The 52,932-nt window shown below is 45.8% G+C and overlaps 1 protein-coding gene across 2 annotated transcripts; it reads right to left on the bottom strand.

Moving 5' to 3' along the window:
- Positions 1 to 14,314: 14,314 nt before the first annotated feature.
- On the bottom strand, positions 14,315 to 48,165 carry SNUPN (snurportin 1). Of its 2 annotated transcripts, XM_044283368.1 has the most exons (10): positions 48,033 to 48,097; positions 46,188 to 46,269; positions 43,309 to 43,487; positions 39,881 to 40,049; positions 37,842 to 37,946; positions 20,565 to 20,661; positions 19,725 to 19,822; positions 18,978 to 19,055; positions 17,425 to 17,505; positions 14,315 to 15,259 (listed from the first exon to the last, which is right to left on the bottom strand). In XM_044283368.1, exons 3-10 carry the CDS (start codon positions 43,464 to 43,466, stop codon positions 15,005 to 15,007), a joined length of 1,041 nt encoding a protein of 346 aa, XP_044139303.1. In that variant the 5' UTR covers positions 43,467 to 43,487; positions 46,188 to 46,269; positions 48,033 to 48,097; the 3' UTR covers positions 14,315 to 15,004. The 2 variants fall into 2 exon arrangements, with proteins under 2 accessions (XP_044139303.1, XP_044139304.1); XM_044283369.1 differs by lacking the exon at positions 46,188 to 46,269 and having other exon boundaries at positions 48,033 to 48,165.
- Positions 48,166 to 52,932: the final 4,767 nt, after the last annotated feature.

Raw genomic sequence — 52,932 nt, 5'->3', positions numbered from 1 at the left:
AAACACATCTGACGGCTGATACTGGGGAGAGGATGGGGAAGCCGTGGGTGCAATGGAAAGAAAATTCATATGGGAATTCGCATTCTAGAGGGGTATCCCTGCTGGTGCACTGAGCCATTTGGTGGGAAGTGCACCGAACAATGACAGACACTGAAGGGCAATATGTTTTTGTCTTTGCTCACATCAATAGCATACCATATGTTATAATGAATATATATAATTCCCCACCTGCCATCATCTCCGTCCTGCAGGCAGTGGCGGGTTTTGCTGCACAATACTCTAACGTTAGGTTGATATGTATGGGGGATTTCAACATGGTGATGGACGAGCGTCTGGACAGATTCCACTGCTCAGCCGTTCACCCTAGTGTTGGATGGCTATTTAGGGGAGATCAGGTGCCCACAATTAGAAATCCAAGACAGGGATCTATTAGATGAAAGGATTACATTAGAAGAGGTTAAGGAAGCCATTAAAGGGTTGAACTACCCGATGGCATCCCGTTGGAAGTATATTCCAGGTATATAGACATACTAGGACCACAACTACTCAAAATGTATGAAGCGTCACTAAGTCGAGGATATCTCCCCGAATCAATGTACGACACCACAATAGTAGTGCTACTAAAACCTGACAAGAATCCCCTGGAATGTGGATCCTATAGACCTATATCCCTATTAAACATTGATTACAAGATTCTAACCAAAATATTAGCAAACAGATTGAATAAAGTAATAACTTCCATAGTACAAGAAGACCAGACGGGATTTATTCCAGGCAGATCCACATCAAGTAATATACGGAGGGCACAAGTTATAGCACAAATAGGACGGAAAACAGGATAAACAATGGGCCCTGGCCTCATTAGACATGGCCAAGGCGTTTGACTCTGTTGAATGGCCTTACTTAATAGAAGTGTTAAGTTTTGGATTTGGCTCTATTTATTAAATGAATACATATACTCTACCAAAGTCCCAAAGCTAATGTATTGGTGAACAGATCTTTGACTCCTATGTTTCAGCTAAATAAGGGAACACGACAAGGATGCCCCCATCCCCCCTTTTATTTGCGGTAGCAATAGAGTATCTAGCTAATAAAATATACCAGGATCCCATAATTAAAGGAATAGCCATGGGAGGTAGGGAAGATAAAATAGGGTTATATGCGGATGACCTTATCCTATATATAGATGATGTAGAAAATTCCCTCCCCAGAGCAATAGACTTATTCAAAGGAATTTGGTAGATTTTCTGGCCTCAAAATAAACTGGACAAAATCTGCCCTTATGCCTCTGTGGTTGACAGAGTGGCCCTCAATATATCACAACCGCACGGTGGTAGAATATTTCAAATACTTGGGTATATTCATAACCAAGCATCCCCTTGTATCTTACGCTATGAACATTGCCCCCTTAGAGTCCCTATTCAGCACAAAATTTAAAGGTGTTCTTCAGAGAACATGGCAACAGGGGGGTGCAGCTTTGCCGGACTTCCATTTATATTTCCTGACTGGGCAATTGAGGTTCTTAAAAACATGGGTGTCTCAAGCTGAATACTTTTTACAATGCCACTTACATCTTACTAACATGTGGCCAATTCTGGAGGATATCAGGATATTTCAGAAACAGGCTTTGCAGATACATAGATTGGCACATCAGGTCTGGAATGTGGCAAAGCTTAGACAATATGGGGACTTAGCGGATGATATTCCGCTGTGGGATAATCCGATGTTTCCCCATTTAATGTCACTAGAGGGAACCTCATTCTGGAAGAAAAATGGGATACTTACTCTAAAAGATATATGATAATGGGACGTTACACTCTTTTACCCAGTTGCAGGATAAATTTGGTATTTCTCATCCTCATTTCTTCAGATATCTACAGCTGAGACATGCCCTTCAAGCGCAACTTCATGGCACTCTCTAAATATCCATTGATAGGTGTCTTGAATACTCAGGGGCCTAGGGGTATCATATCTGCCCTCTACACTTACATCTTGAACAATTGGGTGGCTCTGATCCCTCTGAACTCGGAGGCCAGATGGAGGGAGAATATCCCACAACTGACTTCGGAGGAGTGGGGAGAGGCCCTGGACACGACCTCAAAAGTATAGCCATCACTCAATAACAGATTGATACAGCTGTTCATATTGCATAGGAGCTATTTAACCCCCACTAGACTGCATAACATGGGTAGATTATCCCATAGTAGATGCCACAGATGTGCAAAAGATGGTGCTGGTTTTTGGCATATGATATGGGACTGTAGTTACATTAAACAGTTCTGGATGGAGGTAATTAATGTGCTTTCAACTATGGTCACAGGCCCGTTGATGGTATGTCCTAAAATGTGTCTTTTGGGAATAAGAGGATGAAATTTGGTCACATCATACGTGTATTTTCCTCAGGGAAACCCTGTTCCTTGCTAGAAAAGAGAGGTGGTTGCGCTGAGGTAGATGGCGGATAGGGCCCCCACAGTCAGTCAGTGGAAGGCACTGGTGAACCAAATTATTCCTTTAGAGAACATACTTTTTCAGAATAGGAACTGCCCTGAAAAATTTCAGAAGGCGTGGGGTAATTGGTGTTCCTCGCCTCTGACGGTTACTAATCAACATATGTATTCTAGGGACTAACTAACATGATAAATGCAGGATTGAGTAAAAAGAAACATAAGTCAATGGAAGTCATTCATTTTACTGGATGGAAATCATAAATTATATATGTGTATACGTGCATAATTGGTACAATGTAGCCGATTTGTATAGAGGACCTCATCTAATGTATGGATCATTTTACTATCATGATGATATTGGATATATACATGTAACATGTCTTGTTATTTTTCACTAAAACGAGTTTAAAAGGGGTAACAGGACAAAATGCACCCCACATTTTGTTCCCTATTTCCCCCCAAATACGCCAACACCCCATATGTGCTAAAAAAATTATGTATAGGCACACAGCAGGGCTCTAGAGTCAAACAGCTAAATATGGATTTTGCTGACCTGAATTGGCAGACATGTATTTTAGGTGCCAAGTCGCATTCAATAAATTCCTGAGGTCCCCAAAAATGAAAAGCCCCAACAAGTGACCAACTTTCAGAAAGAGCACCCCCCGTACAAACATTTTAAGTGGTAGAAAGGGTACTTTTCAGCAAACAGGTGACTCACAAAAGGCAGAAATACTAGATAAAGCAGTTCAAAGCAGACATTTGTAAAAATGGAAACTTACTAGCAAACCCCAAATTTTCACTTTCACAAGGGGTTAAAGTAGAAAATGCACCCCAGTATATGTCCCCATGTTCTCCCCTTTTTGCAAACACCCCATATGTGCTTGTAGCCTGTATTGGCACACAGCAGGTCTCTAGAAGCAAAGTGCAAAAAATGTTTTTTGCAGGCCTGAATAAACAGACATGTACAGTTGCAAGAAAAAGTATGTGAACCCTTTGGAATTATATGGATTTCTGCACAAATTGGTCATAAAATGTGATCTGATCTTCATCTAAGTCACAACAATAGACAATCACAGTCTGCTTAAACTAATAACACACAAAACATTTAATGTTAACATGTTTTTATTGAACACACCATGTAAACATTCACAGTGTAGGTGGAAAAAGTATGTGAACCCTTGGATTTAATAACTGGTTGAACCTCCTTTGACAGCAATAACTTCAACCAAACGTTTCCTGTAGTTGCAGATCAGACGTGCACAACAGTCAGGAGTAATTCTTGACCATTCCTCTTTACAGAACTGTTTCAGTTCAGCAATATTCTTGGGATGTCTGGTGTGAATCGCTTTCTTGAGGTCATGCCAAATTATCTCAATCAGGTTGAGGTCAGGACTCTGACTGGGCCACTCCAGAAGGTGTATTTTCTTCTGTTTAAGCCATTCTGTTGTTGATTTACTTCTATGCTTTGGGTCGTTGTCCTGTTGCAACACCCATCTTCTGTTGAGCTTCAGCTGGTGGACAGATGGCCTTAAGTTCTCCTGCAAAATGTCTTGATAAACTTGGGAATTCATTTTTCCTTCGATGATAGCAATCAGTCTAGGCCCTGATGCAGCAAAGCAGCCCCAAACCATGAGGTCCCCACCACCATACTTCACAGTTGGGATGAGGTTTTGATGTTGGTGTGCTGTGCCTCTTTTTCTCCACACATAGTGTTGTGTGTTTCTTCCAAACAACTCAACTTTGGTTTCATCTGTCCACAGAATATTTTGCCAGTACTGCTGTGAAACATCCAGGTGCTCTTGTGCAAACTGTAAACGTGCCAGCAGTGTTTTTTTTGGACAGCAGTGGCTTCCTCTGTGGTATCCTCCCATGAAATCCATTCTTGTTTAGTGTTTTACGTATCGTAGATTCACTAACAGGGATGATAGCATATGCTAGAGACTTTTATACATCTTTAGCTGACACTCTAGGATTCTTCTTCACCTCATTGAGCAGTCTGCGCTGTGCTCTTGCAGTCATCTTTACAGGACGACCACTCCTAGGTAGAGTAGCAGCAGTGCTGAACTTTCTCCATTTATAGACAATTTGTCTTACCATGGACTGATGAACAGCAAGGTTTTTGGAGATACTTTTATAACCCTTTCCAGCTTTATGCAAGTCAACAATTCTTAATCGTAGGTCTTCTGAGAGCTCTTTTGTGCGAGGTATCATTCACATCAGGCAATGCTTCTTGTGAAAAGCAAACCCAGAACTGGTGTGTGGTTTTTATAGGGCAGGGCAGCTGTAACCAACACCTCCAATCTCATCTCGATGATTGGAGTCCAGTTGGCTTACGCCTCACTCCAATTAGCTCTTGGAGATGTGATTAGTCTAGGGGTTCACATACTTTTTCCACCTGCACTGTAAATGTTTACATGGCGTGTTCAATAAAAACATGGTAACATTTAATTATTTGTGTGTTATTAGTTTATTGTTGAGACTTAGATGAAGATCAGATCACATTTTATGACCAATTTTTGCAGAAATCCATATCAAACCAAAGGGTTCACATACTTTTTCTTGCAACTGTATTTTAGGTGCCATGTCGCATTAAATACATTTCCTGAGGTCCCCAGAAATAGAAAACCCCAAGAAGTGACCCCATTTCGGAAAGAGCACCCCCGTGCGAATATGTTAAGGGGTTGAAAGAGCACTTTTGACCCAACAGGTGTGTTACAGAAATTAATATGTAGTGGTTGGTGAAAAGTGGATATGTAAGCTCTGTGGACAAAATCAGTTATAAAGGTGGTAAAATTACAGGGTACATCAAGGAAAATTATGAAATTATTCCATGGATGAGTGATAGATTCTGAAACAATCCTTCATGCACAGGCCAGGTTTTGCAATGGTGAAAGGAGTCTTTCCTTATCCCCCTTTTGGAACAAACCCTGCATCTTTTTTGGGTCCTTCCCTTTCTGGCTGTTTGGGGGACTTCCTCAGGAAAATGTTGCCCTGGTACTACTCAGGCACTGTAACTTGCAGAAGTACTGGGACCCTTGATTGCTTGGCTAGAATAAATTTAGGGCCTTTATCACCACCTCTTGAAATTGTAGCAATGTTCTTGGATGGCCTCTAGATTTAAAAAGCACAAACGCATTGTACGGCGCCATCTGTACGAGGTGCACGGCCAGCTTTTTGTACCACGCTTTTGTTTTTCCATGTGGCACTGTAGGGCTTCAAAACTTTAACTGAAAGATCAACTCCCCCCATGTGTTTATTGTAGTCCAGGATGGAGTCTGGCTTGGGAACAGTGGTTGTGGTACCTCGTACAGTGGCAGGGAAACTGGTGTTAGTGTGAATGGTGGTCAGCAAAAGGACATCCCTCTTGTCCTTGTACTTAACCACAAATATGTTCTCATTGAGGAGGGCACGGTTTCCTCCTTTTCTTTGTGGTTGCCCTACCAGGGTTCTAGGGAAGCCTCTCAGATTTTTGCGTACTGTGCCGCACGCCACAGTACCTCTGGAAGCTAGAGACTGGAACATTGGTAGACTTGAGTAGTAATTATCCACGTAGAGATGGTAACCCTTACCCTAAGTTCACACCTGAGCGTTTTACAGCGTGTTCAAACGCGCTGTAAAACGCTCAACACATGAAAAGCAATGCTTCCCTATGGGAATGGTTCTCACCTGGGCGTTTTACAGCGCGTACGATCGCGCTGTAAAACGCCCGACGCTCAAACAAGTACTTGAGCTTCTTTGGGGCGTTTTGACGCGCGTTTGTGGCCATAGGACACTGCAGTCAATGACTCAAACGCGCGTTTACTATTACAAAAAACGCGCGTTTGGGAAACGCTCAGGTGTGAAAGCAGGGTTAACCCGCAGTGGGTGCAGTAAGTCCCACACTATCTTTCTGCTTACTCCTAGGATGGGGGGGGGGGGTATTCTGGGGGTTCAATCCGGGTGTCCCTCCCTTCGTAAACCCGGAACTTGTGAGTGTACCCAGAGCTACTCACAGATTTTATACATTTGTATGCCATACCTTGCCCGCTTGCTGGGCAGGTACTAGCGGAATTTTATTCTCCCTTTGAAAAGTAATAGGGATTAGTCTACGCAGACTTTTTTTCTGGGCTGCACACTTCTGAAAACTTTGCATTGAAGTGGTCAAGGACAGGCCTAATTTTGTATAGACTGTCAAATGCGGGGTCATTTTGGGGTGGGCAAATTTCAGGATTGCTTGGAATCGATTACGGGCCATGGCACTACTGTAAATTGGAGTGTGGTACAAGATATCCACACTCCAATACTGTGTAATCTTTGTTATTTTAACAATGCGCATATGCAGCAAGAGCCACCAAAAGGTCATCATCTCTGCTGCATTTACTGGGGTCCAACCTAGGGGTCTAGCATAGGGCGATGTGGGGTTCTGGGAAATAAATTGCTGGGCGTATACATTTTTTTGGGTTACCATCAAATTTATTAAATCTTCAGAGAAAAAGATTTAAAAAAATTAAATTTCAGTGAAGCCCGCACAATCTGAATTCCTGAGCTGCCTACAAACGCAGGAATTTGGGGCTAATAATCGTCATGGGGTGGGGTCCATATGGGGTCACTCTGGGGGGCTGTCTCTGCTGCTAACCTGGGGCGCCTTTTAGAGGGTCCCTTATCACCTGATGATGAGGGGGTAGAGGAGTAGAGGAAAGTGGCATCCTCTTCTCCATCACTGGCTGACTCGGTATCAGAGGCAAGGATGGCGTATGCCTCTTCACCTGAGTAAACTCGTTGGGACGGACGGGCCATTTTTATTTTATTTGGGTGTAATGTGTGAAATGTGTAAAACTTTATTTAGTGTGAGGTACTTTCACGTGTGAAGGGGCTTGTAATAAATTGGAAAATAAATGTAGAAAAAAAAAAAAAATTAGCAAAAAAATAATTCTTCTGCACAAAATAAAAACTGAGCAGACGCGATCAGTAATTGACACTACTGATCAGTGCTCAGTGGTTTCAAAATGCACGCATGCTGATGGTGCGTTTGTGCAAAATCCTAAACTGACACTAACTGAAATTGAGATATAGATAGATTATATATATATTATAAATATACACACACACACCATTTTTTTTTTTTTTGAGAAAGGCTCCATGTTGGAGACAAAACATTGCGTCACTTATGGATAAATAAGGCTACATTCACATGACCGTATTTTTGGCTCCGCATCCGTTCCGCAATTTTGGCAGGGGACGCCAAACACTGGAGTCCCCTGCCTGACCCAGGGGGGACAGGTGCTGACAAGTTCAGCACCAGTCACCCCTGTACAAACCCTGTTCCACCCCCCTGCAGCTTCCTGGATTAATGAAAAATCATCCGGACCTGCGAGTGGCTGATTTCTGCAGACTGGCCAATCGCAGCGATCCATGTTGCAGGGGGGGGGGGGGGGGGGCGGAAAAACCTCCCTGTACCCCTAGGGAAGATGGCTGCCTGCTGTCCTGAGCAGTCATCCTCACCAGGTCACCGAGCGATTTCGCTCAGGGACCGGGTGAACACTGTGCCGTAGCTGTACTGCGCTGGTATTGTGTACCGAGTTTGCAGCGCCGTACAGCTAAGGCGCTGGTAGCGAACAGGGTTAAAATATTGCATCCTTATTTCAATCACAAAAATTCCTGAGTGGTGCCAAGTGGTTTTAAGTGCATCAAAGGGCCTCTTTCACTGTGAAAAGATGACATTGGTGAAGTGCGTAATCTCAGACCACTTCTGATTTGTACCTATGACACTGGCTGACCTGTTACATGTGCACTTGGCAGCTGAAGACATCTGTGTTGGTCCCATGTTCATATGTGCCTGCGTTGCTGGAAAAAAATCTTTTAATATATGCAAATGAGCCTCGAGGAGCAACGGGGGCGTTGCCATTACATCTAGAGGCTAAGCTTTCTCTGCAACTGCTGTGCCCTCTCCACTTTGACAGGTGTGATCACATTTACATTGTCTGGCCCTGTCAAAGTGCAGAGGATGCAGCAGTCGCAGAGAGAGCAGAGCCTCTAGGTGTAACGGCAACACCCCTGTTGCTTCTAGAAGCTCATTAGCATATATTAAAACATCATTTTTCTCAGCAACGTGGGCACATATAAACATGGGACCAACACAGACGCCTTCAGCTGCCAAGTGCACGTGTAACAGGTCAGCCAGTTTCAGAGGTACAAACCGCTGACAGATGCCCTTTAATATTTGACTGGATTCTCTGTATAACCAAATAGCTGCTGGACTCCATGTTGAAGCAATATATTTCTGGGTAAGTTTTCAAAACCCAATCCACATACAGAGTTAAAACCTGCATGGGGGCGTGAGTCATATGTGAGAGCTCTCCTGCTGAAATCCTGATTTTCCACCCCGAATACCTGAGGTATGCACTCTGGACCGGTACAAGGAACACATCACTCAGCGGGGATTGCGATACCATCCTCCAGGAGAAGGAAATATGCCCAGGAAGGGTAAACAAGCGCCTAGACCAGAACAGAAGCTTCCCTTCCAACATGGCGCTGGTGAGGAGGAGGGGGGAGGTCCCGCAAGACAGTAGGAGCCGCGGCATAGCAAGTATGCCCGCACACCAGAGGGGTAGAGGGAAAGCATGGTGCGGGATTCAGCGTCAGAAGGGGGAGAAAAGTCCACTAGTAAGCAAAAGATGGTGGCTGGGAGCAACATAACTCCTCTGACAAGGAACCTACTTTGAAAGAGGTCATGACAGCGGTTACAAACTGCAATAACAGTCTTAAATCACTGTCTCTGCAAGTAGGGAGCTAAAGGGAAGATTTGTCCTTTATAAGAAATGACCTACATAAAATTGCTGAAAAAACCACTGAAGTGTCCGACCTAGAAGATGTAATAGAGCCTTTCAAAATGGCGGCCAAGTCGACAGCTCGAGATATAGATGCTTTGTTTGCCAAGACAGATGACTTGGAGAATAGGTCAAGGCGCAATAACATCAGAATTGATGGTGTTCCTGAGAAAGTGGAGGGTGCCAATGCCACTGATAACATAGATAAATAGATATCTCAAGACAAGGGACTAGAGATCGACAGATATTGATTTTATTTTTATTGAGCCGTTACCGATAATCTGTGAACTTTCAGGCCGATAGCCGATATATTATAATATATAAAATATCGGTATAAATTATATTAGTTGGTAGTCACTGAGGTGGTGGAAATTTGCATTTGGCACTAGTATATTATAAATGTACGGTAAATTATAAATCAATAAAGCCCTTAATTGGTAGTCAATTTATAATTTACATTTATAATAATATACTGGTGCCAAATGCCAATTTCCACACCATCCCCCCTTCTCACTGACTTTATTAACCCCTATCAGACCTCAGATGAATAAAATAAATAAATAAATCTTCACCTCTCCTGCGCCGCGGCTCCTCTTCATCTCCGGGTCCGGTGTCTCTCTCCCCTGTGTTCTCCGGCCCACACTGCACTGTCACCTGCCAGCATGCAGCATCAGGTCATAGAGCGCAAACTACATCCTGACGCTGTACGGGGTCAGGACAGTGCAGCGCAGGCCCCATCAAAGAAGACCAGGGAGAGGGAGTATTGGAAGCGCTTGCTGCGATTCTTCTCTGCTCCCGGCACCCGATGACACTTCTATAAGCGCTCACTAGTATTTGCTTTATACGCATTATCAGCAAGGTTAGAAGCAGATACCGAAAATGTGCAAAATCCTTAATATCAGTACTTCCGATAATCGGTCGATCCCTACAAGGGACTTTCGCCCCTATACACTGTGGAACGGGCACATAGAGTCCCCACTAGACCACTTCCACCTGGGAGACCGCCACGTCCAATTTTAGCTAAAATACTTAATTACAAGGACAGGGACACTATACTGAGACAAGCACGAGCCCATCCGGATTTATTCATTAATGGTGTCCAAATATCGCTTTATCCGGATTTCTCCACGGAAGTCCAGAAGAGCATGCTTTCTGGACATTAAACAGCCATTGCAGAACCATTAAATACTGTATTCCGTGCTATTCCTGGTGAAACAGAGTAGCGGCTATGGGGAACACGCAATTTTTCGAGGACCAGGAGGAAGCCCTAAAGTGGTTGGATCTATATAAAAAGCAATTGAAGATGAAAAATGTTAACAAATGAAGCATAGAAAATTGGGAGGACTTGCTGGTCTGACCCAATATGTTTTTCACCCCTGAAGGGGTGTTTGAGGTGCTTTACTTCTTGCCTCTCGCTTGTTTTTACTTGTTTTTTTTTCTTTTGAGTTCACCAAGTTCCAGTTCGGAGAAGGGGGGTCATTGCTGTTGCCTGGAGTACTGACCCCCAAAAGGGACGCAATATTCAGTTGAAATGGTACCTACCTACTGTTTTGGTGCAGGAGCGTGAGTAACATGTTGGACTTTAGAGACTCTAGTTTGTGCAATTTTAAGCACAGGGTTGGGCCATGTTGCAGAAGATGTTGGGCAAAGGAGGGTTATTCAGCCCAGGTTGGGTAGACTGTAAGGTCTATTACAGAGCATATTGTTTTTGGTTGTAGGGTTGGGGGGAGGGGGGGGGGGGGATTTGGTACACTCCAGCATTGGTAGGTTCTTAAGGGTCGATCAATGACCTATTAACAGAAGGTTTGCAGAGCTTATAGGACAGAACTACTGGACTCTATTTAATAATGACTCACATGACTAAGATAATTATCTGGAATGTGAGGGGGAAGGCCGATGCAACAAAAGATATATTTATATACTTGTTCAGATTTGGGAGGTTGTCTGGTCTAAAAATAAATTGGCCTAAATCAGCCTGGATGTTCTTGGATGGACAGACTTCCTCGGCGATTGCTATAGAGAATAATATACCTTGCGTGGACAGCATCAAATATTTAGGGATTAATATTTCACCTCTTCTGTCGGACTTTGAGGAGTTAAATTTAATGCCAATGCTCACTAAATTTCAGTAGGAGAATCTGTCCGTAGTGGGGAGAGTTAATCTATTAAAAATGATAATGATGCCCCAACTTTAATATAAGCCCCGGTATGGATATCATTAGACAAGTTCCAGAAGATAAACACAATTTTTAGGGAACTGGTATGGTGGAGGGGGCACCCCAGAATTAAGCTGGAAACTCTATAATATGCAAAATCTGCGGGGGGTCTGGCTCTGCCTAACCTGTGGATTTACTACCTGGCGGCACAATGCCAGCATTTCAGGGGTTGGATAGACCCAGATATCAGTGATATGACTGGTCGGATTCTAGTCGATGTACGGATTCTGCTCATACGGCTCATGAGGAAAGTATGGGAAAACGCTAAACAATTGAGGGGGCATTACAGGTATTACTGAATATACTCCCATATGACACAATCGTATGCTTCCTGAGTTTTTAACCTTGAGGGGTTCCAAATCTGGGAAAATAAAGGGAGTGATTAGAACAGGTAACTTATTAGACAAGGGGGTGCTTAGAACATTCAATAATATACAGGAGGTCTAAGACATACAAAGAGGGAAGTTCTATCAATACTTGCAAATAAGGCACGCATACAGCTCTATGTCTAAAACTGGTCATGTTGGGGCCCTGAGAGATGCCACTTTGCATTTAATGATCTCGGGAGGTGACAAGAGGGGAATAAGATCCACACTATACCAAATGCTTCTAGATACATTTCTGGAATCACACCCACTATCCAGAATGAAAGCCTGGAAAGAAGATATAGGAGAGTTAACGAAGGAACAATGGGAGGACATTTTAGTGGCAATACCGAAATCGTTCTTAAACAAAAGTGGGAAACTATCACAACTGTTTATCAGGGTTATATGGCGAATGTTGGTGCAGATGAGGCGGGTAGGACTGCAATAGGGATGTTATTATTTATAGCCAGGAGGCTTATTGCTCTTCATTGAATTAAATCGTGTCCCCCAAAGATAGAGGAATTTCGTAGTAAGGTTAATACTATGCTGATGTATGAGAAAGCAGTATTCTTGAAACGGGGGTGCCCTCATAAGTTTTATGGAGTCTATGGTTGGGGACTGTTGGTCTCTCTAGATAGGTCTACCAATTGTACTTTATTGTTCGTTATTTGAGCTGCTATTTAAAAATAAAAAAATTAAAAACCTGCATGGAATGGACTTTAAAGGCCTCTTTCACACGGGTGTCAGTTTTTTTGCCCGGATAAGAGGCAGGTGCGTTGCGGGAAAATGCGCGATTTTTACGCGCGAGTGAAAAACATTGTCATGCGTTGCACTCGCGTGAGAAAAATCGCGCATGTTTGGTACCCAAACCCGAACTTCTTCACAGAAGTTCGGGCTTGGGATTGATGTTCTGAAGATTGCTATTATTTTCCTTTATAACCATGTTATAAGGGAAAATAATACATTCTGAATACAGAATGCATAGTAAAACAGCGGTGGGGTTAAATTAAAAAAAAATAAAATAAAAAATGTAACTCCCCTTAGTCCACTTGATCGCGAAGCCCGGCATCTCCTTGTGTCTCCTCTGCTGAACAGGACCTGGGGTGAGCTGCTGCATTAAATAGAGGTTAAGGACCTTTGATGACGTCACTCTGGTCATCACATGGTACGTCACATGATCTTGTACCATGGTGATTCACCATGGTAAAAGACCATGTGATGACCGGAGTGACATCAAAGGTCCTTAACCTCTATTTAATGCAGCAGCTCACCCCAGGTCCTGTTCAGCAGAGGAGACACAAGGAGATGTCGGGCTTCGCGATCAAGTGGACTAAGGTGAGTTAAATTTTTTTTTATTTTTTTTTAACCCCTCTAGCGCTGTTTTACTATGCATTCTGTATTCAGAATGCTATTATTTTCCCTTATAACCATGTTATAAGGGAAAATAATAATGATCGGGTCTCCATCCCGATCGTCTCCTAGCAACCGTGCGTGAAAATCGCACCGCATCCGTACTTGCTTGCGGATGCTATGCGATTTTCACGCTTCCCATTCACTTCTATGGGGCCTGCGTCGCGTGAAAAATCGGACAATATAGAGCATGCTGCGATTTTCACTCAACGCACAAGTGATGCGTGAAAATCACCGCTCATGTGCACAGCCCCATAGAAATGAATGGGTCAGGATTCAGTGCGGGTGCAATACGTTCACCGCACGCATCGCACCCGCACGGAAAACTCGCCCGTGTGAAAGGGGCCAAAATCTTTTAAATTCTGTTGGATTTTAACCCTTTGCAATGCATACGATAAGTTGAAATCGGCATTAAATTTACATAAAAATCTTTATGTAACTTTGAGATGCAGGAAGGTCTGCTGTGGAAAATACCGTATCTGCCATCTCTGGTCCTACATTAACATGTTACATGGTTTAAAGAGGGCACACTTTAGGCCAGTGCACTGATTATGATGAAGACAAGGCTAGAAACATCCAGGTAAGGGTGGGTTCACACTAGCGTTATGGAGTCCGTTATGGCTTTCCGTTATAACCCTGTTCTACTGGAATCCATAGGATGGAATGCAAAACGGAAGCCTTTAAGAGGTATTCAGTTTTGCTCCGTCCTAATAGAAATCTATGGGAAAACATTACGGCTCCGTCTGGATCCCGTTACGCAAGACGGAAAACAAAGTCCTGTCGACAGGACTTTGTTTTCCGTCTTACATAACTGGAACCAGATGGATCCGTTATGTTTTCCCATAGACTTCTATTAGGACGGAGAGCAAACGGAATACTTGCAATACTATTCAGTCATAATGCAAGTCTATTGGCAGCAAAACCGATCCGTCCGATGGATTCAGTTATGTTCCGTTATAACCCTGTTATAACGGAAAGCCATAACAGACTCCATAATGCTAGTGTGGACCCACACTAAGCTGTGTTTACTGGACATCTCACATAAGTGACAAATAAAATCTACAAGTTAATTCTTGAAAATGCATTTTATTAAAAAGAAATATCTTACTAAATATATACTGCACATTCCTAAATGGTAATTTAAAGGGGTTGTATGCTGTAAAATGATTATACACTCACCTCTTTATCCTGGGCCGTTCTCTGCACCGCCGGTCCCCCGCCTGGTGTTTGTTTACAGGCAGCAGCGACGTGCAGGAATACAGCATGTGACCGCTGCATCCTGTAAACAGAGCGAGGAGAGTGGCGCAGGAGAAGGAGTGATGTAAGATTATTTTTATTTTAGGTGACTTAAGGTAAAAGTATAATTAACCTGAACAACCTCTTTAATGCCATGTAAAGTCTAGAGCAATCCACTATATGACGGATTGGGAAAAATATTCAGTGTTATTGTTTGAATGGCAACAATGAATGTGGCTTCCTGGAAAGTAGGTGCCGGCAGTCTATCACACACTTGGGCCCCATTCCCACAACGGTATTTCTGGTTCGCATCCGATCCACATGTCTGCAGTCCGCATCCATATGTTCGTTCCACAGCCCCACAAAAAAAGATAGTGCATGTCCTATTCTTGTCCATTTTGCAGACAAGGCATTGTTACAATGGGTCTGCAAAAAGAACGGAGGCAACACGGACATCAGCCATATTTTTTTGCAGATCTGCGTTTTGCGGACTGCAAAATACATATGGTTGTGTGAATACACCCTTATTGAGGTGGCGGAATTGTAGACAGATGTTCTAATTCATAACGTCCTCCCTCTGCTGCTCCTTTCCCAACTTTTTTGTGTTCAAGAATTTGGCGCATTTGCTCTTGTGCGTAGGCAGGCTTTTCTGAAAGGGGTCCGGGTGGGGCAGGGAATCCTAAAATTTCAGGTGCCATATATGGACGTAGCCACCCAACCAGTGGAGTGCTACCTGGAGTATAGTGTGTATGCTTGTGGTAAAATAACAGGCCATCCACCTAGAAACGAGGAAAGAAAACAGAGGTATACACCGATGATTCAGAAATCTCCCAGCATAAGGATCAGAAAGACACATCTCCCCCTGTTTCTTATAAGACTACATTCGATCCCCTTTTTTATGAAAATATGAGACTAATTAGTTCAGCCATGCTTGTTACTGACTGCTGACAACAGTTGTTTGCTTAAAAGGGTGAGGGGACTATCAAAGATAACTCAAGGGGGATCTCTTGGATTTTTATATTAAAAGGCCTATCCTTAGGGTCCTATTACACCGGCAGATGATGAAGCAGGCGATTGTAGCGAATAAAGTGTTCCTTCCCCACAATCGCCTGCTCGCTAGCGGAGGAGACCGCTGCTATTACATGCAGCGATCTCCTCCTCAGTATTGCTAATGCCATCGCTCGGCCCCATACTGAATCACTTTTGCCGACAGTAGGTCGTGATAACACTGCACGATCTGCTGTCGACAAACAAGGATTTTTAAACCTGCTAAAAGATTTCGATTAAGCTTTTGCTCATTCATTGGGTAATCTGTGGGAGCATTACAATGCCAGATCATTGCTAACAAACGTTTATATGAATGCCTATTAGCGATAATCTGAACGATTATGTTAAGGTGTAATAGGGCCTTTAGGATAGGTCACCAATATCAGATCGGCGGGGTATAGCTCTTGGACAGAGCTGTGTAGTTCCAGTGCCACACCTACTGCAAATCAGTTAATCGGTAGGGGAGCCGGCAGTCAAACCTCCATCAATCTGATATCAAAAGGGTGGTCCACTATTTTTATATTGATGACCTATCCCCAGGATAGGTCATCAATATCAGATCGGCGGGGGTCTTACTCCCAGCAGCCTACTGATCAGCTGTTTGAAGAGACCGCAATGCTCATACAAGTGCCGCCTTCTCTTCATTGTTTACCTGCTCATGTAATAAAAACAAAAACAGTAGAGGCAGTGCCCCATGTACAGCACTATTAATGTAATGTGGTCAGTAGTGGCAAGTATCATGCATAACTTTACGTGTTGCGTAATATATATATTGTAGGAAGGTACAAGGGGTCGTCATTGATGGTAGGTATGTGTCACCGAGGTTCCTGGCCTCGGTGAAGTAAGAGCCGGTATTTTCATGTGTCAGCGGCAGCTAATGCTGATTGACACTTTGCTATTTAGTATGGCTGTAAATAGCTGATTCGGGATGGCTCTTACTGGGAGTAGTCAAAGTGCTGGGTGGGTGACTACTTCCCACGTTCCAGGCCGGGTCTTGGCAGGCTTATCAAAAACAGCCAGCACTGTCAGGTGGTGTGGATTACCTCCCTCTGACAGTGGAGCTGTGGAGATCTATGCGCTGAGGTCTAAAGACCATGTGTCAGGCGAGCAGGCCCCCTTAAAGCCTGCAAGTGGACTTTCTGAGACTGAGCATTCAGCCGGGTGTGAACTGACACCCAGGATACCAGGTGAACTTTATTTTGTTTTTCTGTGTGTGAACAAGCACCAAGCCTGAAAAGTGACTGTTATGTTATAAGTGTGAATAAACACTAAAGAGCGATTTACAACCTGGTCCTGGTGCCTCTATACTGCGTCTGCTAACCTGCCTACCAGAGTGAATCCCCACAATATATTAAAAAATAAAATTATATATATTTTTTTTTTTTTATGTAACTGGGTGGCAGCCTTGGTCCTCTGTCGGTGTTTATTTTGCACTAAACTCATCTAGTCCAGAAGTCCTTCCTGGGGAGTACACCAACAAAGGGGCCCCGTTTTTTTCACCGTTCTTCCTGCTTGTTTACCTGCTCGCCATTGCAACTGCACCGGTGAGCAGGTGTAATTACAACGGCTCCATCCCTATTCACTTCTATGGGACAGCTCCTTCATGTTTAAGTTAATAGACTGGAGCCATCCCATTGAAGTGAATGGGGTGGTGTAGATGTAATTACACCTGCTCACCTGTGCAGTTCCAACGGCGAGCAGGTAAACAAAGAAGAAAAGGCAGTGCTTGTACGAGTGATGCAGTCTCAATAAACAGCTGATCGGTGGGGGTGTCAGGAGTCTCCTCCCCGCCGATCTGATATTGATGACCTATTCTGAGGATAGGCCATCAATGTAAAAATCCTGGAGAACCCTATTCAAATATATTAACATATAAAGAAATATATGCATACCATACCTGGTAGGGATAGGTTTGTGTGAGAACACATTGAATGGATTCCAGAGAGCAGGGGAAATTCTGTAGACCAACAAACTTGAACTGCATAAAAAAATAACAGGCATTTAAACATATATTGATTTTCCAACAGCACTGTAACTCTTCAAGTCCTATTACACTAAATTAAAGGGGTTATCGTTTTTTTATTTCATGTCCACTCCCTTGATTAGACTAACAACTTTTTCATCTGTACTTATTAAAAGTTAATTACCAGACCAGCGCTGCTCTCATGTTCCAATTATATGCTCCTGGCACTTCTGGGATCACATGCCATACATTCTGCGTGTGATCCTAGCATGGTTACAACCCACAGCGCATGCGTGAGAATGAATCTCTCACCACAGTACACCCACTCAAAAAAAGATGATAAACAGTCAAATGTCCAGCAATTTCACTTTGGACTTTGAGTACTAAACAAATAAGGATATTCATAGGACTCCGTACTCTTCATTCAGCTGGCATCATGCACAAGCAATAATTCAGCCAATTAAAGGGGTATATCCAAGGTCTATAATGCCCACTCATACCTCATAGAGGTAGTACTAACCTCGCTCCCTGCACCAACATTGTTTCTGATGCTGGCACAGCCGCCGCATACTCCCATCGCTGGGGGGAAGGCAGCAACAAGGTTGAGTGTCTCCCTAGCATCATGGGTGAAGCTAGGGAGGCTCATTTCCATTGCAGCCGGGCATTAGCTGCTCCCCCGACACCTGATGTTTTCATCCGCGCGACAGGGAGAGGCAGCCTGGGCATATGGGAGAGGGGGGGTGGTTTCGGGGCATTTTAAATCTTGGATAACCCCTTTAACCTCTTCCTGACCACCTCATGTAAATTTACATCAATAGTCAGGTACTTAAAAAAATTGCCACCTGCTCACGAGTGCAGAGGGCACCATAGCCGCTGGATGCCTGCTGTTTTAAACAGCAAATCACCCCCCCCTTCCGCCAAAAAATAAATAAAAAAATACATATACAAGTAACAAAAAAAACACAACATCAAGGGCATCGACGCATGCGAAAATACATGTATACACACAAGTCATACACACCACAAAATTGTATCAATGAAAAGTACAGATCGCCCCGCAAAAAATGAGCCCTCACACAGCCCCATAGACATAAAAATAAAAAAAGTTATGGGGGTCAGAATATGGTGATGCAAAGAAAAAGAAAATCTTTATTTTTTCAGCATTAAAAATGTTCCTATTTACATCATGGTCATAGGAAGAGTGAGGAGGTGATGTCATCTTAAATTGTGGTGTAAAACTACTTTATGTGATGAACATGCTATCTGCACTTTTGTACAATCATGGACACATTGCCATGAGGAGACATTTTTGTATGATGCATAATCCTCTCTTTCTGCAATTAATGTCAGAAGAGAGAATAACATACTGCCAGTCATAAAATCAGGGCTACTACGGCAAGGCACAAGCAGCTCCTAGCCATTGTTTGGGGATCTCTGCTCTAATGAGCATTTTCTCACTAATCCCATTATCAATGTGTGCTACTTACTGGATTGATCTTGGAAATATTACACAGCCCATCTTCCTCCTGCAATTTTGATTGAAGCCAGTAAAAGCGAAAGTCAGTCTGTGAAGAAGAACAATTTTTAACACAGAGCAAGTGGAAGAACACTCAGCAAACTAATAATTCCCTTACAAAACTGTATAATATTATAGATGCTGCAAATTTTCCTTACACATTTTAGATTTTAGTCACTGATTTAATATTTTTGTTCTTATGGGAGATAAGCCACAGCCAAGTGTCTGCCAGCAGTTTATGCCCATCTTCCCTGTGTATGGGGGAGGCAGGAAAAGTAGCTAAGGTGTTATATGCACCTTTAGCAGTTGAATGGAGGCCTATTTAAATCATTATTTACTTTCTTCATATCTCATAATATAATAAATGTCCATTTGAGTCCAAAATATTGAAAAAATGTTTTTGAAAATTAACATATTACACCCATTCAGTGATTTGTCTCCTTCATATAGAAAACTCTTCTGCACCAATTTCTGAATCATATTCATGGCTTAGACCCAAATCACACATCCGCAATTTCATTCCGCATTTTGCGGAACGGAATTGCGGACCTATTCATTTCCGTTCCCTAAAAAAAAAAAGAGAACATGTCTTGTTCTTTTCCGCAATTGCATATTCTATTAGTGCCGGCGATGTGCGGTTCGCACATTGCCGTGTCCTTTTTTTGCGGATCCGCGAAACACGTTACGGACGTGTGAATGGACCCTTATAGACACTTACCTGGCAGTCATACACCGGGTGTCCTCTCCAACACATGACATCCAACACATAATATGTTCGGGATTCCTCATTGTAAATACAGTCTAGAATAGTGTAGTCTGCAACAGATAAGACAAAAGGTAATTAACCCATCATCTGCCATTATATTAATAATGCTTTCCTGCATATTTTAGGGATTACCTTTATTAGAAGTTATGTCCTGAACAATTCCCTGATACAATGTTGTATTGTAAAAGAACAGAGAGAAGGAAATCATTGGTTTGCTGTTTCTTCATAGATGATAGCTGACAACTCTTACAACATACTACAGTCTGCCTCCCATAATTATACTGTACCAGCAGTCTGTACAGGGATCAAGCACGCTTCAGATAATGGGAAAGTGATTTGGATAATAGGAATCTCAGATGATTTACTCATTGACATTACTATTTCTAGAAAAACTGCCCCAAATGCAAGTTCAGTAGGGATACAAACAGTTCTTATGTCATTATCCCTTGAAATGAAAATATCAAACTGGTTACGCTAAAGTAACATTTTTAAAGGGGTTATCTGAGAATTTGATATTGATGGCCCGACTATCCTCAGAATAGACCATCAATATCTGTTCGGCAGGGGTCTGACTCCAGGCCGTGCTGTGGCTTTTTCCTAGGCCAGTGATGTCAGGTTCATCTGGTACGTGGCCTTGATGCAGCTCAGTCCCATTCAAGTGCCTAGAGGCATATACTGTATATTTTAAAATAATATTTTGCTGGATCAAACATATTTTAAGAGCAGAACTGTCGGAATGAAGCAAACTAATTAAAAACACTTATTACAAAACACCATAATAACTGTACTTACCTTTACCAGTGGCACTATTTTGTCGGTTTCCCCCAGGTAGTAGTGATGGAAACCTGTTCACGCAATACCCACTTTTAGTATAAGCTGCCGTTGAACCCTAATTTAAGAGTTTAAAAGGAAAATGTAAATATCGTACCATCTTACATAGAAAAATATCTGCTACTTCGAAGAAGAAAAAAACAAAAAACAAAAAAAAAAGTGTTATGTACAGATTTTATGGGCCTAAATATAGATAGCAGAACCCAAGTATATGCCATCAATGTGTGATCAGTGACAGTCCAACATTTTGGGCCTGTAGGAAGGAACAAGGGGCCGTCATTGATGGTCGGTATATGTCACCGAGGTTCCTGGCCTCGGTGAGGTAAGAGCCGGTTTTTCTTAAGTGTCAGTATTGCAGATTGCAGTCTGACACTTCAGCCGTTTATTATGGCTGTAAAGATGATGCGAGACGGCTATTACTGGGAGTAGCCAAAGTGCTGGGTGGGTGGCTACTCCCCACGTTCCAGGCCGGGTCTTTGCAGGCTTAAAAAGCAGTCAGCAATATCAGGTGGTGTGGATTTTATCTCCATCTGACAGTGAAGCTGTGGAGCCTCTGTGCTGAAGGCTGAAGACTGCAAACAAGCAAGCAGGCCGCCTGGAAGACTGCCAGTGAACTTTTGTGGCTGAGCATTCAGCCGGGTGTGAACTGACACCTAGGATTCCAGGTGAACACTTTTGTTTTGCTGTGTATGAACAAGCACCAAGACTGTTATGTTCTGCTGAGTGTGAATAAAACACTGAAGTCTGATTTACAACATGGTTCCTTGCCTCTATGCTGTGTCCGCTAACCTGTCTACCAGAGCAAATTCCCACAATTGGTGGCTTGGAGTGGGCACACGCAGTGAGGCTGGCATGAAGGCCTCTACTGGGTTCTCGCCCTTCGAAAGTTCTGTATGACCGACATGCGCGTGGTAGGGCTGTCGAATATAATCGATGCAGCGATGCATCGCGATTCGACCCCCGGCGATTCTGCATCGATGCGGTTGCTTTAAATAATCGATGCATGTTAATGACGTTAGCGACGCGTCCGCCGTGCAGCCGAGTCGGAAAAAAGTTTTTGGGCGCCTTCTTTCCCGCCTCCCGCTGACGTGTCAGAGGGGGTGGCCACAACATTGAGTGAGCCGGATCTGACTGAGTGAGGAGGAGCCGGAGGCGTGGTTTCCGCGCATCTCCGGCTCCCAGTCAGACACTCAGAAGCAGGCGGCAGTGCGGACGTGCGGTGGCTGGCGGCGAGGTGAGTTATCTACCTCCAAAGCGCCTGCCACCTACACAGCATATACACCTACCGCCTGCCACCTACACAGCTCATATTGCCGCTTCTCATACCTTTGCCGCCCGCGCCATGTTTCTTCTTTATTTTTCCGGTTGTGTATCTTCTTATTCTTCCCCTCCGTCTACAGTGGACGGAACTTTAGGTTCCGGGTCTATGAAAGGCGGTCAAACAGCGGCCCCTAGTGGCCAGTCTGGGAATGTCTACATTTATCTCACACTATTCAGGAGATTGCTCCCAGCAGGAGGTGATCCACACTGACAACTCTCAGCTAAGGGCAGGGATCTGAAACTGCTGGGGTGTCAGATTTACTGACAGTTACTGATCCTGCACCATCAGAGCCCCTTCACACGTGTATCAGTCCCTACTGAGAGGATGGTGATTGTGGATACACAGGATCTATCAACCTGAAACCTCCAGGACTAAGGCTACTTTCACACTAGCGCTTGATCGGATCCGTTCTGAACGGATCCGATCATATTAATGCAGACGGAGGCTCCGTTCAGTACGGTTCCGTCTGCATTAATAACTTAGAAAATTTTCTAAGTGCGCAAGATGCCTGAGCGGATCCGTCCAGACTTTCAATGTAAAGTCAATGGGGGACGGATCCGCTTGAAGATTGAGCCATATGGTGACATCTTCAAGCGGATCCGTTCCCATTGACTTACATTGTAAGTCTGGACGGATCCGCTCGCCTCCGCACGGCCAGGCGGACACCCGAACGCTGCAAGCAGCGTTCAGCTGTCCGCCTGTCCGTGCGGAGGCGAGCGGAGCGGAGGCTGAACGCCGCCAGACTGATGCAGTCTGAGCGGATCCGCTCCATTCAGACTGCATCAGGGCTGGACGGAGGCGTTCGGGTCCGCTCGTGAGCCCCTTCAAACGGAGCTCACGAACGGACCGACGAACGCTAGTGTGAAACTAGCCTAATACTGATGGTCTCTCAGGTTCTTTCACACTTGCGTTTTTCTTTTCCGGCGCTGAGTTCCGTCCTAGGAGCTCAATACCGGAAAAGAACTGACCAGTTTTATCCTAATGCATTCTGAATGGAGAGCAATCCGTTCAGGAGGCATCAGTTCAGTCCCTCTTACGTTTTTTGACCGGAGAGAATACCGCAGCATGCAGCAGTTTTCTCTCCGGCCAAAAATCCTGAACACTTGCCGGATCCAGCTTTAAACTTATATTGAAATGTATTAGTGCCAGATCCGGCATTAAAATTGCTGCATTGACGGATCCGTTCTTCCGATCTGCGCAGACCTTTAAATCTGTGAAAAAAATAAACACCGGATCCGTTTTTCCAGATGACACCGGAGAGACAGATCCGGTATTTCAATGCATTTGTCAGACGGATCCGCCTGACAATAGATACAAATAAATATTTTTGTGCAATTTCTGACTGATTGAATTAATTTTTTGATGTAAAATTGAAAAACAAGGGGACTTGGGTAATAATCTTGATGCATCGCCAAATCGAATCGAATCGAATCGTGGACTTGATAATCGTAATCGCATCGAATCGTGAGACGAGTGAAGATGCGCAGCCCTAGCGCGTGGTCTGTTGGACATAGCCAAAGAGGCGTGGGAACAACAACCCTCACTGCATAAAAATGTGATTAAGTATGTCACTCGGATGCAAGAGCGTATTGAGACAGTGAGGCCGCTGGTTAAGGAACATATGGAGGCAGCTCAGCGAGCCCAGAGTAGAGTCTATAATTGCCAGGCTCGGCTTCGGAATTTTAACCCGGGAGATTGGGATTTGGTTCTTGTAATGGACCGTTTTAGCAGACAAGGGGTTAAAATCAGTTTAGGCGATATGCCCCTTTCTGAGAGACAGGCACAGCTACTGCAGAACACCAAACTCCCAAACTGGATACAAAATAGTACTCCAAACTGGAACCTCGCGAATAGCTGCCAGCAGACGAACAGGAAAAGCATACAGTCAGCTTACACTCCTGGCAATCAGTCTCTAACAGCATACAGGGAATCCCCCCCAATAATGAGACAAGGCTCCGTGTTGAGGGTCCAGCAGTGGTCTGACGTGCTGGCACACCCAGCCTGGTTATTACAGTTCTTGCAAATACAGGACAGATACAACACATCCCCACAATGCATCATGGTTTCCTCCTCTCTGTCCCGGAGACAACCAAGGGCAATCCAATTGTCTCTCAGGACAAAAGGGAGATCGCCAATACACATGTGGAGACAACAGGACAGACATAACCATTTAAACACACAATGGGACAACAGAAACACACCCACACAAAATCCTCCCCTGTGCCGGTGATGATTATTGAACACACTGGCGAATATAATTATCAAAGGCAGAGAAATACAGTTTTATAAAACATATCACAGGAACCCCAAAACATGCAATAACCCCATAACCAATATATCCTCGGAACCGGGGGATATGGGTGAACCACATATCCAAAATTCACCCACATCTGTTCAGTAGTTTGGAAGATACAGTTACACTGAAAATATACAAGTTATACAGAAAATAGTCACTAATAAATGTGTCCTGTTTGGTAGTTTCAAACTACTGAATGATGTCTCTGTGCACCAAATACAGGCAAGATAGCACCGTGTTGAAAAGTCAGAATAGTGTCTGCGAGTTAAAATGGCCGCTATCTATTGTTCTCACCATGTGCTTCATCCAAGCAAGTAAGGCAAATGATGCAATCCAGGGACAGAGGGCTCCGTCCCAAGTGCCTTAAGACCCAATAACTTAAGGGACCATAATCCCAGGGCAGGAGGCTGGCAAACAGCCCCCTCCAAAACACAGTGGCGAGGTTGGTTTCGCCACAGTTCTGGTGCCGACGGTGGACAGTAAGCTCCTGGCTAGGTTGTAGGGTCCCTACGAAGTGCTCGAAAAAGTTGGGGAGGTAACCTACAGGGTACTCCAGCCTGTGTGGAGAAAGCCAATGCAGGTGTACCATGTAAGCTTACTTAAACCGTGGAAAGATAGGAAGACCAGTACGAACAACAGCCCCCGGCCGGGTTTTCTGGGGGTAGAGTTTCCAGGCCCATGGTCTGATATGAGGGAAGTAGTTGCAGAGTAAAAAATTGCTGACAACCTCTCCTCTAAACAGACTCACGAGGCCACTTGACAGACGCACTTCTATCATCCGACATGACACTGTCACTGAACCTCAGGCCAGAATCCGGTTGAAACCAAACCGGGCACCAGAGTCGCGGCGACAAGCCATCTCGGAAGAAGTGCAGCTGATGTTACAGCTAGGTGTCATCGAGGAGTCAAAAAGTGAATGGGCCAGTCCGATAGTCTTAATACCCAAGCCGGACGGGACGTTACGATTCTGTAACAACTTCCGCAAACTTAATGAGGTTTACAAGTTTGACGCATATCCCATGCCCCGAGTGGATGAGCTTATTTAGAAGTTAGGCCAAGTCCGGTATTTTTCTGTTTTGGACCTTACCAAAGGGTACTGGCAGGTACCCTTGACGGAGGCTGCCAAGGAGAAATGGCTTTCACCACACCAGAGGGGCTGTATCAGTACAAGATATTACCCTTTGAAACGTGGCGGGAGCGCCATGTAGACCAAAGGCTAATGGACATTGTACTCCGTCAACATCATTGGTACGCTTCAGCCAGGTGTGAACTGACACCTAGGATTCCTGGCGAACACAGTTTTGTTTTGCTATGTATGAACAAGCACCAAGACTGTTATGCTCTGGTAGGCAGGTTAGCGGACGCAGTATAGAGGCAAGGAACCATGTTGTAAATCAAGCACCAAGACTGTTATGTTTTGCGGAGTGTGAATAAAACACTGAAGTTTGATTTACAACATTGTTCCTTGCCTCTATACTGCGTCCGCTAACCTGCCTACCAGAGCAAATCCCCACAGGCCTTAGACATTGGCACAAGGGGTAGAGATAATAGGAGGGCTTTTTTAGACAGCACTCCCCCAGTGTCCGAGTATTCTCTGCGGAACAAAAAAAATAGTGCCCCACCCCAAAATGGTGAATAAGAGCGATGAAATACTGAAATGCAAGTCATCAAGAAGGGGTTACCATTTGTCCTTCTAAGGAGCTTTGATTTATTTACATGGGTCAAAGATCTACATTTGTTCGCCCGTAAACTAAAATGGAGAAAATTCTTCATTACCCATGATAAACAAATGCCAAGAGTTGGGAATAGAGGAACAAGACCAAGGCCAATGGCCCTTTTACACAGCTAAGACTGCCTTACAAGAAATATCCCCCATTAAAGACTGTACGGCAATTGAGACATTCGTGGCAGTAGTGACAGAACTTGATTTTGTTCCGACACATAACGTGTTTATGTTTGCTGACCAGATCTTCCACCAGCTTAGAGGTGTGGCAATGGGGAGCCCATGTGCCCCAACTTATGCCAACCTATATCTAGGCTGGAGGGAGAGTAAGGTCGTTTTTTCCGAAGCCATGGAATGTTTTGTGTCATCGATTATCCTTTGGATACGATTCATTCAATGACATTTTCATCCTATGGAGGGGGCTGGAAGCGGAATTCCACCAATTTGTGTCGAAGCTGAATAGGAATCAACTTGGGATACATTTTATTTTACATCAGGGATAAATGCAAAGCAAATTTCATTCATTGACCTCTTCATTATGATGGATGGGACAGGAAAATTGTGACCAATCTGTTCAGGAAGTCAACTTGACTAATAATCTGTTAGGATGGGACAGTGCCCACCCGCTAGCCCTGAATAGAGGTATACCAAAAGGGCAATATCTGCGAGCCCGGAGAAATTGCTCGGAGCTGTCTGATTTTAAGGCGGCAGCACAGGATCTACAGACTAGATTTCATGAATCGCAAACAACTCCTGTGTCCTAAAGCCAGGTCCAAAGAAGATAATATACGCAGGATTATTGGCACACTTGATAAGTCCCATTGTGAGATCAGAGATATTCTCACATTGAATTGGGGCATTTTGAAATCAGACCCAAATATAGGGACTCTTAACCAACTCTCCCTCCATCACATATAGGCGCAATTGGAACCTGCGCAATTAATTGTCTTGTTCATAGTTTTTGTCAAGCTCCAAGACCAGCGAGATCATGGCTGGAGACGAGTCTGTAAAGACATTAAAAAGGGGCAAATGCTTTAACAGCATGACCATGGGAGAAACATTTTTTCTTTTATAAACTGCAAAACCATTGGGGTGGTATACCTCTTGACATGCGAATGTCGCAAACAATATATCGGCAACACAAAATGCGAATTTAGAAAGGAAAATTGGCAAGCATCTATCTGATATCAGAACTGATGCCAATACACCAATTGCACGGCATGTGAGCGGATGCCACAATGGTAGGGGTGAAGTGGTCAAGTTCCAGGGCATCGAGCATGTCAAACGGTCACCAAGAGGAGGTGATGTGGATTCCATCCTTCTACATAAAGAGACGCAATGGATCTTCAGGCTGCAAACGGTGAAACCAAAGAGCCTGAATGACGCCGTCTCTTATGCTTTTTTTGAAGTATCACCTCCGTAGTCCTGTGTTCCATTATACTCTAAAATTTGATTGTAACTGTGACCCCGTGGGTGGCGCAGTTTGGTACAGCGTCAGTACATCGTGAAATAATGCAGCAGATTCATTAATGGCATGATGAGCTGTATGTAGATACTGTACATAGTCTTAATGTGACTATCATTGTGATGATCTTTGATTTATTCTATCAAACCCAGTCACAGCAGTGTCCCTATAAATTTTGGGCTTTGAGCAACCGGGTATGCTCTGTACCCCAATTAGGATACGGCAAAATTATTTTGAACCTACTTGCCTTCTGTTAAAAATATTGATTTAGGGGTATAATGTTTTTCATACATCATTTATATGGGGTATGTATGACACCATGTGCTGTGCTTTTTGGTAAGTATTACCAACAATTTTAGATTAATCGCCACATGACATGTGATCAACTTCAGATCTGCATGGTGGATCCTTATATCATGGATCACTATCCATAGGATACATTAAGTGATACCTGCTAGGTTTCAGGCCGCTAGTTCCCCCTGGTATCAGTGCGCAATTGCATGCGCTTCCCTAGCAGTGATACTCCCCATAGACGCTGGCGGTAAGTGATTGGAGGAGACTGAGCATGCCCTCCCGTCGCGATTGGCTGCCAAAGCAGACCGCGCCTGCTGAGGGTGGAGCTCTGGGCTATTTAATGCTGGTGTGTGTGCGGCCGTTCACGGCCGTCACAGCGCCGGGATGCTGTAGCGCTGCACACCACTATGTGCTGTGCTATTATGCCACATATCACTCAGGCTTATCTTTGTTGACCTGCAATTTGTAAACCTGCTCCTGTTGAAATGCAGTTCCACATCCGCATAGAAACGCGTCGAGTGGGGTGGCTGTGAGCGGGGGTCAGCTGTATCACATAGGCCAGGGGTACTCAACTGGCGGACCGCGGTCCGAATCCGGACCGTGGTTGCCAGCTGTCCGGACCCCTGCATGCACCCGGGTGCCAGCTCTCAGGGGGTGCCACAGTCCAGAAGCAATGAGTGCTTCCATCAATACAGATGGAAGCGCTCATTGCTGGAGCGCTGGGAGCAGGGCCGGCCTTTGGGGTGTGCGGGCTGTGCGGCCGCACAGGGCGCCCTAGCAACAGGGGCGCCGGGCGGCCGACAGCTCGCAATGTAATATGGGCAGGCGAGGCGGCACTTATGTTTTCCCACGGGGCGGGCCCCCCGCCCCCTCCATCTCCCCCTCCCCTGTATTCAGCAGGGGGCGCCCGTTGCGGTTTAAAAAAAGGCGGCGCAGAATGAGGGGCGCCGCCTGAGTGGCTGAGGCTGAGCGCTTGCCGCTCTAAAGAATCCTGCCTGCGCCTGCTGTGTGCTGTTAATGTAGCGTGGCCGAGCTCTGTTCGATCCGCGGTACAGGAGCTTTTGTTTCCTGTACCCGGCCGGACTGACAGGAAGTGCTCACTTAGTGTGCACTTCCTGTCAGTCCGGCCGGGTACAGGAAACAAATGCTCCTGTACCGCGGATCGAACAGAGCTCGGCCACGCTACACTAGAGGTGGAGGTGGGAGTAGAATGAGAGTGACAAGGGGAGAGGGGGGGAGGGAAATAATGAGAGTGATGGGGGGGGGGGGGGGGGGAAATAATGAGAGTGATGGGGGGGGGAATAATGAGAGTGATGGGGGGGGGAAATAATGAGAGTGATGGGGGGGGGGAAATAATGAGAGTGATGGGAGGGGGGGAAATAATGAGAGTGATGGGGGGGGGGAAATAATGAGAGTGATGGGGGGGGGGAAATAATGAGAGTGATGGGGGGGGGAAATAATGAGAGTGATGGGGGGGGGGGGGGGAAATAATGAGAGTGATGGGGGGGGGGGAAATAATGAGAGTGATGGGGGGGGGATAATGAGAGTGATGGGGGGGGATAATGAGAGTGACAAGGAGGGAGGGGGGGAAATAATTAGAGTGACAAGCGGGGAGGAGAAATAATGAGAGTGACAAGGGGGGAGGGAGGGGAAATAATTAGAGTGACAAGGGAGGGAGGGTGGAATAATGAGAGTGACAAGGGAGAGGGGGGGGGAATAATGAGAGTGACAAGGGAGAGGGGGGATAAGGAGATTTTTGTGAAACTCACCTGTAAAATCTTTTTCTCGTCTTTTCCATTGGGGGACACAGACCATGGGTATAGCTTAGAGGTATTAGTAGGAGGGACACTATGCAAATGAAAGAGCTCCTCCTCCTCGGGCTATACCCCCAGACTCCACCAGGAGGAACTCAGGCGTTGCACAAGCAGTAGGAGAAGGAGCAAGAAAAAATCATGGAAACCATCGGACCAAGCCATAAGGTCCAACCAGAAACAGAAAAACTGAACTAAAGACCCCTCCTGCAACAGGAATAATGGGTGGGAGCTGTGTCCCCCAATGGAAAAGACGAGAAAAAGATTTTACAGGTGAGTTTCACAAAAATCTCCTTTTCTCGTGCTTTTTTCCATTGGGGGACACAGACCATGGGACGTCCAAAAGCAGTCCATGGGGTGGGAAAAAATATCAGCACCGCCAGGAGGAACGCCCCAACGGTCAAACAGGAACCACAGCCTGCAAAACCCTGCGGCCAAAGCCGCATCAGCCGAAGCCAGTGAATGCAACTGACAAAAATTTGCAAAGGTATGCAAGGACGACCAGGTGGCCGCCGTACACAGCTGAGACGCAGAGGCACGACTGCGTCTTGCCCAGGAAGCCCCCTCCGCCCCAATGGAGTGAGCGGCAATTCTAGCCGGGGGAACTCCACCACAAGCGTGACAAGCCGCGGAAATAGCCAAGCAGATCCAGAGCGCCAAGAACGGCGGACGGAAGCAGTAGCCGCGAGACACACCTTCAGGACCCGTACAACATCCAGGGAATGCAGAGTGCGTTCCTTGGGGTTAGCCGGAGAAGGACAAAAGGAAGGCAGGACAAGATCCTCATCAAGGCGGAAGGGAGAGACCACCCTGGGCAAAAAGAAGGGGACTGGACGGAGCACAACTTAATCCTGGAGGAAAACCATTAAGGCTCCTGACAGGAAAGAGCGGCCAGCTTCGACACCAGTCTGACCTAAAAGCTCGTGATGGGACGTGAACTCACAGCCACTGCATAATAGCCCAGAACTTTAATCACTACGCTATGTAGCTGTATCAGAAGCTATGGTCACAAGGAAGTCCAGATGAGAACAGTCAGAGAGATCCTCCTCAAAGGCTCGAAGGGAGCCGACTGCAGAGCGCGCAGAACCAAATTGAGATCCCAAGGAGACAAAGGGGGAACATACGGGGAACCGAATGCGCCACCCCCGAAGAAAGGTCACCACCGGACCCTTAAGAGCAAGGGACCTCTGACGGCCCGCGCCGAAACCTGACCTTACAGGGAACTAAGCGACAGTCCCTGCACAAGCCCAGACTGAAGAAAAGACAGTACCATCAAGATGGAAAACCGAAGGGGGGGGAACCCCGAACCCTCAAAAAAGGATAGGAAGGCCATCCAGGTACGATAGTAAATCCGGGAGGAAGAAGACTTCCCCGGACTGATCATGGTCCTAACCACTGAATCCGAGAACCCCATCTTTATCAGGATGGCGGTTTCAACAGTCACGCCGGTAAACGAAGAGACCGCAAATTCCGGCGGAAGAACGGGCCCTGAGACAGTAAGTCCTGTCCGTCGGGAAGAGGCCATGGGGCGTCCGCCAGCAACCGAGCCACGTCCGAAAAACCACGCGCGGCGAGGCCACTCTGGGGTGATGAGAACGGTCGGAGTCCCTTCCGCCTCGAACTGGCGTAGACCCTTTGGCAGGAGAGGAAAACAGAGGAGGCTGAAGTCCTGCCACGGAGACACCTGCGCATCCATCCGTACGCCTCCGGATCACGGGCGCGAGCCAGGACCACTGGGATCTTGTTGTTGAACCCGGACGCCATTAAGTCCACATCCGGACGGTCCCATCTGTGGCAGATTTCTTTGAACCCTTCTGGATGCAGAGACCACTCGCTTGGATCCACCGTGTTGTGGCTTAGAAAGTCCGCTGTCCAGTTGTCCATTCCTGGAATGCAAACTGCTGACAACACCGGAACGTGAGTCTCCGCCCACGTCAGAATTCACTTCACCTCCTGCATCACCATCCGGCTGCGGGTCCCGTCCCGATATAGGCCACGGCCGCGGCATTGCCCGTTTGAACCCGCACTGGGAGGCCCGCAAGGAGAGAGGTCCAATAGGAGAGAGAGAGCGGAAAAAATCGCCCTCAATTCCAGAAAGTTGATTGGAAGGCGAGACTCTGCCGCCGGCCAAATTCCTTGAACCGTGCGAGACTGGAAAACGCCCCCCCAACCCAGGATGCTGGCATCGGTGGCGGCGATCGTCCAGGAGAATGCGAGAAAGGAACTCCCCGACCTCAGGTTCTTTGGGAACAGCCACCAAGGGAGAACTGCCCGAACCCGCTGAAAGGTAAAGGATCTCCTGTTGCGCCAGGCGAGTGTGAAACTGGGCATATGGAAAGGCCTCGAAAGAGGCTACCATAAGACCCAGGACCTGCAAGTATTCCCGAATGGAGAGGCACGGGGAGCGCAGCAGATGCGACACTGCCCCCTGGACCTGGGAGGACTTGAAGGCTGGTAGAATACTTTGGCAGCCGAGGTGTCCAAAATCACCCTCCGGAAGGAGAGCCTCTGGGACGGGAAGAGGCAGGAGTTTGGGAAAGTTACCAGGCAGCCGAACCGTTCCAGGGTCTGAACAGTGATCCGGACGCTGTCCGTGGTCTGCGGTAGAGAGGGGGGCCTCTATCCGGATATCGTCCCGACAGGGCAGCAAAGGAATGCCCCTGGTACGAAGAAGCGCCATGAGCGGTCCAGGACCGTGGCAAGGACCCGCGGGGTGGTCGCCAACCCGAAGGAAGGGCGACAAACTGACAGTGTCGACCCATAATGGCGAAGCGCAGGAATCGATGGTGGGATTCCGCAATCGGGACATGTGATAGGCCTAGGAGCAGCAGGGCGGGCTGACTGGGCCCTCTAGTGCCGGGAAGGCTGGTGCAAAGGAAGGCCTCTTTGCGGGCGACCTGAGACCCCCGGCGGAGGAAGCAGGCGACGGCCTACCAGATGAGAAACGGCAAAAGGCATGCAGAGACGAACTCGTCCAGCTGATCCCCACAAGGCCTGGAAACCCCAAAGGGGAGATTAGCAAGGGAACGCTTGGTGGAGGCGTCAGCGTCCCACACCTTCAATCAGATCTCTTCGCGCTGAGTGACAGAGATGGCCAACCTGCGGGCAAAGAGGGAAACAATGTCCCTAGAAGCTTCGCAAAGAATGTTAGAAGCCTGAGACATCTGGAGAACCAACTCCAGTGTGTTAGTAGCCGCATCTCGTACCGCCAGTTCCTGGTGGTGGTGTTGTAACCACACCGAGAGAGCACTGGCTACCCCTGCTGAGTGAAAGGTAGGTCACAGGGACGCGCTGCCAGCGAAAAAAGGACCTGGAAGAGAGTCTATGCGTCTGTCTACAGCATCCTGGAAAGAGGAACTGACTAAGACAGGAAGGGCCACATAATTGGCTAATCCGGCCACCGGAGGATCCACCTTAGGGGGAGGAGACACCTCTCCTCGCCGTCAGCAGGGAAAGGAAAGTATATTCATGCGCTGGGTGGTCGAGAACCTTATTAAGACCACCCCAGGCCCTGGACATGACCGCGGAAAAATCCCTCATGGACCGGGAACATGGTAGTCTCCGACTGCCTGGACGGAAAAAGGGGGAACTCCTGACCAGTGGAAGGAGGAGAATCCCCTTGGAGAATAAAGGTGTCTCGGACAGTCACCACTAAGTCAGCCACCCTGGTGGAGAGCTTAGGCGAGGGGTCCCGCTCCATGACCTAATCAGAGCCGGAAATTCTCCTTCAGACTTGCGCTCCCTAAGGGAGGGGAGAGTCGCCCGAACGCGCCTCTAGACGAGGAGGGGGGGGGGGGGGGGGGGGAGAGCCAGAGCCATCCGAGGAGGGATGCTGCTGCTCACGCTCCCTGTTAGTATTCGGGCGTCTTCTGTGGAAAACCACTTAGAGAGGTGGTTGGCGTCACAGGATTTGAAAATGCCCTATAGTCCAAAAAGGACGTGGCTCGTCCGAGCCGGATAATTCTCCTTCGGAGTACTCTCCCTAGGGAGGGGGAAGAGCAGTCCGCAAGCGCCACCGGCGAGGTGAGGGGGGTGGAGAGACAGAGACATCCGAGGTGGGATGCTGCCGCTCACGCTGCCTCTTCGTAGTCAGTCACCCACTGTGGGGACCACTGAGAGAGATGGAGTCGTTAGCGCCACAGGATTAAAGGACATGGTTGCCTTGGTGACTAAGACCAATTTAGCGGCCGCACTGGACATGGCAGATGCCCAAGCGGGGACCGCAGGCCCCCAGGGACGTGGAGGAGGGGTGGAGGAGGGGGGTAAGGCAGGGATGCAGGCAATACTTATCTGCTCCTGCAGAACTTCTCCCTCGACTCCAGGACCAGCAGGGATGCACCTCATCAGGCTTCTGACTCCTTGTCCAGGAGTGCAGTGTTCTGGTGGAGGGTGGCAGCAGGAGACCCAGTAGCTGGTGGGATACCGGAGCTGCAGGTCGAGCCCGGATCCACTTGTCTTCTTTGGGGGGCAATGGAGGCAGCCAGGCAGCGTCCAAGGACGGCAGCGGGCATTCCACGGGGGACCAGGAAGGCGCCATGCCGACCTGTGTCCCCATCTAGAATAATATAAACAATTTTTGAAGGCTGAAAGGGGCTTTGAACTCAGAAAGCCTGGACATGGGGCAACAGCAGCAGTACCACTGAGCTACCAGCTTGCCTGGCACAAAACGGAGTAGAGTGATGAGGAGCTGCACGGCCATGAGCAAACAGAGTCTCCGGTGTAAGGAGAGTCAGAGCGGCATGCCGAGGCTCCGCCTCCCCTAACGCGTCATTATGGCGCGAAAAAAGCGCGCGAAAATATGCGCGAGCGCGAAAATATGCGCGAGCGCGAAAATATGCGCGAAAATAAGCGCACCACGTGGAGGAGCGGCCTGCCGGCGGGCGCTGAGGGAGCGCAGCAGCCAAGGCCCGACGAGAGAAGCGCTGAAGCCCACAGTTTAAGGGGAAGAGATGCCAGTACTCCAGTGCCAAAATGAAGAAAGTGCCCCATCAGGATCCTTCTTCAAGCTCACCCAGGCAGTCACAGACAAATAGACACAGAGGGAGGGGGAGGGATTGTGCAACACTTATCTGCTCAGCATGCTCCCTCTATGTCCAGACCAGCAGGGATGCGCCTCTTCAGACTTCTGACTCCAATCCAGGAGAACAGTGCTCTGGAGGAGGGTAGGCAGCAGGCGTCCCAGCAGCTGGTGGGATGCCGGAGCTAACAGGTCGAGCCCGGATCCACTTATCTTCTTGGGGGGAAATGGAGGCAGCCAGGCAACGTCCCAAAGACGGCGGCGGGCACTCCACGGGGGACCAGGAAGGCGCCATGCCGACCTGTGTCCCCATCTAGAATAAAAATAACAAAAAGGAGTAGAATCAGAGAGTGTCAACCTCCTTCACCAGACACTAAGCAAAGACTGAGTTCCTCCTGGTGGAGTCTGGGGGTATAGCCCGAGGAGGAGGAGCTCTTTCATTTGCATAGTGTCCCTCCTACTAATACCTCTAAGCTATACCCATGGTCTGTGTCCCCCAATGGAAAAAAGCACGAGAAAATAAGAGTGACAAGAGAGAGGGGGGGGAATAATGAGAGTGACAAGGGAGAGGGGGGGGGAATAATGAGAGTGACAAGGGAGAGGGGGGGGGGGAATAATGAGAGTGACAAGGGAGAGGGGGGGGGGGGGGGATAATGAGAGTGACAAGGGAAGGGGGGGGGGGGGAAGAGAGTGACAATGGAGTCCCCAGAGCCAGACTGCAGCCAGAGTCCAGATCATCTTATTGTCCTGGTGGTAAGTAGACAATGCAATATGTTTATTATTTAATTGCTTAGTTATTAATACTACATTGGAAACTAATTTTCTCAGCTGGACACCGGCCAACACTGCGCATGCGCTGGGAGCCTCACCAGCGGTTAGGGTAGGGAAAAAGCACTGGCCCGTACGTAAATTTTTCCCTTCCCTAACCGCTGGTGAGGCTCCCGGTGCATGCGCAGTGTCGGCCGGTGTTCAGCTGAGAACATCCATCCGATCACTGCGCCTGCGCATTGGCCCATAGTTTTTCCCTACCCTAACCGCCGGCGAGGCTCCTGGCGTATGCGCACTCTGCTGTGAAATTTCCCTAACCTGTCGTTGTGCGCCTGTGCGGCGCTGCACACCTCCTCACGTCATGTCCGGTGCGACCGGAAGTGACGAGGGTAGGGAAATCTCACAAACTAGGGAAGTATAACATTACACCGGCCTTTGGGGTGTGAGGGCTGGTAACTACTTGGTTGGATAGTCAGCCAGCCTATGCCATGATGCCAGCAACAAGCAGGGTTAGCTTGCACAGGGCGCCTGAACACCTAAGGCCGGCCCTGGCTGGGAGCTGCGGTCCTGTCACTTACCACTCTGCTCCCCGCGCTCCTCCCCTCCCTCAGGCCAGCGGCTCTCTGAATGGTGAAGCAGGAAGACTTCTTCCTGCTTCCTCATTCAGCCTGCAAGCACAGATCTGGCAGCCGGCGTGTGTGGGCGGAGCCTGCAGTGTGATCTGTGTCTGCAGGGGAGCGAGGACTGTGAGCTTCAGGAACGGGACAAGGTGAGTAGGTACTGTGTTTTTTTTGTTTTTTTAACACAGAGGGGGCAAAATGGGCATTTCTCCTCTGGAGAGGGCACAATGGGCATTGTGAATGTGAAGGGGGCACAATGGGCATTTCTACTCTGGAGGGGGCACAATGGGCATTTCTACTCTGGAGGGGGCACAATGGGCATTGCTACTCTGGAGGGGGCACAATGGGCATTGCTAATGTGAAGAGGGCACAATGGGCATTGCTAATGTGAAGAGGGCACAATGGGCATTTTTTACTCTGGAGGGGGCACACTGGCTATTGCTAATGTGAAGGGGCACAATGGGCATTTCTACTATGGAGGGGGCACAGTGCACAGAGGGCATCACTACTATGAAGGGGGCACAGAGGGCATTATTACTTTGAAGGGGGTACAATGGGCGTTACTAGCACAGAGGGCATTACTACTATTAAGGGGCACAATGGGGATTTCTACTATGGAGGGGGCACAGAGGGCATTATTACTGTGAAGGGAGCACAATGGGCATTATTACTGTGAAGGGGCACAGTGGGCATTACTAATATTAAGGGGGCACAGTTGGCATTACTACTATTAAGGGGGCACAATGGGCATTATTAATTTGAAGGGGCTACAATGGGCATTACTACTATTAAAGGGCATTATTACTGTGAAGGAGGCACAATGGGAATTATTACTATGAAGGGGGCACAAAGAAGGCATTACAACTGTGAAAGGGGCAAAGAGAGGGCATTACTACTATGAGGGGGTACTTACGGTATTCATACTCTGTGGGGAGGAACTAAGGAGGCATCGTAAAGTGTCAGAGGCACTAAGGAGCATCGTAATGTGTGGGGGCACCAAGGGATCACCCTGCTGTGAAGGTGCACTTAGAGGTATCACACTCTGTGGAGCACTAAAGAGGTATCATACTGTCTAAGGGGCATTCAAGGGGCATCATTATTGTTAGGGGGCACTGAAAGGACATTCTTACTGTTTGGTCGGCAGAAAGAAGATTAGGTGGGCTTGGAGGTGTGGATTATTGTAAAAAAAAATTATAATAATGCAGCGCTACACGCCAATGGTGTTTTCCCTCCTTGTATTTTTTTTTGTTTTGCAGCTCGGACCTTGATCCTACGGCAGACTCGGCTATGTGGACCTTTACAAAAAGTACTTGAGTACCCCTGACATAGGCAGTAGGTTAGGTGCCTAAAGCCATTGGGAATATGACTCCTCTGCAGTGCTGCTAGACATACTGCCACTCTCCTTCAGGCCATATATGGTACTGCAGCACAGCCCATGGGCGAGAGGTGGAGGTTGTGGCAGTCTGATGTCTGCAGCTTTTCAATTCTTGGGATTGATGGCATATCCTAGGAATGCTTTCCTGTTTGTTTTTTGAATGCGCCAAACCATTGTGTTAGAAGCTGAACCATTTAACATTTTTCTCTCATCTGCGACAAATAGAGTCCAGATGAAACAAGTTAGTGAACGGAAAAAAATAAAATAAATGTTGACCCCTTTTTTTTTTTTTTAATCTCATTTTGCATTTGATAATACTGGGGTCATCAAATAAACACAACTGAACATAAAGCACACAAAGACAAAGCTAAATGCTAAAGGCATATTAATTAATGCATGATAACTAAACCATTATAAAAAGAGGTGCATAACCTTATTACTGTCCCGTATGGCCAGCAATGCACGAATACGTCTACTGTAAAGAACTGCTTACTTTCAACCAGCAAAACGTCATTTGAAAAAATAACCGATAATATAATTCATCTCACCCGAGAAGCAACAACTAAAGAACGCTTTCCAGTGGGGCAGACTACAAGAAGCCAAAGATCAGCCAGGTCTGGAGGAATTTCTATTAACCACTCAGAAAGCATGAGCTGTAGAAACAGAGAGAGAGCCATTAGGAAAATGGAGATAATAATATTAATAATAATAAAATCAATGAAAATCTAAAGCAATTGCCCACTGGGACAGAACTTGGTGTCAGCTATATTCTGCCCTGACAAGCTTTCTTCAACAGGCTGTGACTTTTACACTGTCCATCCACTCAGGGTCAATGACATTACAGCACGGTCCAGTGAATGGGAGAAGTGACATCACCAGAGTTTGCCCCCACTTTCCAATCTGACATAGTGGTACAAGAGTATTTTTTTTTTAACCAATCAATCGCTATAATGGAGAAGTAAAAACTACTTTTAGGGGGAGATTTATTATGAGGAAAGTTTTTAAAGGGGCTATCCAACCCCTATAACGCCCCCAAAATGCCCAGGCCCCTCATACTATCCCCGCTCGCGATGCCCGTCGCTGCATCTCCGTGTCACGCGGATCAAAACATCCGGCGATGGGGGGAGGGAAAGCTAATAGTAGGCCGCGATGGGAACAAGCCTCCCTTGTACAGCGGGTGATGCTAGGGAGGCTTGTTTCTGTCTTGGCCTACTATCTGCTGCCCCCCACCCCATATGTTTTGATCCGCATGACGGGGAAATGCATCGGCAGCCATCACAAGCAACGGGGGTGCAAGGGAGCGGGATAAGTATAAACCAGTATGAGGGGCCTGGACATTTTGGGTGGCATTATAGGGGTTGGATAACCCCTTCCAGTTTTCTGCATGGGTATATCAATTTGTGAAATTTTGCACAATGTTTCCTAAACTTAGTACATCTTTAAACCTAACACTTTTGTCTTGACATGTTACTTTGCTTTCTACACAACCCCTTTTAGGGTGTCTTCACACGTGGCAGATTTTGTTGTTGGGTTGTTTTAACGGCAAGAAAATGGATTTCTGCAAGCCTCATTTAGGTGAATGGAACCGATTTTCAGTCGCAGAAATGTTCTGCAACAAAATCTGCTGCATGTGAAGGCACCCTTACCGGAGTAAGACTGAGATTTATTTGAGACTTCTTAAAAAGCCTCAGGGGGTCATTTATGAACAGATATACGCCACGTATATCTGTCGCAGATTGTGGCACAAAGGTTATTTGCACCGTAATCTGCAACTTTTTCCCCATTTCCGTCTCTCACGCCAGGTCTAAAAAAGGTGGTTGGTGTGGGCGGACCAGTAGACCCATCTCATTTATAAAATTTTCTATGCCTGTTTTAAAGGGCTTCTGTCACCCCACTAAAGTGATTTTTTTTTTTTGGGCTAGTGAAATTAGTTATATTGCGATATATGACAATATAATTGTGTTACTTACTTTGATCCAGCAGTTTCTGCAAAAAACGAAGTTTTATAATATGTAAATTCGGTCTCTGGCCCTGTCAATCAACACGACGAGGGGGCGGATTTCTGCAGCAGCTAGCAGCAAGTAGCCGCCCTACTTGCTGGTAGAGACCGAATTTACATATTATAAAACTTCGTTTTTTGCAGAAACTGCTGGATCAAAGTAAGTAACACAATTATATTGTCATATATCGCAATATAACTAATTTCACTAGCCCAAAAAAAAAAAATCACTTTAGTGGGGTGACAGAAGCCCTTTAAGCGCAGAAAATGGTCTAAATCTGTGCCAGCAAGGAAGCTGCTGTAGATTTAGACTAGCGTTAAGTCCCCACCTCTACATGAACCGTTAGCGCAGGAGGGACGAAGACCACTGTCTATATCGCTGGTCTTCATAAATGTCCCCCTCAGTTGATAGGTTTGGCTTAGATCAGCTCAACAGGCTAACAACATCAACTGTCCCATCCATTTTTCAGTGAGTATGTGGTATAAAAATGCAAACGGTCTAAACAATTTTAAGCCCAAAAAGTCTCAAAGCCCTATTTTGAGTCTTTTTAAAGCCAAATTCTGGAGTTTTCCCTTAATATGGATTACCTGGTTAGCATAATGTCTGGGTAACTTTTTGCAAGGCTCCACATCCATGTCCTCTGCGTCTTCATCGACATCATCTGTTTGTTTATCATCATCCTTCTTCTCTTCATCTTGGTCTGTCCAATCCCCAGCTGCAAGGCGACGAGCGTGGTTTATGTAGTCCAAACGTTTTCTGTCAAGTTAAAGTTAAGAGGTTTCCAGATATAAACAAATACAGAGTTCAGATGAAGGGAGTTGGTATCACAAGCAAATCTTGGAAAAACCAGGAACAGGCACTCCTAGGTTTATGCGACACGTCCACAAATGAGGCATGCATAGAACACTAATGAAGATTCCTGATGCTGGTATTTCATGTACAGATCTGTGATCGGCCAAATTACGACCTATGACTACTCCATGACAGCATGGGGTCATGTATGAATTGTGGTAAAAATCTAAATCATTAGCAACTTCATTTGTTCCCTATGCAATTCTGATAGTTGCACGGTCAACCATGCCAGCAGCAAATGAAGTCACATCAAAACCACAATATTTGTAAAGCCATATAACCCCAGATAACAAAGTGTACCAGAGAATCCCTTCATATTTAGATGTCAGGGTTATATCTAGAAATACTAAAGCACAATCTAAAAATCTACATAAAAATGTATTTTGCATGTTATATTGACCTAACTTAAAATGTACCTGTACTTTTGAAAAACTTTTGCTATGTCATAGTGACATATCAAGGGTTTTGATCTGTTGGGGTCCGAGTGCTGAGACCTCCAGTAATGACTAAACCAAGGAGATAGAAATGCTCACACGGTGCACTCTCTCTCCTCCCTGCTAAAGACAGGCTCAACAGAAAGTCTACGGCAGTCCACGTCTTCAGCAGCAAGGATCTAGAGCGCACTGTGTGAGTATTTCTCTCTCCTCCCTGCTAAAGACAGGCTCAACAGAAAGTCTACGGCAGTCCACGTCTTCAGCAGCAAGGATCTAGAGCGCACTGTGTGAGTATTTCTCTCTCCTCACTGCTAAAGACAGGCTCAACAGAAAGTCTACGGCAGTCCACGTCTTCAGCAGCAAGGATCTAGAGCGCACTGTGTGAGTATTTCTCTCTCCTCACTGCTAAAGACAGGCTCAACAGAAAGTCTACGGCAGTCCACGTCTTCAGCAGCAAGGATAGAGAGCGAACTGTGTGAGTATTTCTCTCTCCTCACTGCTAAAGACAGGCTCAACAGAAAGTCTACGGCAGTCCACGTCTTCAGCAGCAAGGATCTAGAGCGCACTGTGTGAGTATTTCTCTCTCCTCCCTGCTAAAGACAGGCTCAACAGAAAGTCTACGGCAGTCCACGTCTTCAGCAGCAAGGATCTAGAGCGCACTGTGTGAGTATTTCTCTCTCCTCACTGCTAAAGACAGGCTCAACAGAAAGTCTACGGCAGTCCACGTCTTCAGCAGCAAGGATCTAGAGCGCACTGTGTGAGTATTTCTCTCTCCTCACTGCTAAAGACAGGCTCAACAGAAAGTCTACGGCAGTCCACGTCTTCAGCAGCAAGGATAGAGAGCGCACTGTGTGAGTATTTCTCTCTCCTCACTGCTAAAGACAGGCTCAACAGAAAGTCTACGGCAGTCCACGTCTTTAGCAGCAAGGATAGAGAGCGCACTGTGTGAGTATTTCTCTCTCCTCACTGCTAAAGACAGGCTCAACAGAAAGTCTACGGCAGTCCACGTCTTCAGCAGCAAGGATAGAGAGCGAACTGTGTGAGTATTTCTCTCTCCTCACTGCTAAAGACAGGCTCAACAGAAAGTCTACGGCAGTCTGCGTCTTCAGCAGCAAGGATCTAGAGCGCACTGTGAGTATTTCTATCTCCTCACTGCTAAAGACAGGCTCAACAGAAAGTCTACGGCAGTCCACGTCTTCAGCAGCAAGGATAGAGAGCGCACTGTGTGAGTATTTCTATCTCTTTGGTTTAGTCATTACTGAGGGTCTCAGCACTCAGACCCCTATGATCAAAACCTTTGATATATCACTATGACAGGTACATTAATTTATACAAACCTCTCTTCCTTCTGACTTCATTTTACTCGGGGGGAGGTGTTAGCAGTGATTGATAACATTCTCTGTGAAAGTGTGTATACATAGCTGTCATTCACTGATAGCGGTACACAGGGAGGTTTTATCAGTGACTGATAGCATTCTCTGTGTAAGTGTGTATACATGGATGATGTCAGGCACTGCTAACAGTACACGGGGGAGGTGTTATCAGCGATTGATAGCAATCTATGTGTAATGTGTATAGAGAGATGGCCGTTAGTCACTGACAATAACCTTCCTCATGAACACCGAAGTCAGAAACACACATTTAAATTAAACATTTTACTGGCCCTTTTCCCACAAAAGTACACATCCATCTCCTCAGCTCTACACCTGAAGATTGCTCTGCATTTTGTGGCAACAGGTCCTCTTTAACAATGGTTTTAGACATGGCAGCACAAACAATTTTAATTTCAGTAAAAAAAAAAGATGCAAGAACAGTAAACGGGTGTGTTTTGGCTGATTTTGGACCTGTTTACACAAGGCAATGACTTGGACCAAACAAAGAAAAGTGCAACAGTTTGCTGACCATCGCCCTTTGTAAACGGGTCTTTACTCCGCACAAAAAATGCAATCAGCTGGTAGATGGGCATCTGCTCATTTGCCGGCTGATCGGCAGCCATGTTTACACAGGGCAATGATTGGTAATGAGCATTTGAAAGTGCAATTGTTCCCCTTGCCATCAGACTATTACTTTCCATTATTTGTCTTTGTGTTATTGAATAAAATCACCAGTTGATCTCTACTAAGATAATTTGTAAATTCCAAGAGAGTAAAGGCCCGTTTACAAAGGGGTTATGGTCAGCAAACTGTTGCCAACTGTACCAGGCAAAGAAAGGTATTTAATAAGAAAAAAAAAAAAAGAAAGGTCCTCTTTAAGATCCTTTTATATGAACTGATAATCAGGCCAGTTATTGGGGATGAGCACTGTAGAAATGCTCGCCCCTGAAAATCAGCCTATGTAAAGGTGCTAGAGGTCACCCAGTGAACAAGTGACCATGTCTTTCGGCAGGCACTCAAAATCATTGTTTTTGTGCAGCACATCGTCCTGTGTAAACAGCGATCTGCTGCCCAGAACCAACGATTCTCTATGCACATGCCGTACAGAGATGATTGTTGCATGTAAATGCAGCTCTCATCTCCTCTGATGATCAGGCATATATAAGGAACAAACATTATTTCCCAATTATTGCCTGTTACATTGGTTCTTGTAAAAGAACCACAACAATCAGTCGGTCACTCGGAGTAACGATGACTGCTCCATGTAAATTGAGCTATACCACTTATTTGCTAAATTAGCGATCTGTGCTCGTTACCGCAGAAAATCTGCCAGTGTGTAAATTGACCCTTACTCACAATTTTTGGAGTTCCAGCAGTTTCCTCCTGCGCTCACTCTGCTCCAGAGAGCTGTATTTGCCTTTGTATTGAGCTAATCTTGGATGAGGAGCTGAAGTACTATTGAGTTGAGAAGAAACAGCGAAGCTTCCTGCAAGGGCATCTGCGAGGGCGTCCATTTTCCCGTCTTCATGTATTGTCTACAGAAAAGAAAATTTAAACAAAAAATAATTAGGCAGAACATGACTGGAGGTATATAGTGACATATATAGTATATACCAGGGTGGATAAAAATAAAATTTATTTTTTATTTATTTTTTTTTATAAAAAAAATTGGATTTTTTTTATTTAAATCAGATTTTTTTTTATATAAAATGCTTTTTGAGGAAAATATGTTACCATCCAAAGGTTATTTCATTATGAAATAAAGATTACTTTTTTAATTATGTAGAATAAGGCTGTATATGTTTAATTTTTTGTTAAATTCCATTAATCCATTCACAATGTCATGCTCTGCCAGAGGTTTTTGTAAGATTATTGGGTAGTTTCTCTGCCTACAAGATATTATCACAGATGCTTGGTTTACTTTTGGAGTTCTCAAAACTGAATTTATAACATGAAAAGAGTTGAGAAAAAGATCTTAATCCTAACTTCTACAAACCTATAAATACAGAATCAACCCCTTCAGTGCTAAGTTTAAAGTTCAGCGAATAGAATATAAACAATATTTCTTCATCACTTTCACTTCAAAAGATCACTTTCTTGTGGAGGCTGGGCTGACAGTCTAAGTTTCTTAAAATATATATATTTTATTTAGCCAAATTAGTTAACAAACATGGATGTTTAAGCAAATAACATGCTGTAATGTTATTGTTTCAGTTGAATAAATCCTATTTAAATTGTTATTATTAAGGTAATTATTATTTTTCTCCTTCCTAAGTACAACAGAAAAATTGTCCAAATATGAATCTTTATGTAAAAAACTATGATTTAAATCAAGCCTTACTGACTAGTGATTTAAATCAGTTTGATAATACAACCGTCTGCATCTGTTATGAACGGATCCGGTTGTATTATATGTAACATACCCAAGACGGATCCGTCATGAACTCTATTGAAAGTCAATGGAGGACGGATCAGTTTTCTATTGTGTCAGAGAAAACGGATCTGTCCCCATTAACTTGCATTGTGGCTCATGACGGATCCGTCTTGCTCCGCATCCCAGGACGGAAAGCAAACCGCAGCATGCTGCAGTTTGCTCTCCAGTATGAGAAAGGAACGAAATGCATTTTGGAGCATTCTGTTCTGTTCAATTACCGTTTGTCCCCATTGACAATAAATGGGGACAAAACGGAAGCGTTTTTTCCGGGTATTGAGACCCTATGACGGATCTCAATACCGGAAAACATTAACGCTAGTATGAAAGTAGCCTTAGGCTGAGTTCACACGGGCGAGATTTCCGCGCGGGTGCAATGCGGGAGGTGAACGCATTGCACCCGTACTGAATCTGGACCCATTCATTTCTATGGGGCTGTGCACATAAGCTGCGATTTTCACGCATCACTTATGTGTTGCGTGAAAATCGCAGCATGCTCTATATTGTGCGTTTATCACGCAAAGCAGGCCCCATAGAAGTGAATGGGGCTGAGTGAAAATCGCAAGCATCCGCAAGCAAGTGCGGATGCGGTGCGATTTTCACGCATGGTTGCTAGGTGACAATCTATTCACTGTATTATTTTCCCTTATAACATTGTTATAAGGGAAAATAATAGCATTCTGAATACAGAATGCTTAGGAGGTGATCAATTGAGGGTTTAAAAAATAAATAAAAATTAACTCACCTTCTCCTCTTGATCGCGTAGTTGCCGGTCTCATCCCTGCACAGTGCCCTACATCTCCTGCTAGTTATTTCATAATGTGTGGACCCATGAAAGGTCCTCTTTTAGGGTCCATTCACACATCCGCAATTTCGTTCCGCATTTTGCGGAACGGAATTGCGGATCCGCACTTCCGGGTCCGCAATTTCGATCCCGGAAAAAAAAAAAAAAAAGAACATGCAATTGCGGACAAGAATAGGCATTTTCTATTAAGTGGAAAATGCACATCGCCGATGTCCGTGTTTTGCGGATCCACGGGTACGCAAAGCACACACTGACGTGTGAATGGACCCTAAGGGTCCATGAATGTGGCAGACACTACCAACACTGCCATACAGGCTTAGATGTCAAATGTCCAGAAATATTCTCCTCTAGAAGCAGAGCTTTTACCTTTGGAACTCCAGCTGTTGTAAAACTACAACTTCCAGCATGCATCATTCACTTCTATGGGAGTTCTGAGAACAGCCACGCAAGTGTGCATGCTGGGAGTTCTAGTTTAACCACTGCTGGAGCGCGGAAGATTGACGATCCCTGTGATAGAGAATTCACATGCATACACAGGTACAGTAGAGGCCCCATGCACCTCTATGGGGGCTCTAAAACGACCATATAACCCAGTATAACAAGAATGTAGGTTCAGAACTTTAAGCTTGCAAAAAATAATAATAATAAAACAATAAAAGTACATTTTCTTATATAATATTAAGGGACACAAAGTTCAGCGTCTCCTAACACAACTGATACCTCAAGCTGATTGCATGTAGCGGTTAATTTCCGGTCGAAATCCGGCATTTATGCTGGAAATCGGCAGGATCACCGCCGGACCCCACTGCAGTCAATGGGGATCCGGCAATGAATTACAGGATCCAACAGACTGTTCTGGCAGACTGGCACAGAGAGATGTGACCCCGGTAAATAATACTGTTCTGGAGGTCTCTGCTGCTTAGGCTTCAAGCACCTGGCTGTGTCCACATTGCTGTCCACAAACCCGCAAAATATGGACACATTCTGCATTCTTCTCACCTGTCAATAGAAATGGCTATTCTCATCTGCAATGCGGATAGGAAGAGGACGTGTTCTGTAATTTGCGGAAGAATACGAAAGTCTGCATGGTCGTACGGAAATGAGATTGTCAGTATGCTATTCGTAGAAATGAAAAATACAGTGGAGTGTATGAAGCCTTAGGCCTCTTTCACACGGGCGTTGCGGGAAAATATGCGGGTGCGTTACAGGAACACCCGCGATTTTTCTGCGCGAGTGCAAAACATTGTAATGCGTTTTGCACTCGCGTGAAAAAAATTGCGCATGTTTGGTACCCAAACTTCTTCACAGAAGTTCGGGCTTGAGATCGGTGTTCTGTAGATTGTATTATTTTCCCTTATAACCTGGTTATAAGGGAAAATAATAGCATTCTGAATACAGAATGCATAGTAAAATAGCGCTGGAGGGGTTAAAAAAAAAATATTTAACTCACCTGAGTCCACTTGTTCGCGTAGCCCGGCATCTCCTTCTTTCTCCTTTGCTGAACAGGACCTGGGGTGAGCATTCATTTCATGAACAGGACCTGTGATGATGTCACTCCGGTCATCACATGGTCCGTCACATGATCTTTTACCATGGTGATGGATCATGTGATGACCGGAGTGATGTCATTACAGGTCCTGTTCATGTAATTAATGGTCACCCCAGGTCCTGTTCAGCAAAGGAGACAGAAGGAGATGACGGGCTACACGAACAAGTGGACTAAGGTGAGTTAAATAATTTTTTAATTTTTTTTTAACCCCTCCAGCGCTATTTTACTATGCATTCTGTATTCAGAATGCTATTATTTTCCCTTATAACCATGTTATAAGGGAAAATAATAATGATCGGGTCTCCATCCCGATAGTCTCCTAGCAACCGTGCGTGAAAATTGCACCGCATCCGCACTTGCTTGCGGATGCTTGCGATTTTCACACAACCCCATTCACTTCTATGGGGCCTGCGTTGCGTGGATTATCGCACCGCAACGCACAAAGAGGAGCATGCTGCAATTTTCACGCAACACATGAGTGATGCGTGAAAATCACCGCTCATGTGCACACCCCAATAGAAATGAATGGGTCGGTATTCAGCGCGGGTGCAATACGTTCAACTCACGCATCGCATCAGCGCGGAATACTCGCCCATGTGAAAGGGGCCCTAGTCTTCTGCCTGGTAAATCAGCGGCACTTTTTTTCTCCAGGTGCTCAGCCTATTCTTTATATTACAATAGAAATCTGAAGTAACTGCCGTGACAAATATGCATTAGGAAATCTGAAATAGGTAATGGTGTCAGATGGCGCCAACAATACAGGTATGCCAGCCACCGGTGCCCACATTACACTGCTTAAATGACTGGTGGACAAATAATGGTGTGCCCTCAGGTACTATGGCAGACGTGTTGTAGAACTTCAACAAGACCATAAAAATGAATGAGACAGAAACATCTACATGAAAGCTGCCATTTGGGACATAGCCTTACAGGACATGCCAGCCACAGGTGCCCACGTTATAGTCAATGCCAGCCACAGGTGCCCACAGTAAAGAAAGTACTAGTCTCAGGTCCCCTTACTACAGTGTAAGACACAGGTGCCATCAGAAGTGTCAGGCACCCTCAGTATGGTGCCAGTGTCAGGTGCCCTTAGTACAGTGCCAGTCACAGGTACCCTCAGCATAGTGCCAGTCACAGGTACCCTCAGCATAGTGCCAGTCACAGGTGCCCTTAGTACAGTGCTACCAGCCACGTGTGCACACATTGCTGCATTCAAAAGTATTTTTAGGAAATCCTCTTTAAGAGGCAGTCACAGACCCACCACTTCGTATGCCTATTGTGTGCCCGGCACTCACCTCTGGTGCCAGGCGGGACAGCGGCACGGTAACTAGTCACAAACACGGCTGCGCCAGGTCCTCTCCTCAGAAAGACCCGTATTACGTTATGGTCACATGACCGTAGCACGTGACGGTTCAGCGTGAGGGCGGGAGATTCATGCAGAGCGGCAGTGACGTTACGAACTTACGTCCCTAGACATAGATAGGGGGTGTTCTGTATACCAGGCTCCATGTGCGGGCCAGCGACTCAGCACCACGTGACATGTATGAGATAGATGTGCGGGGCTGCACCACGTGACGTGTATGAGATAGATGTGCGGGGCTGCACCACGTGACGTGTATGAGATAGCTGTGCGGGTCTGCACCACGTGACGTGTATGAGATAGATGTGCGGGTCTGCACTACGTGACGTGTATGAGATAGATGTGCGGGTCTGCACCACGTGACGTGTATGAGATAGATGTGCGGGTCAGCACCACGTGACGTGTATGAGATAGATGTGCGGGTCTGCACCACGTGACGTGTATGAGATAGATGTGCGGGTCAGCACCACGTGACGTGTATGAGATAGATGTGCGGGTCTGCACCACGTGACGTGTATGAGATAGATGTGCGGGACTGCACCACGTGACGTGTATGAGATAGATGTGCGGAGCTGCACCACGTGACGTGTATGAGATAGATGTGCGGGTCTGCACCACGTGACGTGTATGAGATAGATGTGCGGGTCAGCACCACGTGACGTGTATGAGATAGATGTGCGGTCTGCCATGCGGGAGGAGAGTAATGTACAGCACCTGGTGAGATAGTGTCAGCTCTCCAGCCACTTTACCCCCTTCCTGACCAGTCTTAATTTTGAAAATCTGACGTCACTTTGTGTGGTAATAACTTTGGAATACTTTTACTAAACCAAGTGATTCTGAGGCTGTTTAATCGTGACACATTGTACTTCATGTTAATGGTAAATTTGAGTCAATATGTTTTACCTTTATTTCTAAGGCCTCTTTCACACTCACGTTTGGTGCGGACCCGTCATGGATCTTCACAGACGGATCCGTTCAGATAATACAACCCGGATCCGTTCAGATAATACAACCGTCTGCATCCATTCAGAACGGATCCGTTTGTATTATCTTTAAAGGGTTTCTACCACTTAGTTTGCACACATTTAGCTTTCAGACACTAGCGATCCACTAGTGTCTGCTGTACTATAGAATCTTAATCTAATCGTTTTCTGTTTAGCCGTTTCGCAAAAAAAAAGCACTTTTATATATATGCTAATGAGCCTCTAGGTGCTATGCGAGCGTCTTTTTCAGCACCTAGAGGCTCAGTCTACCTTCATATAATGCCGACCAGCGCGTCCCTCCAGCCCGCCCATCTCCGAATGAATGCGATCCTCCCTCTGCTTTAGCCGTCTGAAATCTCGCACCTGCGCCGTCCGTCTCGGCGCAGGCTCAGTGAATGTCTGACCGCTCCCTGCAGACATCTCCACTGCGCTGATTACGTCAGAGTGCTCCGAGGAACAGATGGCGCAGGCGCAGTGGAAATGTCTAAGCAGGGAGCGGTCAGACATTCACTGCGCCGAATGCCGAGACGGACGGCGCAGGCGTGAGATTTCAGACGGCTAAAGCAGAGGGAGGATCGCATTCATTCGGAGATGGGCGGGCTGGAGGGACGCGCTGGGCGGCATTATATGAAGGTAGACTGAGCCTCTAGGTGCTGAAAAGACGCCCGCATAGCACCTAGAGGCTCATTAGCATATATATATGTGCTTTTTTTTAGAGAAACGGCTGAACGGAAAACGATTAGATTAAGATTCTATTGTACAGCAGACACTAGCGTCTGAAAGCTAAATGTGTGCAAACGAAGTGGTAGAAACCCTTTAACATAGGCAAGATGGATCCGGTTGTATTATGTCTTCTATAGCCATAACGGATCCGTCTTAAATACCATTGAAAGTCAATAGGGGACGGATCAGTTTTCTATTGTATCAGTGAAAACGGTTCCGTCCCCATTGACTTACATTGTGTGTAAGGACGGATCCGTTTGCCTCAGTTTCATCAGACTGACACCAAAACGCAGCAGCGTTTTAGTGTCCGCCTCCAAATCGGAATGGAGACTGAACGGAGGCAAACTGATGCATTCTGAGCGGATTCAGAATACATGAACAGATCTCACAAACTGAAACCAAAACACCAGTGTGAAAGTAGCCTAAAAAAAAAATCCAAAAGTTAACGAAAATGTGAAAAAATTCACTGTTTTCTAAATTTGAATCTCTGCTTTTAAGGCTACTTTCACACTAGCGTTTTTGTTTTCCGGCATAGAGTTCCGTCCTAGGGGCTCAATACCGGAAAAGAACTGATCAGTTTTATCCTAATGCATTCTGAATGGAGAGCAATCCGTTCAGGATGCATCAGTTCAGTCCCTCTTACGTATTTTGGACGGAGAAAATATGCTGCAGTTTTCTCTCCTGCCAAAAATACTGAACACTTGCCGGTCCGGCATTAATTTACATTGAAGTGTATTAGTGCCGGATCCGGCATTAAGTGTTTCGGCAAAACTGATCCGGCTTCCCGGTCTGCACATGCGCAGACCTTTATAAATGCAAAAAAAAAAAAATATGAATACCGGATCCGTTTTTCCGGATGACACCGGAGGGACGGATCCGGTATTACAATGCATTTGTCAGACGGATCCGCACCCGAATCCATCTGGATTTGGGTGCAGTCCTATGTAACACCTCAGATAACACAGTGATAACTCTCTGAGTACAGATAATGTGGTATATATCACCTGCAGTCCTATGTAATACCACAGATAACACAGTGATAACTCTCTGAGTACAGATAATATAGTAGATGTCACCTGCAGTCCTATGTAACACCTCAGATAACACAGTGATAACTCTCTGAGTACAGATAATGTGGCAGATATCACCTGCAGTCCTATGTAATACCACAGATAACACAGTGATAACTCTCTGAGTACAGATAATATAGTAGATGTCACCTGCAGTCCTATGTAATACCACAGATAACACAGTGATAACTCTTTGAGTACAGATAATGTGGTAGATGGATGTGATTGCCCCAGAATTCAGAACATGCACAGTGTGACCTGAAGTCTGGGGCTGGTCTGCAGCATTGTGGGCCAAATTCTATATGCCCCCTCCTCTAACCCTACCATGAAACAGATATTCAGATGGACATTACATACATCACACAAATATACAGTAGAAGGGGCGTACATAGAAATCATTGGGCCCCATAGCAAGAATCTGAATTAGGCCTTCTAACTCCGCCCACTACCCACCCCTTGCCCATTCCACTACATATCCTGGCTCCTCCCCTGCCACACCCCCATTTTATGCCTACTGACCCAGAGAATAAAAGGCACAGGTCAGTTTCGCCGCAAAGGGAACGCCGTAGAAACAAAACCCATAAAATGGTGGAGGAATTGCGTTTTTTTTCCAATTCCACCCCATTTGGAATTTTTTGCCCGCTTCCCACTACACTGTATGCCATATTAACCACTTCAGCCCCGCTAGGTGAAACCCCCTTCATGACCAGGCCACTTTTTACACTTCGGCACTACACTCCTTTCACCGTTTATCGCTCGGTCATGCAACTTACCACCCAAATGAATTTTACCTCCTTTTCTTCTCACTAATGGAGCTTTCATTTGGTGGTATTTTATTGCTGCTGACATTTTTACTTTTTTTGTTATTAATCAAAATATAACGATTTTTTTGCAAAAAAATGACATTTTTCACTTTCAGCTGTGAAATTTTGCAAAAAAAACGACATCCATATATAAATTTTTCGCTAAATTTATAGTTCTACATGTCTTTGATAAAAAAAAAATGTTTGGGCAAAAAAAAATGGTTTGGGTAAAAGTTATAGCATTTACAAACTATGGTACAAAAATGTGAATTTCCGCTTTTTGAAACGGCTCTGATTTTCTGAGCACCTGTCACGATTCCTGAGGTTCTACAATGCCCAAACAGTAGAAAACCCCCACAAATGACCCCATTTCGGAAAGTAGACACCCTAAGGTATTCGCTGATGGGCATAGTGAGTTCATAGAACTTTTTATTTTTTGTCACAAGTTAGCGGAAAATGATGATGATTTTTATTTTTTTATTTTTCTTACAAAGTCTCATATTCCACTAACTTGCGACAAAAAATAAAAAATTCTAGGAACTCGCCATGCCCCTCACAGAATACCTTGGGGTGTCTTCTTTCCAAAATGGGGTCACTTGTGGGGTAGTTATACTGCCCTGGCAATTTAGGGGCCCTTATGTGTGAGAAGAACTTTGCAATCAAAATCTGTAAAAAATGACCGGTGAAATACGAAAGGTGCACTTTGGAATATGCGCCCCTTTGCCCACCTTGGCAGCAAAAAAGTGTCACACATGTGGTATCGCCGTACTCAGGAGAAGTTGGGGAATGTGTTTTGGGGTGTCATTTTACATATACCCATGCTGGGTGAGAGAAATATCTTGGCAAAAGACAACTTTTCCCATTTTTTTATACAAAGTTGGCATTTGACCAAGATATTTTTCTCACCCAGCATGGGTATATGTAAAATGACACCCCAAAACACATTCCCCAACTTCTCCTGAGTACGGCGATACCAGATGTGTCACACTTTTTTGCTGCCAAGGTGGGCAAAGGGGCACATATTCCAAAGTGCACCTTTCGGATTTTGCAGGGCATTTTTTACACATTTTGATTGCAAGGTACTTCTCACACATTTGGGCCCCTAAATTGCCAGGGCAGTATAACTACGCCACAAGTGACCCCATTTTGGAAAGAAGACACCCCAAGGTATTCCGTGAGGGGCACGGCGAGTTCCTAGAATTTTTTATTTTTTGTCACAAGTTAGCGGAAAATGATGATTTTTTTTTTTTTCTCTT

This window comes from Bufo gargarizans, chromosome 2 (assembly GCF_014858855.1).
Source record: "Bufo gargarizans isolate SCDJY-AF-19 chromosome 2, ASM1485885v1, whole genome shotgun sequence".
NCBI classification, from domain to species: Eukaryota; Metazoa; Chordata; class Amphibia; order Anura; family Bufonidae; genus Bufo; species Bufo gargarizans.
Note: the sequence above shows the minus strand (reverse complement) of the source record. Positions and strands in the feature narration are given on the sequence as shown.

Excerpts from the sequence above, each read along its gene's own strand:
- SNUPN (XM_044283369.1), bottom strand. The coding sequence starts at position 43,466 with ATGGACGCCCTCGCAGATGCCCTTGCAGGAAGCTTCGCTGTTTCTTCT. Across the intron at positions 20,662-37,841 it reads CTTTAGTTGTTGCTTCTCGG|GGTTCAACGGCAGCTTATAC; the intron begins GTGAGATGAATT and ends CTCTTAAATTAG. Across the intron at positions 15,260-17,424 it reads CACAAACCTATCCCTACCAG|GTGGATGGCCTGTTATTTTA; the intron begins GTATGGTATGCA and ends CCTCGTTTCTAG.